Genomic DNA, 72089 nt, shown 5'->3' with positions numbered 1-72089 from the left:
TTAGTAATGATTCCACTATCTTGGAAGAGGTTTCAATCGATTATGATGAGAACAAAGTTGCTACTTATGATGATTATTGTGATGAAACTTATGCTATAAAAAGTAGTGATGACTATATTTATAAAACTTGTCATGATTATGATTACCCTTTTTCTGAACATTACTCATTTAATGTGGAAACAATTTATAGTATTCGAGTCTCTTATGATACTCTCACTATTCCGAATGAGAAGAATTTTGCTTATGTGGAGAGTAGTAAATTTTCTATGCAAGTAGATCATGAAAAGTATGCTTTAGGTGCTGGTTATATTGTTGAATTCATTCATGATGCTACTGAAAATTATTATGAGGGAGGAACATATGCTTGTAGGAGTTGCAATAATATCAAGTTTCCTCTCTATGTGCTTAAAATCTTGAAGTTATGCTTGTTTTACCTTCCTATGCAAGTTGATTCTTGTTCCCATAAGTTGTTTGCTCACAAAATCCCTATGCATAGGAAGTGGGTTAGACTTAAATGTGCTAGTCATATTCTTCATGATGCTCTCTTTATGTTTCAATTCTTATCTTTTTGTGAGCATCATTGAAATCATCATGCCTAGCTAGGGGCGTTAAGCGATAGCGCTTGTTGGGAGGCAACCCAATTTTATTTTAGTTTCTTGCTTTTTGGTTCTGTTTAGGAATAAATAATCCATCTAGCTTCTGTTTAGATGTGGTTTTGTGTTTTAATTAGTGTTTGTGCCAAGTAAGACCTATAGGATCTTCTTGGATGATAGTTATTTGATCTTGCTGAAAATTCCAGAAACTTTCTGTTCACGAAAACAATTGTTTAAAATCACCAGAACGTGATAAGATACTGATTCCAATTGAAGCAGATCAATAAACAAATTATCTAGGTCGTCCTATTTTGGTAGATTCCAGAAGTTTGTGTTAGTTACAGATTACTACAGACTGTTCTGTTTTTGATAGATTCTGTTTTCTATGTGTTGTTTGCTTATTTTGATGAATCTATGGCTAGTAAAATAGTTTATAAATCATAGAGAAGTTGGAATACAGTAGGTTTAACACCAATATAAATAAATAATAAGTTCATTATAGTACCTTGAAGTGGTGTTTTGTTTTCTTTCGCTAACGGAGCTTACGAGTTTTCTGTTGAGTTTTGTGTTGTGAAGTTTTCATGTTTTGGGTAAGGATTCAATGGACTATGGAATAAGGAGTGGCAAGAGCCTAAGCTTGGGGATGCCCAAGGCACCCCAAGGCAATATTCAAGGACAACCAAGAACCTAAGCTTGGGGATGCCCCGGAAGGCATCCCCTCTTTCGTCTTCGTTCATCGGTAACTTTACTTGGAGCTATATTTTTATTCACCACATGATATGTGTTTTTCTTGGAGCGTCATTTTATTTTATTTTGCTTGCTGCTTGAATAAAATACCAAGATATGAAATTCTTAAATGTTAGAGAGTCTTCACATGGTTACATAATTATTCGACTACTCATTGATCTTCACTTATATCTTTTGGAGTAGTTTGTCATTTGCTCTAGTGCTTCACTTATATCTTTTAGAGCACGACGGTAGTTTTATTTTGAAGAAATAGATGAACTCTTATGCTTCACTTATATTATTTTGAGAGTCTTTAGAACAACATGGTAATTTGCTTTGGTTATGAATTTAGTCCTAATATGATGGGCATCCAAGATGGGTATAATAAAAACTTTCATATAAAGTGCATTGAATACTATGAGAAGTTTGATTCTTTATGATTGTTTTGAGATATGAAGATGGTGATATTAGAGTCATGCTAGTTGAGTAGTTGTGAATTTGAGAAATACTTGTTCTAAAGTTTGTGATTCCCGTAGCATGCACGTATGGTGAACCGTTATGTGATGAAGTCAGAGCATGATTTATTTATTGATTGTCTTCCTTATGAGTGGCGGTCGGGGATGAGCGATGGTCTTTTCCTACCAATCTATCCCCCCTAGGAGCATGCGCTTACTACTTTGCTTTGATAACTTGTAGATTTTTGCAATAAGTATATGAGTTCTTTATGACTAATGTTGAGTCCATGGATTATACGCACTCTCTTCCTTCCACCATTGCTAGCCTCTCTAATACCGCGCACTTTTCGCCAGTATCATACACCCACCATATACCTTCCTCAAAACAGCCACCATACCTACCTATTATGGCATTTCCATAGCCATTCCGAGATATATTGCCGTGCAACTTACCACTGTTCCGTTTACTATGACACGCTTCATCGTTGTCATATTGCTTCGCATGATCATGTAGTTGACATTGTATTTGTGGCAAAGCCACCGTTCATAATTCTTTCATGCATGTCACTCATGAGTCATTGCACATCCCAGTACACCGCCGGAGGCATTCATATAGAGTCATATTTTGTTCTAAGTATCGAGTTATAATTCTTGAGTTGTAAGTAAATAAAAGTGTGATGATCATCATTATTAGAGCATTGTCCCACTGAGGAAAGGATGATGGAGACTATGATTCCCCCACAAGTCGGGATGAGACTCCGAACGAAAAATAAAAAAAAAAGAGAAAAAAGAGGCCAAAAAAGGGGGGGAAAGAGAAAGGCCCAAATAAAAAATAAAATAAAAAATAAAAAATGAGAGAAAAAGAGAGAAGGGACAATGCTACTATCCTTTTACCACACTTTTGCTTCAAAGTAGCACTATGATCTTCATGATAGAGAGTCTCCTATGTTGTCACTTTCATATACTAGTGGGAATTTTACATTATAGAACTTGGCTTGTATATTCCAATGATGGGCTTCCTCAAAATGCCCTAGGTCTTCGTGAGCAAGCGAGTTGGATGCACACCCACTTAGTTTCTTTTGTTGAGCTTTCATACACTTATAGCTCTAGTGCATCCATTGCATGGCAATCCCTACTCACTCACATTGATATCTATTGATGGGCATCTCCATAGCTCGTTGATACGCCTAGTTGATGTGAGACTATCTTCTCCTTTTTTGTCTTCTCCACAACCACCATTCTATTCCACCTATAGTGCTATGTCCATGGCACACGCTCATGTATTGCGTGAAGATTGAAAAAGTTTGAGAACATCAAAAGTATGAAACAATTGCTTGGCTTGTCATCGGGGTTGTGCATGATTTAAATACTTTGTGTGGTGAAGATAGAGCATAGCCAGACTATATGATTTTGTAGGGATAACTTTCTTTAGCCATGTTATTTTGAGAAGACATGATTGGTTTGTTAGTATGCTTGAAGTATTATTGTTTTCATGTCAATATTAAAATTTTGTCTTGAATCTTATGGATCTGAATATTCTTGCCACAATAAAGAGAATTACATGGATAAATATGTTAGGTAGCATTCCACATCAAAAAATCTGTTTTTATCATTTACCTACTCGAGGACGAGCAGGAATTTTTTATTGTTCCATGCTATTATATTATCTGTTTTGGATGTTTATGGGCTTTATTATACACTTTTATATTATTTTTGGGACTAACCTATTGACCCAGAGCCCAGTGCCAGGTCCTGTTTTTTCCCTTGTTTCAGTGTTTCGAAGAAAAGGAATATCAAACGGAGTCGAAACGGAATGAAACCTTCTGGAGAAGTTATTTTTGGAAAGAAAGCAACCCGGGAGACTTGGAGTCCACGTCAAGAAAGCAACGAGGAAGGCACGAGGCAGGGGGCGCGCCCACCCCCCTGGGTGCGCCCTCCACCCTCGTGGGCCCCTCGTGGCTCCCCTGACGTATTTCTTCCGCCTATATATATATATATATCCATATACTCTAAAACGATCGGGCGACATAATAGATCGGGAGTTCCGCCGCCGCAAGCCTCTATAGCCACCAAAAACCAATCGGGACCCTGTTCCAGCACCCTGCCGGAGGGGGGAACCCTCACCGGTGGCCATCTTCATCATCCCGGCGCTCTCCATGACGAGGAGGGAGTAGTTCACCCTCAGGGCTGAGGGTATGTACCAGTAGCTATGTGTTTGATCTCTCTCTCTCTCTCTCGTGTTCTTGATTTGGCACGATCTTGATGTATCGCGAGCTTTGCTATTATAGTTGGATCTTATGTTTCTTCTCCCCCTCTACTCTCTTGTAATGAATTGAGTTTCCCCTTTGAAGTTATCTTATCGGATTGAGTCTTTTAATGATTTGAGAACACTTGATGTATGTCTTGCGTGGGATAACCGTGGCGACAATGGGTTATTCTATTGATTCACTTGATGTATGTTTTGGTGATCAACTTGCGGGTTCCGCCCATGAACCTATGCATAGGGGTTGGCACACGTTTTTGTCTTGACTCTCCGGTAGAAACTTTGGGGCACTCTTTGAGGTTCTATGTGTTGGTTGAATAGATGAATCTGAGATTGTGTGATGCATATCGTATAATCATACCCATGGATACTTGAGGTGACATTGGAGTATCTAGGTGACATTAGGGTTTTGGTTGATGTGTGTCTTAAGGTGTTATTTTACTACGAACTCTAGGGCTGTTTGTGACACTTATAGGAATAGCCCAAAGGATTGATCGGAAAGAATAACTTTGAGGTGGTTTCGTACCCTACCATAATCTCTTCGTTTGTTCTCCGCTATTAGGGACTTTGGAGTTACTCTTTGTTTCATTTTGAGGGATAGTTATGTGATCCAATTATGTTATTATTGTTGAGAGAACTTGCACTAGTGAAAGTATGAACCCTAGGCCTTGTTTCCTAGCATTGCAATACCATTTGTGCTCACTTTTACCACTTGTTACCTTGCTGTTTTTATATTTTCAGATTACAAAAACCTATATCTACCATCCATATTGCACTTGTATCACCATCTCTTCGCCGAACTAGTGCACCTATACAATTTACCATTGTATTGGGTGTGTTGGGGACACAAGAGACTCTTTGTTATTTGGTTGCAGGGTTGCTTGAGAGAGACCATCTTCATCCTACGCCTCCCACGGATTGATAAACCTTAGGTCATCCACTTGAGGGAAATTTGCTATTGTCCTACAAACCTCTGCACTTGGAGGCCCAACAACGTCTACAAGAAGAAGGTTGCGTAGTAGACATCAAGCAGTTTCTGGCGCCGTTGCCGGGGAGGTGAGTGCTTGAAGGTATATCTTTAGATCTTGCAATCGAATCCTTTTGTTTCTTGTTTTAGCACTAGTTTAGTTTATAAAAGAAAACTATAAAACAATGGAATTGAGTTTGCCTCATACGCTTCATCTTTTTAATATCTTTCGTGAGTATGATGGAAAAGAAAATTGTGCCAAAGTGTTAGAAGAAGAATGCATTAAAATGTTTGGCACTAAATCTTCGATTTATGAGCATGATTGCAATGTTGTTAGTATGAACTCCTTGAATATCCATAGTACTAATGATGATTGCACTAGTTATGATGAAAATGTTTCCTATAAACATGTCAATTTTTGTGGAGTGCATTGGGTTTGCATGTACACACCAAATAGGGAAGATAGATATTGCAAGAGGCATAAGCATTTAGAAACTAAATTGTTGCAAGAAAGGCTAGATGTTTGTGCTGAAAATTTAAATTTTCTTGGCCATACTTGTGAACTTCGCAATGAACGTGGTCATTTAACTATCCGATGCAAATTGTTTCATGATCTAATCGTTTCCAAAAATTGTGATGACTTGATTTCCCTTGCACATTATAATGAACTTAGTTTGCTTATGGGTTATGAATAAATGAGACGTATAACTAACTATCTTCCAGTATTTGCCCGTGGCAAACTTCTTGGTTTTGATCTAGAGGAAATTTATATGTATTGTGCGGTGAATTGCTTTAAAAATCCTTATATTGCCAATTACATAAAGAAAAGAAAACAAATAGAAGATGAAGAGAATACTAACGAAAGGGAAGATACTTCCCAATATTCTCCTATTATTTCTTATGATGAATCAGGTAACGAGGAGGAGCCTTCTATTCAACCAATCTCATTAATAAGGAGCTCCAAAAAGAGGATTGAACCAACACATGATGTGGTGAAGAAGAAGAAAAGAAAAAGGAAGAGAGGTAAAAAAATATCTCTCCCAAATAATGTTGCTCCTATTATTGTTGTGCCTCATGAAAATGAATCAAAAATAATTGTGGAAGATGATGCACTTGATGATGATCTCGTTATGCCTATTACTTGTTGTGATGATTATGATTGGGAAGATAATGATACTTCTTATGATCTTGAAAATCTTTTTGGCACTTGCTTGGAAGAATATGATAATAATGTTTGCTATACTATTGGTGCTATCCATACTATTAATGATGAGAGTGATTATGCTTATGATATGAAAAGGCCCAAGCTTGGGGATGCTATGTTTGATGAAGATGATGTTTTTGAGAATATATTTGCTGCAATTAAGGTTTGTCCCAAGCTTGGGGATGCTATGTTTAATGAAGATGATATTTTTAGTCTCCCAAGTTTTGATATGCAAATTTGTTATGATGATAGCATGCCTCCTACTTATGATGATTATATTTATGAAAGTGGGTTTGGAAGAGTGTCAACTTTAGGAAGTAATGATCCCACTATTTTGGAGTATGTTGAATCTTATAATATTTATGAAAGTGGATTTGGACAGGTCATGACTTTATTTAGTAATGATTCCACTATCTTGGAAGAGGTTTCAATCGATTATGATGAGAACAAAGTTGCTACTTATGATGATTATTGTGATGAAACTTATGCTATAAAAAGTAGTGATGACTATATTTATAAAACTTGTCATGATTATGATTACCCTTTTTCTGAACATTACTCATTTAATGTGGAAACAATTTATAGTATTCGAGTCTCTTATGATACTCTCACTATTCCGAATGAGAAGAATTTTGCTTATGTGGAGAGTAGTAAATTTTCTATGCAAGTAGATCATGAAAAGTATGCTTTAGGTGCTGGTTATATTGTTGAATTCATTCATGATGCTACTGAAAATTATTATGAGGGAGGAACATATGCTTGTAGGAGTTGCAATAATATCAAGTTTCCTCTCTATGTGCTTAAAATCTTGAAGTTATGCTTGTTTTACCTTCCTATGCAAGTTGATTCTTGTTCCCATAAGTTGTTTGCTCACAAAATCCCTATGCATAGGAAGTGGGTTAGACTTAAATGTGCTAGTCATATTCTTCATGATGCTCTCTTTATGTTTCAATTCTTATCTTTTTGTGAGCATCATTGAAATCATCATGCCTAGCTAGGGGCGTTAAGCGATAGCGCTTGTTGGGAGGCAACCCAATTTTATTTTAGTTTCTTGCTTTTTGGTTCTGTTTAGGAATAAATAATCCATCTAGCTTCTGTTTAGATGTGGTTTTGTGTTTTAATTAGTGTTTGTGCCAAGTAAGACCTATAGGATCTTCTTGGATGATAGTTATTTGATCTTGCTGAAAATTCCAGAAACTTTCTGTTCACGAAAACAATTGTTTAAAATCACCAGAACGTGATAAGATACTGATTCCAATTGAAGCAGATCAATAAACAAATTATCTAGGTCGTCCTATTTTGGTAGATTCCAGAAGTTTGTGTTAGTTACAGATTACTACAGACTGTTCTGTTTTTGATAGATTCTGTTTTCTATGTGTTGTTTGCTTATTTTGATGAATCTATGGCTAGTAAAATAGTTTATAAATCATAGAGAAGTTGGAATACAGTAGGTTTAACACCAATATAAATAAATAATAAGTTCATTATAGTACCTTGAAGTGGTGTTTTGTTTTCTTTCGCTAACGGAGCTTACGAGTTTTCTGTTGAGTTTTGTGTTGTGAAGTTTTCATGTTTTGGGTAAGGATTCAATGGACTATGGAATAAGGAGTGGCAAGAGCCTAAGCTTGGGGATGCCCAAGGCACCCCAAGGCAATATTCAAGGACAACCAAGAACCTAAGCTTGGGGATGCCCCGGAAGGCATCCCCTCTTTCGTCTTCGTTCATCGGTAACTTTACTTGGAGCTATATTTTTATTCACCACATGATATGTGTTTTTCTTGGAGCGTCATTTTATTTTATTTTGCTTGCTGCTTGAATAAAATACCAAGATATGAAATTCTTAAATGTTAGAGAGTCTTCACATGGTTACATAATTATTCGACTACTCATTGATCTTCACTTATATCTTTTGGAGTAGTTTGTCATTTGCTCTAGTGCTTCACTTATATCTTTTAGAGCACGACGGTAGTTTTATTTTGAAGAAATAGATGAACTCTTATGCTTCACTTATATTATTTTGAGAGTCTTTAGAACAACATGGTAATTTGCTTTGGTTATGAATTTAGTCCTAATATGATGGGCATCCAAGATGGGTATAATAAAAACTTTCATATAAAGTGCATTGAATACTATGAGAAGTTTGATTCTTTATGATTGTTTTGAGATATGAAGATGGTGATATTAGAGTCATGCTAGTTGAGTAGTTGTGAATTTGAGAAATACTTGTTCTAAAGTTTGTGATTCCCGTAGCATGCACGTATGGTGAACCGTTATGTGATGAAGTCAGAGCATGATTTATTTATTGATTGTCTTCCTTATGAGTGGCGGTCGGGGATGAGCGATGGTCTTTTCCTACCAATCTATCCCCCCTAGGAGCATGCGCTTACTACTTTGCTTTGATAACTTGTAGATTTTTGCAATAAGTATATGAGTTCTTTATGACTAATGTTGAGTCCATGGATTATACGCACTCTCTTCCTTCCACCATTGCTAGCCTCTCTAATACCGCGCACTTTTCGCCAGTATCATACACCCACCATATACCTTCCTCAAAACAGCCACCATACCTACCTATTATGGCATTTCCATAGCCATTCCGAGATATATTGCCGTGCAACTTACCACTGTTCCGTTTACTATGACACGCTTCATCGTTGTCATATTGCTTCGCATGATCATGTAGTTGACATTGTATTTGTGGCAAAGCCACCGTTCATAATTCTTTCATGCATGTCACTCATGAGTCATTGCACATCCCAGTACACCGCCGGAGGCATTCATATAGAGTCATATTTTGTTCTAAGTATCGAGTTATAATTCTTGAGTTGTAAGTAAATAAAAGTGTGATGATCATCATTATTAGAGCATTGTCCCACTGAGGAAAGGATGATGGAGACTATGATTCCCCCACAAGTCGGGATGAGACTCCGAACGAAAAATAAAAAAAAAAGAGAAAAAAGAGGCCAAAAAAGGGGGGAAAAGAGAAAGGCCCAAATAAAAAATAAAATAAAAAATAAAAAATGAGAGAAAAAGAGAGAAGGGACAATGCTACTATCCTTTTACCACACTTTTGCTTCAAAGTAGCACTATGATCTTCATGATAGAGAGTCTCCTATGTTGTCACTTTCATATACTAGTGGGAATTTTACATTATAGAACTTGGCTTGTATATTCCAATGATGGGCTTCCTCAAAATGCCCTAGGTCTTCGTGAGCAAGCGAGTTGGATGCACACCCACTTAGTTTCTTTTGTTGAGCTTTCATACACTTATAGCTCTAGTGCATCCATTGCATGGCAATCCCTACTCACTCACATTGATATCTATTGATGGGCATCTCCATAGCTCGTTGATACGCCTAGTTGATGTGAGACTATCTTCTCCTTTTTTGTCTTCTCCACAACCACCATTCTATTCCACCTATAGTGCTATGTCCATGGCACACGCTCATGTATTGCGTGAAGATTGAAAAAGTTTGAGAACATCAAAAGTATGAAACAATTGCTTGGCTTGTCATCGGGGTTGTGCATGATTTAAATACTTTGTGTGGTGAAGATAGAGCATAGCCAGACTATATGATTTTGTAGGGATAACTTTCTTTAGCCATGTTATTTTGAGAAGACATGATTGGTTTGTTAGTATGCTTGAAGTATTATTGTTTTCATGTCAATATTAAAATTTTGTCTTGAATCTTATGGATCTGAATATTCTTGCCACAATAAAAAGAATTACATGGATAAATATGTTAGGTAGCATTCCACATCAAAAAATCTGTTTTTATCATTTACCTACTCGAGGACGAGCAGGAATTTTTTATTGTTCCATGCTATTATATTATCTGTTTTGGATGTTTATGGGCTTTATTATACACTTTTATATTATTTTTGGGACTAACCTATTGACCCAGAGCCCAGTGCCAGGTCCTGTTTTTTCCCTTGTTTCAGTGTTTCGAAGAAAAGGAATATCAAACGGAGTCGAAACGGAATGAAACCTTCTGGAGAAGTTATTTTTGGAAAGAAAGCAACCCGGGAGACTTGGAGTCCACGTCAAGAAAGCAACGAGGAAGGCACGAGGCAGGGGGCGCGCCCACCCCCCTGGGTGCGCCCTCCACCCTCGTGGGCCCCTCGTGGCTCCCCTGACGTATTTCTTCCGCCTATATATATATATATATCCATATACTCTAAAACGATCGGGCGACATAATAGATCGGGAGTTCCGCCGCCGCAAGCCTCTATAGCCACCAAAAACCAATCGGGACCCTGTTCCAGCACCCTGCCGGAGGGGGGAACCCTCACCGGTGGCCATCTTCATCATCCCGGCGCTCTCCATGACGAGGAGGGAGTAGTTCACCCTCAGGGCTGAGGGTATGTACCAGTAGCTATGTGTTTGATCTCTCTCTCTCTCTCTCGTGTTCTTGATTTGGCACGATCTTGATGTATCGCGAGCTTTGCTATTATAGTTGGATCTTATGTTTCTTCTCCCCCTCTACTCTCTTGTAATGAATTGAGTTTCCCCTTTGAAGTTATCTTATCGGATTGAGTCTTTTAATGATTTGAGAACACTTGATGTATGTCTTGCGTGGGATAACCGTGGCGACAATGGGTTATTCTATTGATTCACTTGATGTATGTTTTGGTGATCAACTTGCGGGTTCCGCCCATGAACCTATGCATAGGGGTTGGCACACGTTTTTGTCTTGACTCTCCGGTAGAAACTTTGGGGCACTCTTTGAGGTTCTATGTGTTGGTTGAATAGATGAATCTGAGATTGTGTGATGCATATCGTATAATCATACCCATGGATACTTGAGGTGACATTGGAGTATCTAGGTGACATTAGGGTTTTGGTTGATGTGTGTCTTAAGGTGTTATTTTACTACGAACTCTAGGGCTGTTTGTGACACTTATAGGAATAGCCCAAAGGATTGATCGGAAAGAATAACTTTGAGGTGGTTTCGTACCCTACCATAATCTCTTCGTTTGTTCTCCGCTATTAGGGACTTTGGAGTTACTCTTTGTTTCATTTTGAGGGATAGTTATGTGATCCAATTATGTTATTATTGTTGAGAGAACTTGCACTAGTGAAAGTATGAACCCTAGGCCTTGTTTCCTAGCATTGCAATACCATTTGTGCTCACTTTTACCACTTGTTACCTTGCTGTTTTTATATTTTCAGATTACAAAAACCTATATCTACCATCCATATTGCACTTGTATCACCATCTCTTCGCCGAACTAGTGCACCTATACAATTTACCATTGTATTGGGTGTGTTGGGGACACAAGAGACTCTTTGTTATTTGGTTGCAGGGTTGCTTGAGAGAGACCATCTTCATCCTACGCCTCCCACGGATTGATAAACCTTAGGTCATCCACTTGAGGGAAATTTGCTATTGTCCTACAAACCTCTGCACTTGGAGGCCCAACAACGTCTACAAGAAGAAGGTTGCGTAGTAGACATCAAGCAGTTTCTGGCGCCGTTGCCGGGGAGGTGAGTGCTTGAAGGTATATCTTTAGATCTTGCAATCGAATCCTTTTGTTTCTTGTTTTAGCACTAGTTTAGTTTATAAAAGAAAACTATAAAACAATGGAATTGAGTTTGCCTCATACGCTTCATCTTTTTAATATCTTTCGTGAGTATGATGGAAAAGAAAATTGTGCCAAAGTGTTAGAAGAAGAATGCATTAAAATGTTTGGCACTAAATCTTCGATTTATGAGCATGATTGCAATGTTGTTAGTATGAACTCCTTGAATATCCATAGTACTAATGATGATTGCACTAGTTATGATGAAAATGTTTCCTATAAACATGTCAATTTTTGTGGAGTGCATTGGGTTTGCATGTACACACCAAATAGGGAAGATAGATATTGCAAGAGGCATAAGCATTTAGAAACTAAATTGTTGCAAGAAAGGCTAGATGTTTGTGCTGAAAATTTAAATTTTCTTGGCCATACTTGTGAACTTCGCAATGAACGTGGTCATTTAACTATCCGATGCAAATTGTTTCATGATCTAATCGTTTCCAAAAATTGTGATGACTTGATTTCCCTTGCACATTATAATGAACTTAGTTTGCTTATGGGTTATGAATAAATGAGACGTATAACTAACTATCTTCCAGTATTTGCCCGTGGCAAACTTCTTGGTTTTGATCTAGAGGAAATTTATATGTATTGTGCGGTGAATTGCTTTAAAAATCCTTATATTGCCAATTACATAAAGAAAAGAAAACAAATAGAAGATGAAGAGAATACTAACGAAAGGGAAGATACTTCCCAATATTCTCCTATTATTTCTTATGATGAATCAGGTAACGAGGAGGAGCCTTCTATTCAACCAATCTCATTAATAAGGAGCTCCAAAAAGAGGATTGAACCAACACATGATGTGGTGAAGAAGAAGAAAAGAAAAAGGAAGAGAGGTAAAAAAATATCTCTCCCAAATAATGTTGCTCCTATTATTGTTGTGCCTCATGAAAATGAATCAAAAATAATTGTGGAAGATGATGCACTTGATGATGATCTCGTTATGCCTATTGCTTGTTGTGATGATTATGATTGGGAAGATAATGATACTTCTTATGATCTTGAAAATCTTTTTGGCACTTGCTTGGAAGAATATGATAATAATGTTTGCTATACTATTGGTGCTATCCATACTATTAATGATGAGAGTGATTATGCTTATGATATGAAAAGGCCCAAGCTTGGGGATGCTATGTTTGATGAAGATGATGTTTTTGAGAATATATTTGCTGCAATTAAGGTTTGTCCCAAGCTTGGGGATGCTATGTTTAATGAAGATGATATTTTTAGTCTCCCAAGTTTTGATATGCAAATTTGTTATGATGATAGCATGCCTCCTACTTATGATGATTATATTTATGAAAGTGGGTTTGGAAGAGTGTCAACTTTAGGAAGTAATGATCCCACTATTTTGGAGTATGTTGAATCTTATAATATTTATGAAAGTGGATTTGGACAGGTCATGACTTTATTTAGTAATGATTCCACTATCTTGGAAGAGGTTTCAATCGATTATGATGAGAACAAAGTTGCTACTTATGATGATTATTGTGATGAAACTTATGCTATAAAAAGTAGTGATGACTATATTTATAAAACTTGTCATGATTATGATTACCCTTTTTCTGAACATTACTCATTTAATGTGGAAACAATTTATAGTATTCGAGTCTCTTATGATACTCTCACTATTCCGAATGAGAAGAATTTTGCTTATGTGGAGAGTAGTAAATTTTCTATGCAAGTAGATCATGAAAAGTATGCTTTAGGTGCTGGTTATATTGTTGAATTCATTCATGATGCTACTGAAAATTATTATGAGGGAGGAACATATGCTTGTAGGAGTTGCAATAATATCAAGTTTCCTCTCTATGTGCTTAAAATCTTGAAGTTATGCTTGTTTTACCTTCCTATGCAAGTTGATTCTTGTTCCCATAAGTTGTTTGCTCACAAAATCCCTATGCATAGGAAGTGGGTTAGACTTAAATGTGCTAGTCATATTCTTCATGATGCTCTCTTTATGTTTCAATTCTTATCTTTTTGTGAGCATCATTGAAATCATCATGCCTAGCTAGGGGCGTTAAGCGATAGCGCTTGTTGGGAGGCAACCCAATTTTATTTTAGTTTCTTGCTTTTTGGTTCTGTTTAGGAATAAATAATCCATCTAGCTTCTGTTTAGATGTGGTTTTGTGTTTTAATTAGTGTTTGTGCCAAGTAAGACCTATAGGATCTTCTTGGATGATAGTTATTTGATCTTGCTGAAAATTCCAGAAACTTTCTGTTCACGAAAACAATTGTTTAAAATCACCAGAACGTGATAAGATACTGATTCCAATTGAAGCAGATCAATAAACAAATTATCTAGGTCGTCCTATTTTGGTAGATTCCAGAAGTTTGTGTTAGTTACAGATTACTACAGACTGTTCTGTTTTTGATAGATTCTGTTTTCTATGTGTTGTTTGCTTATTTTGATGAATCTATGGCTAGTAAAATAGTTTATAAATCATAGAGAAGTTGGAATACAGTAGGTTTAACACCAATATAAATAAATAATAAGTTCATTATAGTACCTTGAAGTGGTGTTTTGTTTTCTTTCGCTAACGGAGCTTACGAGTTTTCTGTTGAGTTTTGTGTTGTGAAGTTTTCATGTTTTGGGTAAGGATTCAATGGACTATGGAATAAGGAGTGGCAAGAGCCTAAGCTTGGGGATGCCCAAGGCACCCCAAGGCAATATTCAAGGACAACCAAGAACCTAAGCTTGGGGATGCCCCGGAAGGCATCCCCTCTTTCGTCTTCGTTCATCGGTAACTTTACTTGGAGCTATATTTTTATTCACCACATGATATGTGTTTTTCTTGGAGCGTCATTTTATTTTATTTTGCTTGCTGCTTGAATAAAATACCAAGATATGAAATTCTTAAATGTTAGAGAGTCTTCACATGGTTACATAATTATTCGACTACTCATTGATCTTCACTTATATCTTTTGGAGTAGTTTGTCATTTGCTCTAGTGCTTCACTTATATCTTTTAGAGCACGACGGTAGTTTTATTTTGAAGAAATAGATGAACTCTTATGCTTCACTTATATTATTTTGAGAGTCTTTAGAACAACATGGTAATTTGCTTTGGTTATGAATTTAGTCCTAATATGATGGGCATCCAAGATGGGTATAATAAAAACTTTCATATAAAGTGCATTGAATACTATGAGAAGTTTGATTCTTTATGATTGTTTTGAGATATGAAGATGGTGATATTAGAGTCATGCTAGTTGAGTAGTTGTGAATTTGAGAAATACTTGTTCTAAAGTTTGTGATTCCCGTAGCATGCACGTATGGTGAACCGTTATGTGATGAAGTCAGAGCATGATTTATTTATTGATTGTCTTCCTTATGAGTGGCGGTCGGGGATGAGCGATGGTCTTTTCCTACCAATCTATCCCCCCTAGGAGCATGCGCTTACTACTTTGCTTTGATAACTTGTAGATTTTTGCAATAAGTATATGAGTTCTTTATGACTAATGTTGAGTCCATGGATTATACGCACTCTCTTCCTTCCACCATTGCTAGCCTCTCTAATACCGCGCACTTTTCGCCAGTATCATACACCCACCATATACCTTCCTCAAAACAGCCACCATACCTACCTATTATGGCATTTCCATAGCCATTCCGAGATATATTGCCGTGCAACTTACCACTGTTCCGTTTACTATGACACGCTTCATCGTTGTCATATTGCTTCGCATGATCATGTAGTTGACATTGTATTTGTGGCAAAGCCACCGTTCATAATTCTTTCATGCATGTCACTCATGAGTCATTGCACATCCCAGTACACCGCCGGAGGCATTCATATAGAGTCATATTTTGTTCTAAGTATCGAGTTATAATTCTTGAGTTGTAAGTAAATAAAAGTGTGATGATCATCATTATTAGAGCATTGTCCCACTGAGGAAAGGATGATGGAGACTATGATTCCCCCACAAGTCGGGATGAGACTCCGAACGAAAAATAAAAAAAAAAGAGAAAAAAGAGGCCAAAAAAGGGGGGGAAAGAGAAAGGCCCAAATAAAAAATAAAATAAAAAATAAAAAATGAGAGAAAAAGAGAGAAGGGACAATGCTACTATCCTTTTACCACACTTTTGCTTCAAAGTAGCACTATGATCTTCATGATAGAGAGTCTCCTATGTTGTCACTTTCATATACTAGTGGGAATTTTACATTATAGAACTTGGCTTGTATATTCCAATGATGGGCTTCCTCAAAATGCCCTAGGTCTTCGTGAGCAAGCGAGTTGGATGCACACCCACTTAGTTTCTTTTGTTGAGCTTTCATACACTTATAGCTCTAGTGCATCCATTGCATGGCAATCCCTACTCACTCACATTGATATCTATTGATGGGCATCTCCATAGCTCGTTGATACGCCTAGTTGATGTGAGACTATCTTCTCCTTTTTTGTCTTCTCCACAACCACCATTCTATTCCACCTATAGTGCTATGTCCATGGCACACGCTCATGTATTGCGTGAAGATTGAAAAAGTTTGAGAACATCAAAAGTATGAAACAATTGCTTGGCTTGTCATCGGGGTTGTGCATGATTTAAATACTTTGTGTGGTGAAGATAGAGCATAGCCAGACTATATGATTTTGTAGGGATAACTTTCTTTAGCCATGTTATTTTGAGAAGACATGATTGGTTTGTTAGTATGCTTGAAGTATTATTGTTTTCATGTCAATATTAAAATTTTGTCTTGAATCTTATGGATCTGAATATTCTTGCCACAATAAAGAGAATTACATGGATAAATATGTTAGGTAGCATTCCACATCAAAAAATCTGTTTTTATCATTTACCTACTCGAGGACGAGCAGGAATTTTTTATTGTTCCATGCTATTATATTATCTGTTTTGGATGTTTATGGGCTTTATTATACACTTTTATATTATTTTTGGGACTAACCTATTGACCCAGAGCCCAGTGCCAGGTCCTGTTTTTTCCCTTGTTTCAGTGTTTCGAAGAAAAGGAATATCAAACGGAGTCGAAACGGAATGAAACCTTCTGGAGAAGTTATTTTTGGAAAGAAAGCAACCCGGGAGACTTGGAGTCCACGTCAAGAAAGCAACGAGGAAGGCACGAGGCAGGGGGCGCGCCCACCCCCCTGGGCGCGCCCTCCACCCTCGTGGGCCCCTCGTGGCTCCCCTGACGTATTTCTTCCGCCTATATATATATATCCATATACTCTAAAACGATCGGGCGACATAATAGATCGGGAGTTCCGCCGCCGCAAGCCTCTATAGCCACCAAAAACCAATCGGGACCCTGTTCCGGCACCCTGCCGGAGGGGGGAACCCTCACCGGTGGCCATCTTCATCATCCCGGCGCTCTCCATGACGAGGAGGGAGTAGTTCACCCTCAGGGCTGAGGGTATGTACCAGTAGCTATGTGTTTGATCTCTCTCTCTCTCTCTCTCGTGTTCTTGATTTGGCACGATCTTGATGTATCGCGAGCTTTGCTATTATAGTTGGATCTTATGTTTCTTCTCCCCCTCTACTCTCTTGTAATGAATTGAGTTTCCCCTTTGAAGTTATCTTATCGGATTGAGTCTTTTAATGATTTGAGAACACTTGATGTATGTCTTGCGTGGGATAACCGTGGCGACAATGGGTTATTCTATTGATTCACTTGATGTATGTTTTGGTGATCAACTTGCGGGTTCCGCCCATGAACCTATGCATAGGGGTTGGCACACGTTTTTGTCTTGACTCTCCGGTAGAAACTTTGGGGCACTCTTTGAGGTTCTATGTGTTGGTTGAATACATGAATCTGAGATTGTGTGATGCATATCATATAATCATACCCACGGATACTTGAGGTGACATTGGAGTATCTAGGTGACATTAGGGTTTTGGTTGATGTGTGTCTTAAGGTGTTATTTTACTATGAACTCTAGGGCTGTTTGTGACATTTATAGGAATAGCCCAATGGATTGATCGGAAAGAATAACTTTGAGGTGGTTTCGTACCCTACCATAATCTCTTCGTTTGTTCTCCGCGATTAGTGACTTTGGAGTGACTCTTTGTTGCATTTTGAGGGATAGTTATGTGATCCAATTATGTTATTATTGTTGGGAGAACTTGCACTAGTGAAAGTATGAACCCTAGGCCTTGTTTCCTAGCATTGCAATACCATTTGTGCTCACTTTTACCACTTATTACCTTGCTATTTTTATATTTTCAGATTACAAAAACCTATATCTACCATCCATATTGCATTTGTATCACCATCTCTTCGCCGAACTAGTGCACCTATACAATTTACCATTGTATTGGGTGTGTTGGGGACACAAGAGACTCTTTGTTATTTGGTTGCAGGGTTGCTTGAGAGAGACCATCTTCATCCTACGCCTCCCACGGATTGATAAACCTTAGGTCATCCACTTGAGGGAAATTTGCTACTGTCCTACAAACCTCTGCACTTGGAGGCCCAACAACGTCTACAAGAAGAAGGTTGCGTAGTAGACATCACGGGCCTGCATCCTGGCCCAACTACAGGTTGGGTTTCTAGTCGTATGCAGGCCGCTCTGGCCCAGTAGGTGGTTTTTTATTTTTTATTTTTTTTGCTTTATTTATTTTTGGTTTATTTATTTTTGAGTTGTTTTTTTTTGCTTTATTTAGAGTTTCTTTGGGAATATTTTTGCTTTAGGTACAAAAAATTACAAACTTTCTATTAGTGCCGGTAGTTTATAAATTTGAATAGTTTACATTTTGAATTATTTGAAATTTGTGTGGATCACTAGTTTGTGAATAACTTAACTTTGAAAATAGATTTTCCAGTGATTCTTTTTTCTTATGTTTAATATTAGTGTGTTTTATCATTATATTCAATTTGGTAATGCTTAGGTTATTTAAAAAATGAAATGTCTTTGTAACGGATGAGTTCTCGTCCGAAACCCTGATACTTCGAAAGAGATTGTTCTTTTTGTACACGAAGTGCATCAAGTTTTTGCGGTAACCCTCTCTACTTTTTTGCACATGTTATATGGGTGAAATTATGATACCATGCCAACTTTCAACCTTTTCTGAGTTCATTTGAAATGCTTTTCAATTTCAGGGTCATTTAGCTGAAAAATCAGTAAATGCATGAAAGAATTTGTTTGCACAGCGTTTCAAATGCCAAAACACATAATTAACTACCCTAACTATTACAAAGATTCCCTCCTGGGTGTGAAACACAGAAGAAAGTGATGATAGTGAAGCCGATCACATCCCAGATCTTTGGGTGTGAAACTTTTTCTTTGCGTGTGTCCCTTTGCGCCGTAGCCATGGAAAATCTTCATCATTTAACTGGATGCTCGGGTCAATATTCACTGTGAATGGAGCAATTTCATCAACTTTTCATAATCTTCTGACATGTCTGTCTTGTCATCCACTCCCACGGTGTTTCTCTTCCCAGAAAGAACTATGTGGCGCTTTGGCTCATCGTATGATGCATTCGCTTCCTTATCTTTTCTTTTTCTCGGCTTGGTAGAATATCCTTCACATAGAAAACCTGTGCCACATCATTAGCTAGGACGAATGGTTCGTCTGCATACGCAAGATTGTTGAGATCCACTGTTGTCATTCCATACTGCGGGTCTTCCGTTACCCCGCCTCGTGTCATATTCACCCATTTGCACCGAAACAAAGGGACCTTCAAACCACGTCCATAGTCAAGTTCCCATATCTCCTCTATGTAACCATAATATGTTTCCTTTCCCGTCTTGGTTGTTGCATCAAAGCGGACACCACTGTTTTGGTTGGTGCTCTTCTTATCTTGGGCGATCGTGTAAAATGTATTACCATTTATCTCGTACCCTTTGAAAGTCATTATATTCGAAGATGGTTACTGGGACAGCGAGTACAGGTCATGTTCAATAGAGGCGTCATGCATGGTACGTGTCTGCAACCAGCCGGCGAAACTCCTGGTTTGTTCACGTGTAATCCAGTCATCAGACCGCTCTGGGTGTTTGGAGCGTAGAAAATTCTTGTGTTTGTCCATATACGAAGCCACCAAGGCGGAATTCTGTAGAACTGTGTAGTGTGCTTCAGTGAGAGAATGTCCGTCCATACATATTTTTTGATTCCCTCCTAGCATGCCTTTTCCATCCAGTCTGCCCTTATGCCGCGATTCAGGAACACCAATCGGCTTAAGGTCAGGAATAAAGTCAATACAAAACTCAATGACCTCCTCATTTTCATGGCCCTTGGAGATGCTTCCTTCTGGCCTAGCACGGTTATGAACATATTTCTTTAAGACTCCCATGAACCTCTCAAAGGGGAACATATTGTGTAGAAATACAGGACCCAAAACGTTAATCTCTTCGCATAGGTGAACTAGGACGTGCGTCATGATGTTGAAGAAGGATGGTGGGAACACCAACTCGAAACTGACAAGACATTGCACCAAATCATTCTCTAACCTTGGTATGATTTCTGGATCGATTACCTTCTGAGAGATTGCATTGAGGAATGCACATAGCTTCACAATGGCTAATCGAACGTTATCCAGTAGAAGCCCCCTCAATGCAACTGAAAGCAGTTGCGTCATAATCACGTGGCAGTCATGAGACTTTAGGTTCTGGAACTTTTTCTCTACCATGTTTATTATTCCCTTTATATTCGACGAGAAGCCAGACGGTACCTTAATACTGAGCAGGCATTCAAAGAAGATTTCCTTCTCTTCTTTGGTAAGAGCATAGATGGCATGACCCTGATGTATGCCGTCTTTTCCATGCATACGTTGCTGGTCCTCCCATGCCTCAGGTGTATCTTTTGTCTTCCCATACATGCCCAAGAAGCCAAGCAGGGTCACACAAAGATTCTTCGTCACGTGCATCATGTCGATTGCAGAGCGGACCTCTAGGTCTTTCCAATAGGGCAGGTCCCAAAATATAGATTTCTTCTTCCACATGGGTGCGCGTCCATCAGCGTCATTCGGAACAGGTTGTCCGCCAGGACCCTTTCCAAAGACTACCTTCAAATCCTTGACCATATCATGTACATCAGCACCAGTACGGTGGCGAGGCTTCGTCCGGTGATCCGCCTCACCTTTGAAATGCTTGCCTTTCTTTCTTACGGGATGCCTTCTCGGAAGAAATCGACGATGTCCCAGGTACACATTCTTCCTACAATTGTCCAAATATATACTGTCGGTATCATTCAAACAGTGCGTGCATGCGCGGTATCCCTTGTTTGTCTGTCCTGAAAGGTTACTGAGAGCAGGCCAATCATTGATGGTCACGAATAGCAAGGCCTTTAGGTCAAATTCTTCCCCCATGTGCTCATCCCACACACGTACACCTGTTCCATTCCACAACTGTAAGAGTTTTTCAACTAATGGCCTTAGGTACACATCAATGTTGTTGCCGGGTTGCTTAGGGCCTTGGATGAGCACTGGCATCATAATGAACTTCCGCTTCATGCACAACCAAGGAGGAAGGTTATACAAACATAGAGTCACAGGCCAGGTGCTATGGTTGCTGCTCTGCTCCCCAAAAGGATTAATGCCATCTGCGCTTAGACCAAACCATACGTTCCTTGCGTCATCTGCAAACTCCTTCCCGTACTTTCTCTCGATTTTTCTCCACTGCGACCCGTCAGCGGGTACTCTCAACTTTCCGTCTTTCTACGATCTTCTCTGTGCCATCGCATCGCCTTGGCATGCTCTTTGTTTTGGAACAAACGTTTCAACCGTGGTATATAGGAGCATACCACATCACCTTGGCAGGAATCTTCTTCCTGGGGCGCTCGCCCTCGACATCACCAGGTTCATCGCGCCTGATCTTATAGCGCAATGCACCGCATACCGGGCAAGCGTTCAAATCCTCGTACTCACCGCGGTAGAGGATGCAATCATTAGGGCATGCATGTATCTTCTGCACCTCTAACCCTAGAGGGCAGGCAACCTTCTTTGCTTCGTACGTACTCTCGGGCAATTCGTTGTCCTTTGGAAGCATATTCTTTATCATTACCAGCAACTTTCCAAATCCCTTGTCAGATACACCATTCTTTGCCTTCCATTGCAGCAATTCCAGTGTGGTGCCCAACTTTTTCTTGTCAGCTTCGCAATTCGGGTACAACAATTTCTTGTGATCCTCTAACATGCGCTGCAACTTGTTCTTCTTCAAATCACTTGTGCAGTTTCTCTTTGCATCGGCAATGGCCCAACCTAGATCATCAGCGGGCTCATCTGATGCCTCTTCTTCAGCTTCTTCCTGCATTGCCGGCTCAACTTCTTCCCCTATTGTTGTATCATCGTATTCACGGAACCCATGGCCAGGATAGCTGTAGTCTTCCTCTTCTTCTTCATTGTTTTCCATCATAACCCCTCTTTCTCCGTGCTTGGTCCAAACATTATAGTGGGGCATGAAACCGGACTTAAACAGGTGGACGTGAATGGTTCTTGACGTAGAGTAATTGTGATCATTCTTACAGACTAAACATGGACAAGGCATAAAACCATCCGCCCACTTGTTTGCCTCTGCCGCAAGCAGAAAAGTTTGCACGCCATTAATGAACTCGGGAGAGCATCGGTCATCGTACATCCATTGTCGGCTCATCTTCATTACACAACACCGAAAAGACCAAATTAATACAAGTTCATACATAAAGTTCATACAAGACTTAAATGCAACAAACAAATAACTCTCTAACTAAAGCATTTAAATGCAACAACAAATGCGATCAAGATCGCAACTAAGGTAACAATTGATCCAACAGCATAATGATACCAAGCCTCACTATCAAAGGCATATTTTCTAATCTTTCTAATCTTCAAGCGCATTTTCTCCATCTTGATCTTGTGATCATCGACGACATCGGCAACATGCAACTCCAATTCCATCTTATCCCCCTCAATTCTTTTCAATTTTTCTTTCAAATACTCGTTTTCTCTTTCAACTAATTTTAACCTCTCGACAATAGGGTCGGTTGGAATTTCCGGTTCACAAACCTCCTAGACAAAAATATCTATGTCAACTTGATGGGCATAATTTGTCATAAACATGAAATGCAACTAGTTTTAAAAGAGAATATACCACATCCGAATCATAACAAGGACGAGGGCCGACGGGGACGGATATCAAAACCATGGCACTATGTTAAACAAACAACGTACGGGTAAGATAATTATACGAGTAACTATATATCTAAATCACACAAATATCAATTTGGTAATGTAAAACATTCATGAACAAGAGGTTCACCACAAGGTGGTGCAGGCGACGCAACGGTGCGGGCAATCGACTGTGGTTATGACGGAGATTTAGAAGGCACTAAGTAAACCACACCTACATATGCAAACTAAGTGTTATTTTTGACCTCAAATTGCATATAAATCAAATACTAGCACATATATTTCCTCCCAAATTACTAAACTCATAAATTAATCACTATACAAAGCATTGCAAGAGCTAATCTAGCAATGAGAGATGATAGGACAAAGTTGCTAACCTTTGTGATCATTTGAATGGATGGGGATCTTCAAATCTTGACAAATTTTGGGCAAAATGTGTGATGAGCTCGAGAGGAAGAGAGGAAGAACAAAGAGGAGAGGGGAAAGGGGAAGAACAGAGCGAGCTCGGGTGGACGAAGGGTTTATGAAGGACAACCTTTAGCACCGGTTCATGCCACGAACAGGTACTAAAGGTGCTGGAGGGGCCCCGGACTGACAACATCCTGCCACCACTCACTTTAGTACCGGTCCGTGGCACGAGCCGATGCTAAAGGTCGGCCACGAACCGGTGCTAATGAAAGCGGCCGGCTAGCCGTTGGAACCGACACTAATGCACACATTAGTGCCGGCTCAAAAGCAAACCGGCACTAATGTGCTTGACATTTGATCATTTTTCTACTAGTGCTAATAGGAAAACTCAACATCTCGCTCCACAACTATGGCGGTCTTGCCCGACTAATGGTTCTTGATCCTGTTGATTATAGTCCTCTTTGCTCTACTTCAACGATGACAATGATGGATGTGGTTTCGAGTTGGTTTTGACCAATCTCTTTGTTGTTTTCCCCGCTTTTCTCTACTTCAGAGGTGGTGGCAGTGATGGTGGTTTCGAGTTGTTTTTAACCAATGCCTTTCGTGTTTTATCCTTTAGTGCTCTTGCCTCTTCTTCGACGCAATCCTTCGACAAAGCAATGATTCAAAATTATGCCTTTGCAATGGATGTGTCCTTTGCCATGATGACTGCGGTTCCTATTTAACACTTTGGAAATAATCAGACCTTCATATAAAATGCAGTGGTTTCAGCAGAAACAACATCTGCCACATGCTCCAGACGCGTTATAGAAGCTCTAATAAAACCTCCTGCCGGACACCTCGCTAAACAGGAGGCTCCGGCCGAGCCTGCGTGGGGGCACGTAGACGAAGTCGAGAGACCGACCAGACACCGGATCTGGGCCGTCCAGACCTCACGTCGCCATCCAAGACGCCCGGCCCGAGCCCGAGCCCGACCCGGCTCAGCACCACCACTATACTCCTCTCCCCTCGCTCCATCCCCACCCAGCGAGACCTCTCCCCCAAGCAAACCCAAATCGGCCGCCGTCCCCTCTCCTCCTCCGCCCACCCCCGCCGCCGGTGCCGCCTCCTCGCGAGATCTCGACCATGGTGAGCTCCCCCTCTTCCTCCCGCCCGCCTTCGCCCTCCCCCACCCCAACCCGGCCGCCGAGCTTCCCGGGGTTCCATCCCCATCGGCCTAGGGTTTCCGATCTGATCTGCTTGTTGCTGCCCTTGTGACGACGGTGATTTGTGGTGCTGCAGGAGGGCAGCAGCGGCCTCGACGCGGCGATCGAGTCGCTCCTGAACACGGAGAAGCAGTGCCGCCTCGCCGGAGATGTGGCCGGCACCCGGAAGGCCGCCGTCGACATCGTCGAGCTCTGCTTCAAGGACGCCGCCTGGAAGACGCTCAATGACCAGATCGTCGTCCTCTCCAAGCGGAGGGGCCAGCTCAAGCAGGTACGGCTCGCTCGCCACGCCTCCTCCCTTCTATGCTTCGTGTTCGATTGTGGCGAACTTGAGCCCGCGGCTTCGATTTTTTTAGATACTTAACTCTAGATTTATGTGGTGGAAACATCTTCAGAGAAGCTGCTCAGAGAGTTGGCTAGATTAACTTGTTAGATTTATTCTCATGTCATAAGAATTGGCTGTTCAGGCTAGATTGTCTTTGTAGGGAGAAGCTGGAATTTGTGTAGTGGAAATATGTTATTGGCTATGTCTGAAGAAAGTAGGTCTCAAATATGTTCTGTTTAGTTTGATGCCTTCATGTAATTGGATGTTTTTTTGCCGCATCTGAGGAAGACATGCCATATTGCCTAGTAACATCACTCCCTTGCAGTGTTCACTACTGTTGTAAAACTTAATGTCTTAATGGGACTCAAGAGTTACTAACTGATTTCTTTTGTTTCTAGTGGGCTGTTTCAGTGCCAACTATTCTATTTTCTTTGTTTATTTATAGCACATGTATGAAATAGATCAACAGTCAAGGGAGCAAGATTAGTCATGCTGCCTAATTATTATTTTTCTTCTACTCCGTGTTTATAGTTACTATATTTATACTGTATGTGCAGACATTGTTGAACAACATTGATGTTAGTGTTTACTTGGAGGATCTGTTTGTCCTTATAGCTGTTTTTATGCCCATGTGTGCAATTTTTTTTTTGTTTGAAGTCACTTGCATACACTCTAACCACGACAGCGGGTTCAGTAATTATATCATTTCACTGCCTTGTTCTGGTACTTGCACAAAATTACTTCTTACCAATACTTTATCACAAAGCACTAAATCAGAATGGTGAAGTGATTGCATGGTCTGATTCACTAAATAACTGTTTTACTACAGCTCTCTCTCTCTCTCTCTCCAAAACAGTAGGACCTTCTTTTGTTAGACCATGTATGTATCTTCTGCTTAATGTTCAGCTTTCATCTTATTTATTGACGGATTGGACAATATGCCATTAGCAGTTAAGCACTCTTGGCTATGTCTGCAATTGGTGTTGCCATTTGCTTTTGGTTTTGAGTTATGCACATATCTCACCTTCTTGTTCTTTATTATATGCAGGCTATTACTGCTGTGGTTCAGAAAGCGATGGAGTACATTGACGTGACACCAGACGTGGAGACACGTATTGAGCTTATCAAAACATTGAGCAGCGTCGCTGCTGGAAAAGTGAGAAGAATCGCTACTTTTTATTGTTTACGTCTGTAATACTTCTTGGCTCTCAGAAACTCATCCTTGAGCATGCATTGTAGATATATGTGGAGATAGAGAGAGCTAGATTGATCAAAAGACTTGCAAAAATCAAAGAGGAGCAGGGAAAGATTGATGAAGCTGCTGAAATCATGCAGGAAGTTGCTGTAAGTTTGCAAGCGCATTAGAATTCTTGATAAACTGTTCATCCACTATAATTATGATGTGCTTATTTTGCTGGTGCTTTTTTCCGGCAACCTTTAACTTTTTTTCTTAACTAACAACTAAGAATTTGGCCCTCAGGTTGAAACATTTGGCTCGATGGCGAAGACAGAGAAACTTGCATTCATTCTGGAGCAGGTATGTTGGCAATTGGCAATAATAGAACTTTGAAGGGTCACAGAGAAGATTGCATTCATGAGAAACCTTTCTATATCGTGGCTGCAGGTTCGGCTGTGCCTGGATCGTCAAGATTATGTGCGCGCACAAATTTTATCCAGGAAGATTAGCCCTAGGGTCTTTGATGCTGATACATCAAAGGACAAAAGGAAACCAAAGGAAGGTGATAATATGGTTCAGGAAGCCCCTGCAGATGTACCTTCACTCTTAGAACTGAAGCGCATCTACTATGAACTGATGATTCGGTATGCAGTTCTTAGTGTTACTAAACCATGATAAGTTCAAATATCTTTTCTTGTAATATGTATCAAGTTATTGCAACTTTTTTATTAGACAAAGTAAATATCATAATGTTTAGTTTACTTGACAGATAATAACAGTAATTACGGAACATAATGTTAATGTTATTGTCAACTGACACTTGTTTGTCATTACTGCAACCTGTGATCTGTTTATCATTAGAAAGCTTGTTCAAAATTCTGCCTTTTCCTGTTAGGTATCCTACATGTATATGTTCTATTTGCATGGTCATGTCATGGATACTGCTTGAATGCCTACCTGTAGATTGCAACAATATCTGATTTAGGGGCTAAAGTTGTGAAGTCAAGCTATTATTGTGCTTTAGTTCCCTATTTGAACTGCTTGATAGGTGAAAATAGGTTCCCAGTTTGAACTGCTTGATTGATAGTTGAATTTCTCAATCTGTTGAGTATTTTACATATTTGGTTGTCAATCGTGATTTCTCATTGTCTCTTTTCAGCTATTACTCACATAACAATGATTACCTGGAAATCTGCCGTTGCTACAAGTCGATCTATGAAATTCCATCAATAAAAGAGGATCCAGCAAAGTGGACACCGGTAATCTCTCACTCACCTCTCTGTGATTGCATGTGTGCCTTGTGCATACCTAACTCTATCTGACTGCCTGATTCTATAGATTCTTAGGAAGATCTGTTGGTTCTTGGTGCTGGCACCTCATGATCCAATGCAGTCAAGCCTTCTCAATGCTACACTAGAGGATAAAAACCTTTCTGAGATCCCAAATTTCAGGTACCATTGCATGCCTTTGAAGTTTAGAATTTCTGATTGACACCTGACAGGCCTCACCTAATGCTCACTTATGTTTGTGTGGAAACAGATTACTACTGAAGCAAGTTGTTACCATGGAGGTGATCCAGTGGACAAAGTTGTGGGAATTCTTCAAGGATGAATACGAGAACGAGAAGAATCTCCTTGGAGGAGCTTTAGGCACAAAAGCTGCGGAGGATTTGAAGCTGAGGATCATTGAACATGTATTGCTTTTCTTGGCTTTCACTATATGTTTATTTTCTGTTCTACCTTTGTGCTTGTCAATTGATCTTTGGTTCATGGTCTGTCCAGAATATCTTGGTTGTTTCAAAGTACTATTCGAGGATTACCCTGAAGAGGCTGGCGGATCTTCTTTGCTTGAGCTTGCAGGTCTGTATTTCCTACTTTCAGCTAGCAGCACTGCAGTACCTTGGTTTCATTAATCCCTCTGTTGATATAGGTATATATGGTGTATGCAGTATCTAATAACTTTTGTTCCAAATTGTCCTTGTACAGGAGGCAGAGAAGCATATCTCGGACATGGTGAACTCAAAGGCCCTGATTGCGAAGATCGACAGACCGATGGGGATCGTGTCCTTCCGGACAGCCCAGGACAGCAACGGGGTGCTTAACTCGTGGGCGTCGAACCTGGAGAAGCTGCTGGACCTGGTGGAGAAGAGCTGCCACCAAATACACAAGGAGACGATGATCCACAAGGCGGTGCTGAAAGCCTGAAGTGAACCATTTTGAATTGAATGTGGCCTTGTTTAGGTTGTGTGCGTAGTAGACTTTCTCTATGGATCTGAATTCACTTTCACTGTATGGGTAAAACTATTCTCTCTGCTCAGGTGGGCATCGCCTGTTTGCTTTGGGAACTCGTGTGCGAACCGGTCTCGAAATACTGTAACCACAGGGAATGACGAATGCTATTTGCTGTATTTTTCTGAACATTATTTGTATTCTTTGGCATCAACTCTTGCTGAACCTGGATGTATCTGCTCATCAGAGCGTAGACCCAGTTTCTGAATGATTTGCTGGGAGACGCGCTTGTTCTGTTTTGATTGGTATCAGTTTGTACCGAGCCCTTGCAAATTTTTACTTGCTCTGTTCATGTGAAGTTTACACGGCTGGGAGCTGTAAGCCTGTAACCATTTGGCCTTTTGCTTGCATCGTCATTGCATTGCAGGAGGAAAGAGCGGGCTAAGAGATGATGCAAAATGAGTCCAATCGTTTCCTGTTTTGTTCGTGTCGTTGTTGTTGGCGGTAGAGATGCTTCCGTTTTGCAACCGTGAAGGTGTTGCCTGTGGCTGCTCTCTTGCGTGTAAATACAGCACTGAGCTAAATAGAGTGGACCTTGGTTAGGGCCTGGCAGGTTTGCAGACGTAGCTGGTGTGCCTGAGGCCACAAATTAAATGGGCGACGACGACGAGACAGAGGAGTAATCGATGTTTGCAGATGCATGTTCGGAGTCTTTAATGTCACCGAACATTTTTTTTGTTTGAACCGAAGACCGTAGAACAACCCTTCTATTTACCGAACATCCTCCTCTTCATGCCCAACTAACTGCATCTCCCTTGCTTGCATCCACATCTTGTTCCGCCAACTGCAGCTTTCAGCGTCTGGGAGAAGAAAGAAAATGGATCCATCAGCACCACCGCCACATGCCTCCAGCTCTCTAGGTAATTAACGCCTTCTTATTTCTTTCTTCTCCATCTTCCTGGTCTGCTTTAAGATCACAGTAGGTAGCTGTGCTTCAGTATGCACCCCCTAAAAGGGGTTACTATTTTTTTGATGCAAATCAATGGTGGAGATTACACAAACCACCTCTCTAATTGGAAGGACAATTTAGTCTATCTCACATATCAAGAGAATCCCCCATCGAAATAAAAATGATTGCAGTTCACATGCAAGTAGTCAAATGAATCGTGCTACATCTTGTTGTATCTGGTTGGTAAGATGTGCCACCATAAAAGAAAATCAAACAAGACTGAATTCAGATAAATGGTACTCCCTCCGATCCATATTACTCGTCGCTCGAACGGTTGTATGTAGACGTATTTTAGCGCTAGATGCATCCGTTTGAGCGACAAGTAATAAAGACCAGAGGGAGTACTAATGATGTCATTTATCTCTTATCTGGTTGGTAAGATGTTTGTTACATCTTGTTCTTCAGATTCAGATTTTGATATACAAAATCTGCAACATGGAGTGAAGACAGTGTGGTTCAAACCTAGGGAGGTTCTCGAGATATTGCAGAACTATGAGCGGTTCCCAATCCAATACAAGACCCAGAAGCCACCAAGTAATAAAATCAGCCCTTTTTTTGCTTGCGAGATATCCTATTCAAGCTACCACGTACCTTCTCTAGCCCTGTTGGGTGTGATTAATTCACCTAGCTAATTGGTTCTGAAATTACAGGTGGTTCTTGGTTTCTTTTCGACCGTAAGGTACATCGCTTCTACCGGAGTGACGGGTATCAGTGGCAGAAAAGGATGGATGGGAAGAGCGATTATGAAGCCCATGAGTACCTTGAGGTTCTGTTCAATGTTTATCTTGTCTATTAATAAGAGTCGAAGTGTTAATCATATATGTTTGGCCGCGAACATCTGGGAAAGCCAATAAACAGTTGGGATCATTGTTGTTATGGCTGAATCAGGTGAGCTGGATAGTTAATATGCTTTCCTCTTTTGACACTGGAAATTTCAGGTTGATAATGTACGTGCACTGAATTGCTACTCTGGTCACGTAGAAAAAAAACCTACATTCCAGAGGCGGATATATTGGACGCTTGAACCGTAAGAAATCTGTTTAATTGTAGGAAGAATATGTTATGTGCTGTACTCTATGCTTTCAATTCTTAAAGGCTTCGCATAAGCTTTTGTTGTGCTCGGGTGTTTTAAAATTATGAGTGCTTCTTCTTAGAACATAACCGCATGCATAGCAACTTTGTCCGCATGCTCCGCATGGGGGATCTTTTAATGGGAACCCGGAGGGGAACTTATAAACATTCCATCGCCACATGGAGTTATCTTCTCTTGCGCTAGGGTAAAGCCTGTTGCATTTGTTCCTATTCACAAGTTATTTTGTCTATGGTTATTGCTTTGAAGTTTCAGCATACATCTGAGATGTTCCCAACAACTAGAAACCACCATTCACCAATGCCTTGTAGGCATGTTAAAATTTGTAGTATTCGTCCACTTTTTCTGATGATGCAAAATGGTGTAAGAGAATTTATTCCTGAAGGCAATCCTATAATATTATTAGGAGTCACCAAAATAGGCATACTGTGGGAATGTTGGTTAACATTTGCTGATCCCCCCCCCCCCCCCCCCCCCCCCCCCACCCCCCCGGCGGGTAAATAAGAATCGTTAATCAACATGTAAAATTCAATTCGCATATAATGACAGCAATTCATATTTGCAGGGCTTACCAGCACATTGTCCTTGTCCACTATAGAGACGTCCTAAAGGTTTGTCTCTTGTTTTATCTTCCTTTTGTCACAACAGACCTGCAATTCTGATACTTAACACTAGGATGAGTGAAACAATAACATTGGTCTACTATCCGCAGTTCCGTATTCACTCTCAACTGTTGGAAATATTTTAAGATATCAGATTAATCACTGGGGCAAAGAACCAGTGAAATTGAACTTGAGATTGTGTAAACTTGTATTGGTTAACACACCTATTAAGCTAGTACATATGACTGGCAACATATATCACGTGCTCACTCACACTCCGCTTCCTACGAATCTGGAATCAGATTCCTTAAAATTCAAGTGCAGATGGTGAGATGTCCAAATAATCGTCTCGATAATTTTACAGTGTCTAAAGAGAACCGGAGTAACTTTTTTTTATTAGAAAACACTCAAATTTTGTACCGTCTGATCTAATGAACTCAAGTAATCCCATCCGACCCCGTGCACCCTCCACACCGTGTGTTCCAAACCCAACTCTATTCCCAGGACACAAATTTCAGTTTTCAAATCTGGATATGGACATTTCACCTCTCTATTTTGAACATGTGAGAATCAACATTCCCCCATCACCATCACAGTGGGACACAAAAAATATACTCCCTCTGATCCATATTAATTGATGCACACTTAGTACAACTTTGTACTAAAGTTGTACTAAGTATGCGTCAATTAATTTGGATCGGAGGGTGTCGTGGTTTTGTCACGGTAGATGTCCTAGTGAAAGGACTTAGTCGTAGAGCCATCGCGACAGGTTAGCTTAAAGGGGTTAAAGCGGACAAAGGACGCAGAGAGTTTATATTGGTTCGGCCCCTTGCGGTGAAGGTAAAGGCCTAATCCAGTTGTTGTGGAATTGCTAGGGTTTCGATGACCAGGGAGTGAATTCGCTATGCCTGGCTCTCGAGTTGTTGTTTGTTGTCCCTAAACCGCCGCCGGGTCGTCCCCTTATATACATGGGTTGACGCCCGTCGGTTTACAGAATCCCGAGGCCGGCTCATAAACGTGTCCGGCCCGGTCTCTACTCTTCCTATCTTACAACACAAGTTTACATATCAATGTCGGTTTATGTCTACAGGCCTTAATCCGCCTTTGGGCCCTGGGCCTTCGTAAAGCGCCACAATCCTTGTCTTCATGGGCTTCAAATATAATAACTCATTATGGGGATAACGCGACCTCTCCTGGCCGGTTTATACCCATCAGTAATATCCCCAACATTAGGCCCCAGATTGATTTGAACTGGTTCATGTCAATCTTCAACACTTAGGAAAATTCCTCCTTCAGCACCTTCACGTAAATCTTGTAAACCGCCATGACGTCATCTTTATTTAAAGATGGTATATATCTGACCTTCATTAATGAGCCTCCGACAATCGAGGCGACCGCTCTGTCACATATCCAATCTTTGGGATCCTCGATTCTCGCGCCTGTCACTCATCCATTCACCTTATAAATAAGGCCAAGGGTCATTTTCACTTTTCCCCTTCGTGCCCCTTCACATCGTCCTCTTCCTCGCGCCGACCGAACGTTCCAGCTCTGCCGCCGCCGTCGACCTTCGCTTCTGCCCCAACAACGGCCGCTGCATCACCCTGATCGAACCAGAAAGCCGCGGCGCCTCTCCGCTGTTCCTGTGATACTGGTAAGTCTTCTCTCCTTTCACCCTAGATCTTGTCATTAGGGTTTGTGTTCATCGGAGTTCACCGAAGTTCTAGAGCTGTTCTTCCCTGTTCTTCTCAGTAGCATAAATGGCAAGTTAGATATGATATTTTCCTATGTCGTCATAGTTATAGCTCCTTTTTTCCTCATTAGAGCATCCCCTTCATATAGACAAACTCATCTAAACTTGATGAACTGTTTAAGCACCTGAAATTTAGGTCTGAATATATTCTAATTTTCTGTCGCACCGCAGATCTGAAATTATCATATCAATCTGTGAAACCTGTTTTTCATCACTTAGTCATCTCAGATTTGTACCTTCCGCATCGATATGGGCGGTTTAACTTTTTAGAAAATGATAATCCGGTAGGTACCATTAGTCCCCTCTTAAACCGCCAATTCGTTATCTTTGTAACTCCTCCAATGCCAGACTCCGGTTTAATATGTCAGACTCCGATTTAACAAAGTGTACATGCCTCTGATCTTGCGTCGCTTTATGCCTGTCCGTCATAAATCTTAAACCGGCATTGATCTTTTTCCAGCTTTTCATTGAAATGGCCAAACAATTTTATGCTTGTAACTGGGTCCCTTCCCGGGTTATGGAAGCGCAACTAGAGGGATGTGCCGCAACTGGCGCTTTAGCAAAGAAAGAAGTCATCCACTGGAGGGTCCCCGGTCCAGAAAATCCTCCTGAGCCAAAAGATGGAGAAGTAGTCGTATTTGTTGATCACCTGGGTCGAGGGTTTAGCCCTCCCGGATCAAAATTTTTCTGAGATGTACTTGCTAGTTTTCAACTCCATCCTCAGGACATTGGCCCAAACTCCGTGTCCAATGTTTGCAATTTCCAAGTATTTTGTGAGGCTTATCTTCAAGAGGAGCCCACAGTTTAACTGTTTAGAGATTTCTTCTATTTAAACCGTTGTACCGAGTTTACAGACGGTCCCAACACTGAACTTGGTGGAATGGCTATTCAAAAGAGGAAATATGTCAGCTTCCCTCACGCCAAGTTTTATAGTCACCCCAAGGACTGGAATCAGACTTGGTTTTATTGCAAAGATACGTCTCCAACTGATGAAAATCCTCTGCCGGGTTACCGTCCTCACCGGCTTAGCAACACACATCCCTTTCCTCAGAGACTGACTGCAAAGGAAAGGTCCAACTATGCACCGCAACTGTCAAAGCTCAGAGCCTTTATGGCGAACGGTTTAATAGGTGTTGACTTTGTTCGCTGCTGGATATCCTGGAGCATTCTGCCCTTAAGCCGGCACCCCAGTTTAATGTGTGAATACACAGGGAGTTTAAAGGATCCCCAACGACATATTGATATTGAGCTGACAAAGGCTGAAGTCACTGAGTCTGTTAAGAAAATACTAAATGAACCGGAGGCTGTCTGTAGCAAGACTAGGTTAAGTCCTTTCTGCACTTCCAATAAACCGCCAGCTGTAAGAATCATATAACTTTTTGTTTTAACTTGACCCTTTTAAATACTCTCTCAAAATTTTATCCATCTTTGACAGGGTGATGATCCGTTCTTGAAAAAGAAACCACAGGATAAACCGGCCAAGACACCTCGCCCCAAGACCAAGGTTATTAAAAAACCTGCTAAGAAGAGGACCACTGAGTCTTATGAACCAAATGCTGACGCTGATCTGGATAATCCGGACTCAGAGGTAGAACTTGACTCCCTGGTTCTTTTTTCATACACCTCATTGACAATGACTATTATCAAGATGACGCTGAAGGCAGCCAAGCTGATGATGTAGAGGTAATTATTCTTTCCTCCGGTTCAGATCCTCTGCCAACATAGAAAATCCGTCGAGCAAACCGGAAAGTAAAATTTTCTCACCCCCTTGCTCACTTGGACCCAAACTTTCTTTTGAAGACGCAGCAACACGAAGCTCGCCGCACAACCCGGCACAGCGGCCTGGTAGTTACCTCCGCCGGCTTACCGAACACTCCAGTCCGGAAACGCCGATCAAAGGTCTCTTATATTCCTGATACTTCTTGCCCCAAGGCGGGTTGTTTCCGACAGCCTCTTAATCCGTCTGATTCAAATTATCAGGGCACACCTCACTCATCCTCTGGCGAGTCAACGGCCACACAACTTCCACCCCTCAAGACAGTTCCTGGGTGAGTTATGTTTTGATTTATCCTTACTATATTATATCTGTCCGATTTATTGATCTTCATGTTTGTTTGCAGCGCCAAGCCTAGACCCAGCAAGAAGGCCCGGTTAAATAAACCGTCTGATGACAATGTCACTATTGAACCGGAAAAGACTCCAGATCAGGTAGAGACAAATGCTGACGCTATGCTTGATGATCCGCCACCTCAAGACCATGACTTTTTAGCTGAACAAGTAGAAGTTGACGCCACAGGCCATGCTGATACTCCAACAAGCCCGACCCGAACTGATGATAAACCGACAAGTCCAGCTAAGGCTGTTGACAAACCGTCAACTCCAGTGAAGGCTGCTGATGACAAAGAAGATGACATTATGATTACTGGCTTCGGCCACACCGCTCCTGGCAATCCTGTTGCTTTATTGAAGCATAGTGCCAAGGACGAGCTTTCTGCTATGGGCAAAGGCAAATGGAACACAGATTTATCAAGCTATGCCCACCTCAACGCCCAAGACATCCATTCTGGTTTTTTAAATCGTCTGTACACAAGCCGCAACTTCGAAGCCGGTTTAGTGAATCTGATGAAGGAGCGATATGAGGTAACTGCATAACCACTTCTCTCTTATGTCCAATTCCAAATATCAACTCCGGTAGCCCCCAAGTGCCAGTTTATGATAACCATCTAAACCGGGACTTTCTAACATCTCAACTTGCATGCTTAGCCTCCAAGGGCCGGGTTATCTTTTTTAAGATGAACCGGTACTTTGGAATTGTAATATTGTAACTTTTGCCGGTGTACCCCCAAGGGCCGGTTTATCTTTTCAAGGTAAACCGGGACTTTAGAAGAATACCCATAATGTAACCTTGAACAAACATACATTAGCCCCCAAGTGCCAAGAGTAATACTTGTATTGCGCTTGGGACTTGTAGAAATTTTTGATAACAAGCAAATAGGCATTAGCCCCCAAGTATCAGGTGCATAACTTGTTATGTGCTTGGTACTTCAAATATGTACAGGAGACTCATGATATGTCTGTCTCTTATAGGCTGAGCTGAGCAAAAGGAAGCTCAAACCGCTGATCTGCAAGAAAACATCAAGTCCCAGCAAGAAGAAACCTCCAAAGCCAAAGATGAGCTGACCAGTGCCTTAGCCGCCATGGAAAAGCTGAAGTAGGGTTTCAACAAGGAGCGGGCGGATTGGGACACAGAAAAATCCGCATTGCAAAAAAGAGCCGAGGATGCAGAAGCAGCTCTTAAACCGGTGGTAGACGAGCTGACTGGCGTGAAGCGGCAAATACATGCCATGACTGTTGCTGTGTTTGGTAAATATCCTTGCTTTAAATTTTTCAACATATCATCCCATATAGTGCCGGTTTACTTATGTTCACAATGATGCAGGAACTCGCATTAGTCATCTGGGCTCTGACATATAGAAGAAGCTGAAGGCTGCCTATACCCTTATAGAGCAGTTATATACCGGCGCGCAACGGGTCATATGCACTGCTTCTCATAACAAGCCGCCCCCAACCTTGATCAAAGAAACTTTAGAAAGGTTGTCAATGCTGCCTGCCCGGGTTGAAGAATTGAAAAGATCGGCTGCAAGGGCAGGTGCTCTGACTGCGGTAACCCGGGCTAAAGCATGGGTGCCTGATCTTGATCCGGTGGATGTGGGTAAGGGCTTTCCGAGCTTAAGGGAGGACGGATCAGAGTTTGACAATGATGCTCTCCGAGTCATAACCAGGGAGATGCGTCCACTGGCCTGCCAATTGGCTGAAGAAGCTGACCTTTCATACTATCAGGCGAGTTATGACATCAACAACAAACGGGTTGCTGCACCAACTCCTGAAGCTCAAAATCTCATCCCGCCAATCCGTAAGCACACCTATGCCCCTGACATTGAACCGTCCACCCTTATAAGCGACGAAACTGTATTCCAAGCCCTAAATGGGATCGATTGGGCAACCATTGATTTCCAGCCACTGGGTAGAGATGAGGAGGATGAACCGGCGCAAGATGAGCCGCAGCCGTGAGGTCAGCCTGGTGACGAGTCATGATTCGGAGGCCGGTTTAGCCTTCTGCGTACCGCAACACTTGCCGAAAAACAATTATCCTTTTGGGCATGAAAGCGCCTTGTAATAGGCTAGTTCAAACACTTGGTCTGCTATGCCATCACGCATATTTATTTTGCTTGACATCGTTAATTCGCCATGCTTAAGATATATGATGTTCATAATCCGTAGCTACTCCTGCATATAAGAAGTTGAAAGTGTCCTGGCGGTTTACCATCGGACGGGTCATGATGCCCAAATACCTAGCCAGGGTTTATAACCAAGGCTGTAAAAAGATAATCAAATATGAAAATAAATGATACCTGTGACATGGAATCACATTGTTGGTTGACCAACTTTTGTAGTAAGGGCGATAACCCTAATCATGAGTACTGATAACTCCTTCCATATTGTGCCGGTTTATGATAAAACCGTACCGGGTTGTGATAAACACCGGATTATCCATATATAACACTGGCGACTTATAGTCGAAACCAGACCAGGTTAATAAGCGCCGGATTATAACTGATCCTGTACTGACAACTTGTAGTTGAAAGCCAAGCCGGGTCAACAAACACCGGTTTATCAGAAAATATTATAAATCTCATCCAAGGAAAAAGAACTTGGCAAATAAAAGCATAAAAGGAACATGCGAGGCTTTTCACGGGCTGCCAGGCCCCAAATCGAGGCTTTTCATGGGCTGCCAGGCCACTGAGTTAAACCATTTTACAAAGCCTTTTAAGATGGACCTCAATCTTTAACCAATTGTCGTTTTAACTTTGACAAGTTCAGGGTCTATGAGATTGACTTGTCAAAAGTTCGGCGGGTCATACCAGGTTTACCTGGACTGAGTGGCTTACTTAAAAAGGCAGGATAACCCGGGGTTTTAGGTGAATACACCTGGCTTCCAAGCCATGGCTTGATAGCCTATTACAAGTGTAGATTCTTTGTTCATTGCGAAGCAAAGAATCCCCAAGCAATATTTTGAGCTGTGCTTAGTGGGTGCCTATGTTTGAGTTGTGCTTTTGCAACACTCTCTTTGGCCCCTAAGTAATTTTCTTTTGGCCTTGAGCCGATCAAGAGGTGTAGCTATGGTTCGAATACGACCAAGCCCCCAAGTGATTTTCCTTGTGGCCTTGCGCCGATCAAGAGGCGTAGCTATGGTTCGAATACAACCAAGCCCCCAAGTGATTTTTATATATGGCTTTATAAGCTGAATCAAGGGGTAAACCGGACGCCGCTTTATAAACAGAAGCCCCCATGTAACCATACATGATGTAAGAAAAGCAATAGATACCCCGCTTTAGCTGAGGCTCCGGTTTATTATATTGATCATAATATATACATTGTCATAACTATGTACATAAGCAGAGCCTGTGGCTCAAGTATAGTAAGGCCGAACATGAGAGATATTCCATGGCCGGTGGGTCTCCTCCTCCGATTTACGTGAGTCTTTGTGCTCTCGAACATCTATAAGGTAGTATGACCCGTTATGCAAATTCTTGCTGACCACAAAGGGCCCTTCTCAAGGCGGGGATAACTTGTGCATATCAGTCTGATCCTGGATGAGTCGGAGCACCAGATCGCCTTCTTGAAAAGTTCTGGTTCTAACCCGGCGGCTGTGATAGCGACGCAGATCTTGCTGGTAAATCGCCGAATGAGCTGCTGCAATGTCACGCTCCTCATCTAACAGGTCAAGTGCTTCCTGTCGTGCCTTCTCATTGTCAGCTTCGACATAAGCCGCTACACGAGGCGAATCATCACGGATGTCACTAGGGAGGACCGCCTCTGCTCCGTAAACCATGAAAAAAGGCGTGTAACCGGTAGATCTGTTGGGCGTGGTATTGATGCTCCATAACACAGAAGGTAACTCCTCCACCCAACAACCCTGCGTCTTTTGCAAAGGAACCATGAGCCGGGGTTTGATGCCTCTCAAAATCTCTTGATTGGCTCTCTCCGCTTGACCATTAGATTGGGGGTGAGCCACTGATGATACGTCAAGCCGGATGTGCTCACGTTGGCAAAATTCTTTCATAGCACCCTTAGACAGATTAGTGCTATTATCAGTTATGATGCTGTGTGGAAAACCAAACCGGAAAATCACCTTCTTGATGAATTGAACCGCCGTGGCTCATCACACTTACTGACTGGCTCTGCTTCCACCCACTTAGTGAACTTGTCAACTGCCACCAACAGGTGGGTCTTCTTATCCTTGGATCTCTTAAAGGGTCCAACCATATCCAGCCCCCAAGTCGCAAACGGCCAAGTGATTGGAATCATCCTTAGTTCTTGAGCCGGAACATGAGCTCGGCGTGAAAATTTTTGACAGCCATCACACCTTTTGACCAAGTCCTTAGCATCGGCATGAGCCGTCAGCCAATAAAACCGTGACGAAAAGCCTTGGCTACCATAGACTTTGAACCGGCGTGGTGGCCACAATCTCCTTCGTGGATCTCACACAAAATCTCACGGCCTTCTTCAGGAGACACGAAACGCTGAAATGCCCCTGTCACACTGCAATGATGTAACTCTCCATTGACAATAGTCATGGACTTGGACCGCCGGATTATCTGCCTGGCCAAGGTTTCATCCTCCGGTAACTCACCCCGGTTCATATACGCCAAATATGGGACCGTCCAATCTGGGATGACATGAAGAGCCGCCACCAACGGAGCCTCCGGATCAGGAACAGCCAAATCCTCCTCTGTAGGGAGCTTGACCGACGGATTATGTAGTACTTCCAGAAAGACGTTGGGTGGAACCGGTTTACGTTGGGAACCCAAATGACTTAAAGCATCCGCCGCTTCGTTCTTCCGCCGGTCCACATGATCGACCTGATAACCTTTGAAGTGACCTGCAACAATGTCCACCTCTCGACGATATCCTGCCATGAGTGGGTCCTTGGAATCCCAAGTACCAGACACTTGTTGAGCCACCAGGTCCGAGTCACCGAAGCACTTAACTTGGCTTAAATTCATCTCCTTAGCCATCCGAAGACCATGGAGTAAAGCCTCATATTCAGCTGCATTGTTAGTGCAAGGGAACATTAAACGAAGAACATAACAAAACTTATCACCTCGTGGGGAAGTTAATACGACTCCAACCCCCGAGCCCTCCAATTGCCTGGACCCATCGAAATGAATAGTCCAATAAGTATGATCCGGCTTCTCTTCTGGCGCCTGTAACTCTGTCCAGTCATTGATGAAGTCCATAAGTGCCTGAGATTTGATCGCCGTCCGGGGCATATATTTTAACCCGTGAGGCCCAAGCTCAATAGCCCACTTGGCAACCCGGCTAGTTGCTTCCCTGTTCTGGATTATATCCCCCAAAGGAGTAGAACTGACCACAGTGATAGGATGGCCCTGGAAATATTGCTTAAGTTTCTGGCTCGCCATAAAAACTCCGTACACCAGCTTATGCCAATGTGGGTACCTCTGCTTGGACTCAATAAGTACCTCACTGATATAATAAACTGGCCGTTGAACCGGATACTCCTTTTCGGCCTCCTTACGCTCCACCACAATAGCCACGCTAATAGCCCAGGCATTAGCAGCCACATATAACAACAAGGGCTCTTTATCAACAGGAGCAGCAAGGATAGGTGGCTCGGCTAGCTGCCGCTTTAAGTCCTCAAATGCTTCATTGGCGGCGTCACTCCAGACGAAGTCATCTGTCTTCTTCAGCATCTGATATAAAGGGATGGCCTTCTTTCCAAGGCGACTGATAAACCGGCTTAAGGCTGCAATCTGGCCAGCCAGGCGTTGAACATCATTGATACACTTTGGTTTAGCCAAGGAAGTAATAGCCTTGATTTTCTCCGGATTAGCTTCAATGCCCCTGTTAGAAACCAGAAAGCCCAAGAGTTTGCCTGCCGGTACACCAAAGACACACTTGGCCGGATTAAGCATCATCTTATAAACCCGGAGGTTATCAAAAGTCTCCTTCAAGTCATCTATCAATGTCTCCTCCTTTCTGGATTTCACCACAATATCATCCACATAAGCATGAACATTCCGGCTGATCTGATTATGAAGGAAATTGTGCACACAACGCTGATAAGTCGCCTGGGCACTCTTGAGCCCAAAAGGCATAGACACATAGCAGAAGGCTCCAAAGGGAGTTATAAAAGCTATCTTCTCCTGGTCCTTAACTGCCATTTTGATCTGATGGTAACTAGATTATGCATCCAGAAAGCTCAAACGCTCACAACCCACCGTAGCATCAATGATCTGATCAATACGAGGGAGAGCAAAAGGATCTGCTGGACAAGCCTTGTTCAAATCTGTGTAATCCACACACATACGCCAAGTGCCGTTCTTCTGAAGTACCAGCACCGGATTAGCCAACCACTCAGGATGAAATACTTCGAGGATAAACCCAGCCGCTAAGAGCCTGGCTACCTCCTCACCATATAGCCTTGCGCCTTTCTTCATTGAAGCGGTGGAGAAACTGCTTGACCGGTTTAAACTTGGGATCAACATTAAGACTGTGCTCAGCGAGTTCCCTCGGTACACCTGGCATGTCGGAGGGTTTCCATGCAAAGATGTACCGGTTCTCACGGATGAACTCGATGAGCGCGCTTTCCTATTTTGGATCCAAGTTAGCGCTGATGCTAAACTGCTGGGATGAATCGCCAGGAACAAAATCAACTAGCTTAGTCTCATCAGCCGATTTAAACTTCAAGGCCGGATCATGCTCTGTAGTTGGTTTCTTCAAAGAGGTCATATCCGCCGGATCAACATTGTCTTTGTAGAACTTCAACTCCTCTGTTGCACAAACCGACTCAGCATATGCCGCATCACCTTCTTCACATTCTAAAGCGATCTTGCAGCTCCCTTGCACTGTGATGGCCCCCTTATGGCCCGGCATCTTGAGCTGCAGATAAACATAATAGGGCCTTGCCATGAACTTGGCATAAGCCGGCCGTCCAAACAGGGCATGATATGGGCTCTTGATCTTCACCACTTCGAAAGTCAGCGTTTCCGATCTCGAGTCATGCTCATCTCCAAAAGCAACCTCCAGAGCTATCTTACCAACCGGATACGCCGATTTACCAGGCACCACACCATGAAAAACGGTGTTTGACGGTTTAAGATTTTTATCTGTTAACCCCATGCGACGGAAGGTTTCATAATAAAGGATATTGATACTACTCCCTCCATCCATGAGTACGTTGGTGAACTTATATCCTCCAACCTGAGGTGCCACCACCAATTCTAGATGACCTGGATTATCAACCCGAGGTGGATGATCCTCTCGACTCCACACAATGGGCTGTTCAGACCAGCGCAAGTAACGGGGCACCGCCGGTTCAAAGGAGTTCACTGCCCTTTTATGAAGCTTCTGATCGCGCTTGCACAGGCTTGTGGTGAAGACATGGTACTGCCCACTATTCAACTGCTTCGGGTTGCTCTGGTAACCCGACTGCCGCTGTTGTTGCTGACTCCCCTCATGATTATAACCACCTTGGTTGCCCTGATTGCCTTGATTGCCATGTCCGCTCTGATTACCGTGAAATCTTGAACCGGAACTGCCTCCGCCGTAACCCGGCCCATGAGATCCGGGGCTTGAACCGCTGCCTGGTCCATGATCATACCGAAAAAATCTGAATTTTTGAACTCCCGCATAATATAACAATCCTTCCAGAGGTGCGTGGCCGGCTTATCCCGCGACCTGTGCTTCGGGCAAGGCTGGTTTAACAGGTGAGACAGGCGCTCAGGATTGGGACCTTATCCTCCACCACGCGGGGGCGGCTTACCCTTACGACACTGGCCATTATTCTGCGTGTTGGTATTAGCCACAAAATCTAGACTGTTATCCGCTTTACGCTTAATGCTGTCCCGTCGGGTTATGCTGCTGCCCTTTGGTGCTACCGCTCTTCTTTCCCTTCCCTGTCTTATCATCGTCAGACTCGGGGTCCTTGGTACTATCAGAGTCGGCATACTTCACCAGAGCTGCCATAAGTGTCCCCATGTCATTGCAGCGACGTTTGAGCCGTCCCAACTTCAACTTCAGGGGTGCAAACCGGCAGTTGCCTTCCAACATTAAAACTGTTGTATCAGCGTTGATGCGGTCAGATGAATGCAATATTTTTGAAACCCGGCGCACCCAATGGGTTGTTGACTCTCCTTCCTCCTGGACACAGGCAGCTAAGTCCACAATTGACATGGGCTGCTTGCATGTATCCTTGAAATTCTGGATAAACCGGGCCCTTAACTCGGCCCATGACCCAATGGAGTTAGCTGGCAGGTTTTTCAACCATGTGCGAGCTGTTCCCTCCAACATCATGGTGAAGTATTTAGCACATGCCGCATCGTCCACATCCAGCATCTCCATTGCCATCTCATAGCTTTCAACCCATGACTCGGGGGATAAATCGGCAGTGTAATTCGGCACCTTACGTGGGCCCTTGAAATCCTTGGGCAGCCGTACATTGCACAGCGCTGGGACGAGACATGGCACCCCCAAAGAACTGGAGGTAACGCCTGGTTCCACCGAAGTTGTTGGACGAACCGGAGTAAGTTGGCGGGCTTCATGCTGCGCTGCTAACTCGGCCTCTCGACGTGCCCTAGCACGATCCACGACATCCTAAGCATCACCACCGCCACCCGCCAGGTTATGCCCATGAGGCGGATTACGATTTCGCGCACTGCTCGACACGGCCGGTTCATCCATCTGCCTGCTGTAACTCCGGCTTGGGCGGGGAGTGGAATGAATCCTCTCGCGGCTGTAGGAATAAGCCTGTTGTTGAGTCAAGGCTGTCTGAAGGAGCTCTCTAGCCCGTCGTGTCTCGACCGCTACTGGGGACTCGCCTTCGATCGGGAGAGCTGCCAATCGCGAAGCGGCGGCAACAATGTTATCCAACGGGTTAGAGTAATGACCCGGTGGTGTTGGGACGTGCTGTGGCAGGACATTGTTCTGACGAGGCGGATCCGTCGGGCGCGGCTGAACCGGCGTCCCCGTTCCAGGTGCCTCCGCCCGGTTTACCACTGGCTGATTACTGGTTCCTGCTCCTGGTGTGTTAAAGAGATTTCTTGCCTCATAAACCGGAGGTAGGTGAGATCGGTACCTTCTCCTCATGACATCATTTGACGCGCTCTGATCTAACATAAGCCGGTAAGCCTGTGCATCCAACTCAGCTCGTTCTGCAGCCATCACTACTGGAATTTGCTTATTTGCCGTCTGCCTATTCTTTGCCGTCCGCTGGCGGACGGCAAAGAAGGTCTTTGTCGTCAGCTTGAAAAAAACGGACGACAAAGAACTGGCTGATGGCAAAGAATGTCTTTGCCATCAGCCAATTCTTTGCCGTCTGCTGGCGGATGGCAAAGAATCTTTGCCGTCAGCTGGCGGACGGCAAAGAGAGAGGTGGGCCCCACTAACGAGCTGTTTAGAAAAAAACCTAACGGCCCCCCTCTTTGCCGTCTGCTAGCAAACGACAAAGAGCAAAAAAGCGGACGACAAAGGGGGGGCGGACGGCAAAGAGATAACCTAACTAACGGCCGTCCCCCACCCCGCTCCCTCCCCCCCCCCTCTCTCTCTCTCTCTCTCTCTCTCTCTCTCTCTCTCTCTCTGTCCTCCCCACCCCAACGACCACCGCCACCCGCCGCCGCCCCCGCCACCAGCCACCCGCCGCCACCCCCACCACTCGCCGCCGCCGCCCGCCCACCCACCGCCTCTAGCCCCGTCGCCCCGACCACCCGCCGCCCCCTTGCCCCGTCGCCCCACCGCCCGCCGCCGCCCCCTCGCCCCGTCGCCCCTCACCCCTCTCCTGCGGCGCCCCTTCCATGCCGGCCAGCCGCCCCCTCCCCTTCCCTGCGTGGCCGTCCCCGCCCCGTCCCGCCGCGGCCTCCCCTCCACCGGGCCACCGCCGCCCCACCCGCTGCGGCCTCCCCCTCCACCAGGCCGCCGCTGCCCCCACCCGCCACGGACTCCCCTCCACCAGGCCGCCGCCGCCCCACCCGCCGCGGCCTCCCCCTCCACCGGGCCGCCGCCTCCCCCTCCACCGGCGATCCCCTGCGTAGGTGAGTGATCTCCCCCCTTTTTTTAGTTTAGTTTCTTTTAGTTACTTTTAGTTAATTTAGTTTCTGTTTTAGTTATAGTTTTAGTTTAGTTTTAGTTTTATTTTTAGTTTAGTTTATTTTAGATTAGTTTTAGTTTAGAAGAATAAGAAGAGTAGAAGGAGGAGGAGGAGGGAGGAAGAGGTGGAGGGAGAAGAAGAAAGAAAAGAAGAAGAAGAAAGAAGAAAGAAGAAGAAGATGAAGAAGAAGAAGAGGAAGAAAGAAGAGGAAGAGGAGGAGGGAGGAAGAGGAGGAGAAGAAGAAGAAGAAGAAAAGAAGAAGAAGAAGAAGAGGAAAAAGGAGAAGAGGAAGAAGAAGAAGAAGAAGAAGAAGAAAAGAAGAAGAAGAAGAGAAGAAGAAGAAAAGGAAAAAACAGGAAAAAAGAAGAAGAAGAAAATAAAGATACCCTGACACCCCGACCCCGACACCCCGACACCCTGACACCCCGACCCCGACATCCTGACAGCCTGACACCACACCCCGACCCCGACCCCGACACCCTGACACCCTGACCCCGACACGCCACCCCGACACCCCGGCACGACACCCCGACCCCCGACACCCTGACACCACACCCCGACCTCGACCCCGACCCCGAAACAGCACCCCGACCCCGACACGGCACCCCGACCCCGACACGACACCCACGACACCAGAGGCCGACGAGGTCATATATTTGTGAATTATGAGTTAGGTCATATATTTGATGCCACTGAACCCTATGAGCCCGTCATTGATTATAGTGATGATGATGATTATGCATTTATTGATGATAGTGATCGAGATTATTAGTAGTGTCAGGTATTCAATTTTTTTATGTTGTACTTGATGATGATACACAAGTGATATACATATTATTATTCATGTTGGTATTTTTTTATGTTGTACTAATTTCGTTTACTCTTTGTCATGGCAGGTGTTGAAAGATGGTGGGCGCTGGTCGGGAGCGCTCCGAGGCCCCTTCTTCGTCGGCGCGTGGTGGGAGGTCTTCCATTCCACACGCACCTCTCCGCCGAGCGTTGCTGGACAGTATGGCGACACCGCCGGGCCCTTCTTCGTCGACAGCGGTGCCCAGCAGGGGACGAGGTAAGGGAGGGAAGAAGAGAGGAGTTGGAGCACGTGGTCGCGGGAGAGGAGGTAGGGTGACTGCTAGGGCGCCTTCCTCGCCATCACCCCCAGTTGTTTCACCCGAGCACGTGACTGCTAGGGTGGACTCGTCCGAGGAGGAGGCTACACGGACTCCGGTCCACGAGCCTTCGGCCCACGAGCCTCGGGTCGACGGGCCTTCGGCCCACGAGCCTTCGGCCCACGAGCCTTGGGTCGACGCGCCTTCGGCCCACGAGACCCCGGAGGAGCACACGTCTGGATGGGGTACCTGGCCGGATGAGCCTGAGGGGCCGAGTGGCCATGCTGATGATGGCGGGGAGCCGACTGATATTGAGGAGGAGGGGGGCACCGTCTACCAGCGTGGTTGTACACGGCTCCCGTCCGTGCCGGCGACCCGCGAGCAGAGGTGGTTGATTTTCCCTGATGGGGAGAGGTAAGTGCATTTAATCCTTTTGTACCTTCTGCATTCACGTTTCTTCAAATATCTAATGCGTTGGCCTTGTCATGCTGTAGGGGTTGGGACCACCATCATAGTGTCTGCCGGCCCAACTCCGTCCTTGGAGTGCTTTGCTGGCAAAACTTCCCGGGGTTTGTCACGTTGCCTGGTGAGGGTCGGCTTCCAGAGCTTGGATTGAGCTAGGAGCACTACTTGGCTGCCCCGGCCCCGCCGGGTGAGATTATCGACGGTGTCTTGTGCGACACGAGGGCAGATGTGGTGATCAGAAAGTTCTGGGTAATTTCTCCTTTACACATTTAAAAATCTTCAACTAGCTAGTTATTAATTGTACTAATCAATATTGTCTCATTTGATTGCAGACATTCTACAGGTGTGAGGAGGGATACGAGGAGGAGGTGGCAAATGTTATCAAGAACATCTGCAAGCGCCTACTACAGAACTTACGGCACGAGGCTCGGGTGCAGGCTGTTCGAGACTACTACGCCTTGCGTGGTATCAAGAAGCCCAAGCCGGCGTGCTGCGATAAGTTCCTGAGTAAGGAGCAGTACATGAAGGTAATTCTTAAGGCCTTGTACTTACTTCCTTCATTTAGTAATTCATAGCCGTAGCGCTCAAGTTTCTATTTGCTAACTTAGGCGCCTCCAAGATGGTGTGCGGATCGGGTGGATTGTTGGGAGGTGTTGGTCAATGAGTGGTGCTCAAAAGAATGGCTAGCCGTCCACAGCGCGGCCAAGGACAAACGTGCCCAAATGGAAGGTGTGCCACACCATCAAGGCCGCTCCAACTTATATCAGTTCGGCCGGAACTAGGTATGTGGTTTGCTTCATGATTCATGCAATTCATTCATCATGCTAGCTTGAGCCCTTTAATTACTAATTTACTTTGTTTCTCTCTTTCAGGCACGCTACAATAAGGCGGATAAGGTGCCAGAGGTGTACGACCTGTATGCCATGGCCCACAGTGCCTCTTTCGAGAAAGTCAAGGCATTCTCTCCGTCTAACCTTGATGATGCAAACAACTTCACCAACATCTCCTCCCACGACAAGCTCGTGAAATATAGAGATGAGGGGAAGGCGAGGAAAGGGGAGGAGTTTAACCCGAGCTAGGGTCCCATTGATCCAGAGCTGGTGATGATATCTGGTGGCGGGAGGTCCCATGGCTCCATAGCCATTGGAGATGGACTTATCCGTTGTCCTAGCACTCTTCCGGAGATCAAGGCGCGCCAATCGAGCTCCGCTCCTGAGGTAAGGCCTCGTGAACGGCCAGTCCAACTCGCCATCAAGGTTAGATATACGTACTCAGTTATCTTTCTCCATTACATTGTCTGTGCTTCCATCAATGATTACAAATGGTAACGAGGAGTGGTGTTGCAGGCTGCTATACAGAGTGAGAGAGATAGAACGGAGAAACTTCTAGCGGAGGCGGCGGAGAGGCAGCGGGAGTTGGAGGAGAGGACGACAACGATGTTGGAGGAGGAGAAGGCACGGAATGACATGCAGGCAAGGGCCATGTACGAGCTCCTTGTGGTAAGTTTCTTCTGCAAATTAGCCAAAACATTCATGTAGTGTTTGTCTCATTACTAACTAGTATGACTGAGTCGTCAAAACCAAATGTGCAGCCTGTGTGCGAGAAGACCGGTCAGACCGCTCCGCCGATGCCAGTGATTGCTCCTGGGACCACGGTGAGTTTAATTTGAATGGACATTACTTGCTAGTATTAACATTTGAGTGTCATCATGCTAACAAGACATTGGAAACGATCTTTGGTGCAGTGTAACTCCAGACAAGCATCGCACGATCCTTCTCCAGCTACCAGCACGAGCCTGCCCGCTCCTACACCTCCACGATCATGGTAAGTTTCTCTAGTGTTTTTCTTAACAAATGCATAAAGACCTAGATAGCCTTATTTCCTCCAAAATGCTTACCACAATGACCTAGACTTAGCTTTATTTCCTCCAAAATGACTTAATAAGCTTACTGACCTCCAAAACCATCCATTTTACCTAAGTTAGCTCTAAAACGATCTATACTTAGCTTTGTTTCCTCCAAAATGACCAAAGTTAGCTCTAATATGCTTAGTTAACTAGGTTTGCGCAATAATGATATGTACTTAGCTTACTTATGTCAAAAATGGCATAATTAGCTTAGTTAGCTCATAAACGATCCATTTTACCTAAGTTAGTTCTAAAATGATCCATTTTACCTTAGTTAGCTCATAAACGATCCATTTTACCCAAGTTAGCTCTAAAATGACCCATTTTACCTTACTTAGCTCATAAATGATCCATTTTACCCAAGTTAGCTCTAAAATGACCCATTTTACCTTACTTAGCTCATAAATGATCCATCTTACCTAGGTTAGCTCTAAAATGATGCATTTTACCTAAGTTAGCTCATAAGCGATCCATTTCACCTAGGTTAGCTCATAAACGATCCATTTCACCTAAGTTAGCTCACAAACGATCAATTTCACCTAAATTAGCTCATAAATGTCATATATTCTTCTTCTTCTTCTTCATTTTCTTCTTCTTCTTCTTCTTCTAATCTTCTTCTAACTTTCTTATTTCCCATTTTGCAGAATTCATTCGCTTCATGGAAGCTAGCATAGATGGAGTGCTTGTTTGGATGAACTATGTTTCTTTTGTATCGATGAACTATGCATGTATGGTAGGATGACACTATTGTAATATGTATGGTTGTATGCATGTATGTGGAACTTGCTATGTATGGTTGATGGAACTATGCATGTATGATGAAATTATATGTGTTGGATATCTCATATGTTTGCTGTGAACTTGCCATGTGAAAAATATATATGTATCATCTATTTACTATGAAAATGGTTGGGTATAAAAAAACAGAAAAAGAGGCAATGCAGGCTCTTTGCCGTCTGCCACCGACGGCAACGGGCACTTTGCCGTCTGCGGTGGACGGCAAAGAAGCCACATGGCAACCACCAGTGCTTCCTGGCAGCTGACCCATTTGGTCAGTTTGCCTACAGTGGCAGACGGCAAAGGCTTGATGCTCTTTGCCGTCAGCCACGGACGGCAAAGACTGCCGTTAGCCACCTAACGGACTAACAGCAAATTTATTGCCGTCGGCTTTCTTTGCCGTTCGCCGCTGATGGCAACGACCCCTTTGCCATCCGCTTCGAAAAGCAGACGGCAAAGAAGCTCTTTACCGATGCCTACTTTGCCGGAGCCTTTTGCCGTCTGCGGCAGACGCAAAGTAGCTGATTCCTGTAGTGCATCCTGGTATCCTCAGCCGCCAGGTCTGCCTTGGCTTGAGTTATCTGATCTTTCAGCTTCGCAATTTCCGCATTATGCTCCTCTTGATTCGCCGGGTTAACTTCCGCCATCAGCGTTGCCAAAGCGTCAAATAAGTCAGATAAAACCTGAGCCGGCGGTCGCACAGGGCCTCCTGCCCCGGCTGCTGTCGCCGCTACTGATCTGGAAACCATCACCGCTGCGGTCGAAGAGTAGTGCGCTGGCTGTGTACCAGCCATGAAGATCGCAACCCGGCTTGGCAGATCGGAGGGGTCCGGAATACTGTCGCCATCGGAACAGCCCCCAACCCGGCCATCTTGCAACTGGTACAATGACTCGGTCTCTCCGGTCAATGACTCGTCATCAGAGTACACAGCGGTCTCACCACCAAATGCCGATCTAACCTCAGATTCCGCTCCGTGGATGACTCCCACGAAGGCACGCTTCATGGCAGGCTGAACCAGGGCGGGTCTCGCACGCTGAGCTGTTTTGACGATGTCGGTGCAGCTGTCCGGCTTAGGGCCTGGTTCGCCGATCTTGCCAATGAAAACATGAATGACGCCGAAGGGGACCCGGTACCCGTACTCAATTGAGCCGGCCTCGGGGCCCCAGCCTGCGTCGTCGATGTAAAGCTTGCCGCGACGACTCTTAGTCATCCGGCCCACAGCGTATCCCTTGAGCCCTTCGAAGCTGCCCTCTAAGAACTCGAAACCATCGTGCGATAGCCCCACGGTGGGCGCAACTAATGAGAGTGGTTCCTATAAATCAAGTAATCAACAAAGAACACACTGATTCAGTTTTTTCATCCTCTTTTTTCTTTTTTTCTTTTGTAGGAACAACCTTGTTATAATATCTGATGGGCCTACTTGCCTAGAGTTAATACGTATGGATGATTTGCAATAGGTTTCAAAGTAGAGTATAAATTATACTTTGGGATCATGTCTTATCCCAACAAATTTGGGATCTTTGCACTACAATGATGAAATTAATATGGTGGTACTCTAATATAATTACATTGTAGCACAACATTGAAAAGGAAGGAAATTCACTGCAATCTGCCTTTGTTTCTATTTTCCAAAAGTCTACATATTAATTCATAGTTTCGTCTAATAGTTCCAGAATAAATTTGATTTATTTGTCTTATAAAAATCTCAAAATTAATCCAAAAGTGCTATTGAAATTGTATACGCGCAATCCCTTGTTAACCCAAGAACTTCTTTATGCAGACAACACCCACACTCAACCATATGCCATTACAACATTTGAAAGACATTACTAACAACTTCTTCAATGAGAGAATACTTGGTAGAGGTGGTTATGGTGTGGTATATAAGGTAATGTTAAGGCATATATGTTTTTTTATGTTTAAACCATATAATTGACCGAAAAATACATATAGCATTAATAAGAGTCTTTAAGCAGGGGGTGCTAGGAAACGGGAAAATGGTCACAGTGAAGAAGATTGTGCAGTCAGTGTCAAGCTCACATTGAGCAATTTGAGAATGAGGTTAATCTTCTTATGAAACTAAAGCACCCAAATATAGTGCGACTACTAGGCTACTGCTATGAAACACAACATTTACGTAAACTTGATGAAGGAAAGTTCATTTTGTTTGGTACACTGAATGTTTGCTTTGCTTGGAGTATTTGCCTAAGGGAAGTCTTGATAAGTACATTTCAGGTATGGCATTTAATAGTTCTTCTTTCCTTACTTTTCATCTCTCTTTGAGCTTGCAATTTTTGTGGTTTAATCATAGTTCCTGAAAACTGCGTTCATATGAACAAAAGGAAAGAGAGTATATAATGTAAATTTTGATTTCTTTCTATATATAGAGCACAGAAATAATAACCGATTTTATATTTTAAGACATCATCTATGAAATTCACATGTTTTACGTACAAATGCAGATGCATCTTCTGGACTTGATTGGCCCACACGCCTCAAAATAATCGAGGGGATTTCCTATGGGCTACAGTACCTCCACGAGCAATCCGATGGTCCCATTATTCACTTGGATCTAAAACCTGCGAATGTATTGCTTGATGAAGATATGATACCCAAAATTACAGACTTTGGTCTGTCAAGACTGTTTGATCAAAAACAAACTATTCACACCGCAATTACTATTGGAACAATGTAAGTGAACCACCTCTTCATAATCCATTGCTTTTAGTAATCAATGCAATATGTTTTCTCATTCCCCTAATGCTTTACATTCACCCATTCATGTTAATGCAGAGGTTATATGCCGCCGGAATACCTACGAGGTATAATCACACCTATGTCAGACATATTTGGTTTGGGTGTAATTATCATGGAGGTAATAATGGGTCACAGGGACTATCCATATGATATTAGAAAATCTTCCACGGAATTCATCGAGTGTGTAAGGCACATCTGTATAAACTTTTGACGCCCCCTTTCCTTAAGACCATGTCACGTGTTACCACTGTATAGTAAATTCCATATTTGTGTTCTGATTTCACAGGAACTTAAAAAAATGGACAAATGCACTGCAAAAAGAACCAGGGTATACATCACTTGAAATGGATTGCCAACAAATAACAAGATTTTTTTCGAAAAGGGGGGACTCCTCGGCCTCTGCATCAGAACGATGCATACGGCCATCTTATTAAACAAATAAATAGGTTCCAACAAGGTCTTAAAGTCTCAAAACTAAAAAAGAAGAGCTCACACAGAGCCAAAAGGGCTAGAAGACAAACTATCCAAATAAAGGACGCCACAACCGGCTGGCAAAAGAGAGGTAGGTAAACTAATTGCCTATCCTATTACATGACCGCCATCCAAACCGATTGAAGATATCCCGAGCTACCATCTCCCAGCGGATAGATCTAGTAACCAAACGCTCCCTGGCCTCCGTCGGGGTGAGTAGAGACCACAAACGGATCAACGCCGTGGCTCGGAAAATAAACTGCAAAAAATGAATGTTTGTTGTCCTGTTAAAAACCAAATCATTTCTGCAGTTCCAGACTGCCCACAATAAAGCACAGACTCCTACGCGAATATGTCTCGCTGTTTCGGGCTCTATCCCGTTAAGCCACGTTCCAAATAACGTGTTGACAGAACTCGGTGGAGTAATATTAAAATCAATATGGATGGTCCGCCATAAAACTTTGGCTAGCGGGCAATCAAGAAAAAGGTGTTGATCGTTTCATCCCGATCACAGAAACTACACCTAGTAGGTCCTGTCCAATTATGCTTTGTCAAATTGTCCTTGGTTAAAATAACTTGTTTATGGACAAACCACATAAACACTTTGATTTTCAAAGGGACTTTGACAGCCCAAACATGTTTGGAACTAGGAATCGACCTTGAATTGATAACATCAACATACAGTGATTTAACTGTAAATACTCCAGACCTAGTAAGCTTCCAGCGTAATTTATCGGGTTGTTGCGAAAGCTGAACCTCCATCAGTCTACTTACTAGATGGAGCCATTCTTCCCAACGATTGCCCACTAGCGTCCTTCTGAACTGAATATTAAGGGGGATAGATTGAAGTACCGTTGCAACGAACACCTCACGTCGTTGAACAATACGATACAGAGAAGGGTATTGAATGGCCAGGGGTGTCTTCCGAGCCAAGTATCCTCCCAGAATCGCGTACTAGCATCGTTACCAATGATAAACTTTGTCCTAGTAAACAAGGTTCGTTTGACTTTCATAAGCCCTTTCCAAAAAGGTGAGTCAGTCGGCCTTACTGTCACCCGAGACAAAGTTTTGGTGTGGAGATACTTGCTACGGAGGATTTGCGCCCAAGTGGCATCAGTCTCACTCGAGAACTTCCACAACCACTTGCTGAGAAGACATCTGTTCATGACCTCAAGATTCTCAATACCAAGACCCCCTTGGTCTTTCGGTCTACAGATGATATCCCATTTGGCGAGACGATATTTTCTTTTTAGTTCATCACCCTGCCAGAAGAAACGTGATCGATAGAAGTCCAGTCTTTTCCTAACTCCAACTGGGACTTCGAAGAACGACAAAAGAAACATAGGCATACTCGTGAGAACCGAGTTTATCAGAATTAATCGGCCTCCGTATGACATGAGCTTGCCCTTCCAGCAACTCAGTTTCTTTTCAAATCGGTCCTCGATGCACTTCCATTCTCTGTTTGTCAGCTTACGATGGTGGATTGGTATTCCTAAGTATGTGAAAGGTAAAGCCCCCAAATCACACCCAAACAATTGCCTATATGCCTCTTGTTCGTCATTGGCTCTACCAAAGCAGAACAACTCACTTTTGTGAAAGTTAATCTTTAACCCGGTCAATTGTTCAAAAAGGCATAACACCAGCTTCATATTTCTCGCTTTGGCCAAGTCATGCTCCATAAAGATGATTGTATCATCGGCGTACTGAAGGATGGATACACCTCCGTCAATGAGATGAGGTACCAGGCCACCCACTTGACCAGCCTCTTTAGCCCTTCCTATCATAATTACCAACATATCAACTACAATGTTGAACAGGATAGGGGACATCGGATCTCCCTGCCTCAGGCCCTTATGTGTCTGGAAATAATGACCTATTTCGTCATTCACTTTAATTCCAACACTCCCTTTTTGCGTATACGATTCAACCTGGCGGCGCCAGGCTTCATCAAATCCTTTCATATGCAATGCCTGTTGAAGGAATGGCCATTTGACTTTATCGTACGCTTTCTCGAAATCCACCTTAAAAACAACACCATCTAATTTTTTCGAGTGAATTTCATGGAGCGTTTCATGAAGGACCACCACCCCTTCTAGGATGTTTCTGTCCGGCATGAAAGCTGTTTGGGAATGCTGTACCACAGAATGCGCAATCTGTGTGAGCCGATTAGTCCCAACCTTGGTGAAAATTTTGAAACTAACATTGAGAAGGCAGATCGGCCTGAACTGCTCGATTCTCACAACATCCATTTTCTTAGGAAGCAGTGTTATTGTTCCAAAATTTAAGTGAAATAACTGAAGTTGTCCAGAGAATAGATCATGGAACATTGGTAACAAATCCCCCTTAATAATATGCCAACACTTCTTATAGAACTCCGCCGGGAAGCCATCCGGCCCGGGAGCCTTATTGTTCTTCATCTGTGTTATAGCATCAAACACCTCCTTCTCCGAGAACGGGCAACCAAAATTTCATTATAATTAGCAGTTAGTTGAGGCACATCCTCAATCCTGGACTCATCGAGGGACACACAACTATCCTCCGAAGGCCCAAATAACTGCTTACAATACTCGGCTATGTAAAGTTTTAGGTTGTCCTGTCCTAAAATAGTTCCTTCATCTTGTTCAAGCTGAAAGATTCTCTTCTTTCTGTGCTTGCCATTAGCAATCAAGTGAAAGAATTGAGTGTTCGCGTCCCCCTGGACAACTTTGCGGACCTTAGTCCGCAACGCCCACTTCAATTCCTCTTCACGGAGAAGTTCTTTCAACCTCATCTCTGCATCTAGTTTATCCTGAAGCTCTGTGGCTTGCAAAATCGTGGATTCGGCTTTTAAATCTAGGGACTGAATAAGTGAAAGGAGCCTTTCCTTTTCAACCTTATAAATCCCACTAAGGTGCTTAGCCCACCCCCGTAGGAAACTTCTCAAATGCCTAACCTTATTCTGCCAACGCTCAACAGAAGTCCTACCTCCTGCATCCTTAACCCATTCCCTGACAATCAGATCCAAGAATCCTTCACGTTCAAACCATGCCAGCTCAAAAGAAAAGGGGTTCTTGTTTCCCACGTGGTTTGGCTCACCAGAGTCCACGAATAAAGGTGTGTGATCCGAGATTCCGCGCGAGAGAGCCTGAACCGTTACCAAAGGGAACTTCTGTTCCCACTCGACACTCGCGAGGACTCGATCAAGCTTCTCAAACGTCGGGTTTGGCAAAGCATTAGCCCAAGTAAATTTTCTACCGGAAAGCTCTATCTCTCTCAGATCCAAGCTTTCAATAATGGTATTAAACATGAACGACCATCTGCCGTCAAAATTATCATTATTCTTTTCCTCTCTCCTCCTAATGATGTTGAAGTCACCCCCAACTAAAATTGGGAGCTGCTCAGATCCGCAGATTCGAACAAGGTCCGCCAAAAACTCCGGTTTAAGCTCGGGCTGCGCGGCACCATAAACCGCCACCAGAGCCCAGTTAAACCCATCAGCTTTGGACCTGACCCGAAACTTAACTGCGAAGTCACCCATCACTACACTTCGGACTTCCAGCGAATCGCATCTCACTCCAAGCAAGATCCCACCCGATCTTCCTCGCGGAGGAAGGCAATGCCAATCGAAATCAACACCGCCCGATAAAGTGTTGAGAAACTGGGGCGCAAAATAATCTCTACCAGTTTCCGAGAGAGCAATAAAATCTAATCCATGCTCGAGAGACGCCTCTGCAAGAAACCTTCTTTTAGCCAAGTCTTTCAGACCTCTGCTATTCCAAAAGATTCCTTTCATATTTCATCATGAAATTTTTTGGTAGTCCGAATCCTAGCACTCCTACGAACCACTGAAACGGGATAAATCTTCCGCTTCCACTTTCGTTTGGGTTTACTTTGGTCCTACATCCGGTCCTCATAACCAGGCTCAGTGGGTCTAGCTACTACCTCCTCTAGAGTTGCATCCTCTTCTCAGACTCAGGAGTGGATGGTGCAAGATCCGCACAAAAATTATCGAGCACTCTGACCCCCAACGCATCAATCTCCGCATCGTTCATGGGTCTTACCGCTGCTAGGTTTCGAATTGTTTCTAAAGCGCGTTCCGCTTCCAAATCTAGGAGATCATTAACCGAATTGGATATTTCACTATCATTACTCCCTAGCGAAACTCCTAATTGGTTTGCATTATGAATAATCTCCTCATTAGAAAAATGCAAGATTGAATTAGAAACGTTGACAGACATACCCGTAGTGACCTCAATGTCACGAAGCTTGGCTACCCTCATAGCGCACCTCTGCTGCATGTCATGAACCTCCGGGTGCTCCTGGATACGACAGCTCATCCGTCGCCCCGCAGAGACCGGGTCTGGGATCCCACCAAAGGCAATGACCTCCTCCCGAGTAACACCTATCGCTGAATTCCACGAAGGGTCAGCCAGAGTTACCGAAGGAAGCGGCGGTGGGATCCCGGGCCCCATAGACGCGTGCCTCAAACCGAGGTCCTGAGCCGCCGGTATGCCAGGAGAGGGGAGCGCGGGGGCCGCCTACCCAAGCACTCCTCCCGCCCCAACCCTCTGGCCAAAGGGTGACACCGGTGCCGCAGGAGACACGGCCTTCCTGATTTCCAAAGGGGAGGGGGGGTCGAGGCCACCTGCCCCAGACCACCACCCTGCGCTACTGGAGAAGTGGCCACTCTAGCCGCCGCCGGAGATGAGGGGAACGAGGCCATCTGCCCCGGACCGCCTCCCCCACACTCGGCCGTCGTCGGCATAGCCGGCGCCAGGATAGAGGGAGAGGAAGTCGAGGCCACCTGCCCCGGACTCCCTCCCCTAGAAGCATCCTCCATAGTAGACGTCATCTCCCGGAACGAGACCGCAGGGAGAGTGGGAGAAAGAGAAGCCACCTCAGACTCCACCTCCCCTCCCCCAACCAAGGTCGTCGCCGAGCCTCCGATCATGGGACTAGCAGCAGCATCAAACTCCAACACAGGAAGCGTGCGCTCAAACACATCATCAGCATCCACCCGGTCGCTCCAGAGTCTGGGAGGGGCAGAAGCTGGCTCAAACGACCCAAACCGCGGAGAGCTCGTAGGCACTGAGGATGATGGTGCCGTCCCGACCCCGGACCCGTCCCCGGGCAGCTGAGCAACAGGGCCCGATCCATTGGACACCTCTCGTTCAGCCTCATCAGTCGGTGCCCCCTCTGCACCCGCGCTGTCATCACCCTCGTGCATATCCACATCAGTCCCATTGATTGCCTCAGCAAACAGATCTGCATCCTCAAACTCGATCTCGAGAGGAAAAACCTCTCCCCTATAAGTCTAGTTGACCACATCAGGGACAAACTCAATGTCCAGAACGCTCACTAGAAGTCGGGCCACCCCATGAGCGCGGGTAAAGGCCATATCCACTTTCTCAGGTTTTCCAACCATAATACCCATACTAGCCACAACTCGAGCATCCTGCAATGGCTCAGAGGGAGCCCCAGAAAACCACAACCAAACCTGAGTAAGGGGCCTACCCTGTGGCTCCACCTTCTTCTACTCATGAAATTCCATAATGCATTTAGTGCCAGGAACTTTGCACAACCCAAAGCTCAGCATTCTCTGCAAATCATCCACAGTTGGGAAGTTAACCTTGAACACATTGGCCTCAATACTGACAAGCTCCCACTGGAAGTCACCTGGAACCAGTTCCTGAAGCCTCTGCACAACTGAGCCTCAGAAACCTCTCCCTGGGTAACTTTCACAATCCCAATGGCCAAACTCCGCGTCGCCACCGGAATCTCTCTCGCAGCCGGGGACTCAAAGAACATCAACTCAGCAAATATACTCCATACCTTGTAAGAGCCGGAATGTGATCACGCAAAAATGGGCAATCCCCTGTGGCATGTGCTGGCTTACCACACGTATCGCAAAGCTCCGCCACGCACTCAGCAATGAAGTGACCCTTCTCACCACATCGATACAATAACATCTTCTCCTTCTTACGCGCCCACTTGGACGCCCTCTCAGAATCAGTCCTGTCGCCTGTCTCAGCTGTAGCCTCAGTCTCAGGTACCTCCACGTTGGCCAGCGCCATCACGACATCCATCGCCTGGCTAGGCAGGTCAGTCGTCTGAACGGGATCGGCTGCCACGACAGAGGCTGTATGGTCAACAACAGCCAGTGGAGGAAGCTGTCTGTTACGGTACCTGTTGGGGATATTACTACTGGGCGTAAACCGGCGAGGAGAGGCCGGGTTAACCCCATAATGGTTCATTGTATCTAAAGCCCATGAAGACAAAGACGATGATGATTTATGAAGGCCCAGGGCCCAAAGCCGGTTTGAGTCCTGTAGACATAAACCGACATTGATATGTAAACTTGTGTTGTAAGATAGAAAGAGCAGAGACCGAGCCGGACACGTTTATGAGCCGGCCTCGGGATTCTGTAAACTAACGGGCGTCAACCCATGTATATAAGGGGACGACCCGGCGGCGGTTTAGGACAACAGACAACAACTCGAGACTCAGGGAAAGCGTATTCGCTCCCTGGTCATCGAAACCCTAGCAATTCCACAACAACTGGATTAGGCTTTTACCTTCAACGCAACGGGCCGAACCTGTTGGAAATATGCCCTAGAGGCAATAATAAAATGGTTATTATTATATTTCCTTGTTCATGATAATTGTCTATTGTTCATGCTATAATTGTGTTATCCGGAAATCGTAATACATGTGTGAATACATAGACCACAATGTGTCCCTAGTAAGCCTCTAGTTGACTAGCTCGTTGATCAACAGATAGTCATGGTTTCCTGACTATGGACATTGGATGTCATTGATAACGGGATCACATCATTAGGAGAATGATGTGATGGACAAGACCCAATCCTAAGCATAGCACAAAGATCGTGTAGTTCGTTTGCTAGAGCTTTTCCAATGTCAAGTATCATTTCCTTAGACCATGAGATCGTGTAACTCCCGGATGCCGTAGGAGTGCTTTGGGTGTACCAAACGTCACAACGTAACTGGGTGACTATAAAGGTACACTACAAGTATCTCTGAAAGTGTCTATTGGGTTGACACGGATCGAGACTGGGATTTGTCACTCCGTATGACGGAGAGGTATCTCTGGGCCCACTCGGTAATGCATCATCATAATGAGCTCAATGTGACCAAGTGTTTGGTCACGGGATCATGCATTATGGTACGAGTAAAGTGACTTGCCGGTAACGAGATTGAACGAGGTATTGGGATACCGACAATCGAATCTCGGGCAAGTTACATACCGATTGACAAAGGGAATTGTATACGGGATTGATTGAATCCTCGACATCGTGGTTCATCCGATGAGATCATCGTGGAACATGTGGGAGCCAACATGGGTATCCAGATCCCGCTGTTGGTTATTGACCGGAGAGTCGTCTCGGTCATGTCTGCGTGTCTCCCGAACCCGTAGGGTCTACACACTTAAGGTTCGGTGACGCTAGGGTTGTAGAGATATTAGTATGCGGTAACCCGAAAGTTGTTCGGAGTCCTGGATGAGATCCCGGACGTCACGAGGAGTTCCGGAATGGTCCGGAGGTGAAGAATTATATATAGGAAGTCCAGTTTCGGCCACCGGGAAAGTTTTGGGGGTTATCGGTATTGTACCGGGACCACCGGAAGGGTCCCGGGGGTCCACCGGGTGGGGCCACCTATCCCGGAGGGCCCCATGGGCTGAAGTGGGAGGGGAACCAGCCCCTGGTGGGCTGGTGCTCCCCCCTTGGGCCTCCCCCTGCGCCTAGGGTTGGAAACCCTAGGGGTGGGGGCGCCCCCCACTTGGCTTGGGGGGGAAGCCACCCCTTGGCCGCCGCCCCCCTTGGAGATCAGATCTCCCATGGCCGGCGCCCCCCAGGAGGCCTATATATAGGAAGGGGGAGGGAGGGCAGCCGTAACACAGCCCCTGGCGCCTCCCTCTCCCTCCCGTGACACATCTCCCTCCTCCCGCAGCGCTCGGCGAAGCCCTGTCGGAATCCCGCTACTTCCACCACCACGCCGTCGTGCTGCTGGATCTCCATCAACCTCACCTTCCCCTTGCTGGATCAAGAAGGAGGAGACGTCGCTGCTCCGTACGTGTGTTGAACGCGGAGGTGCCGTCCGTTCGACGCTCGGTCATCGGTGATTTGGATCACGACGAGTACGACTCCATCAACCCCGTTCACTTGAACGCTTCCGCTCGCGATCTACAAGGGTATGTGGATGCACTCCTCTCTCTCGTTGCTAGATGACTCCATAGATTGATCTTGGTGATGCGTAGAAAATTTTAAATTTCTGCTACGATCCCCAACAGTGGCATCATGAGCCAGGCCTATGCATAGTTTCTATGCACGAGTAGAACACAAACTTGTTGTGGGCGTAGATGTTGTCAATTTTCTTGCCACTACTAGTCTTATCTTGTTTCGGCGGCATTGTGGGATGAAGCGGCCCGGACCGACCTTACACGTACGCTTACGTGTGGTAGGTTCCACCGACTGACATGCACTAGTTGCATAAGGTGGCTAGCGGGTGTCTCTCTCTCCCACTTTAGTCGGAACGGATTCGATGAAAAGGGTCCTTATGAAGGGTAAATAGAAATTGGCATATCACATTGTGGTATTACGTAGGTAAGAAACGTTCTTGCTAGAAACCTATAGAAGCCACGTAAAAACATGCAACAACAATTAGAGGATCTCTAACTTGTTTTTGCAGCATGTGCCTTGTGATGTGATATGGCCAAAAGGATGTGATGAATGAGATATATGTGATGTATGAGATTGATCATGTTCTTGTAATAGGAATCACGACTTGCATGTCGATGAGTATGACAACCGGCAAAAGCCATAGGAGTTGTCTTTATTTTTTGTATGACCTGCGTGTCATTTAATAACGCCATGTAAATTACTTTACTTTATTGCTAAACACGTTGGCCATAGAAGTAGAAGTAATCGTTAGCGTGACAAGTTCATGAAGACACGATGATGGAGATCATGGTGTCATGCCGGTGACGAAGATGATCATGGCGCCCCGAAGATGGAGATCAAAGGAGCAAAATGATATTGGCCATATCATGTCACTATTTGATTTTATGTGATGTTTATCATGTTTTACATCTTATTTGCTTAGAACGACGGTAGCTTAAATAAGATGATCCCTCGCAATAATTTCAAGAAAGTGTCCCCCCTAACTGTGCACCGTTGCGAATGTTCGTTGTTTCGAAGCACCACATGATGATCGGGTGTGATAGATTCTAACGTTCGAATACAACGGGTGTAAGCCAGATTTACACACGCAATACACTTAGGTTGACTTGACGAGCCTAGCATGTACAGACATGGCCTCGGAACACGGAAGACCGAAAGGTCGAGCATGAGTCGTATAGAAGATACGATCAACATGAAGATGTTCACCGATGTTGACTAGTCCGTCTCACGTGATGATCGGACACGACCTAGTTGACTCGGATCATGTTTCACTTAGATGACTAGAGGGATGTCTATCTGAGTGGGAGTTCATTGAATAGTTTGATTAGATGAACTTAATTATCATGAACTTAGTCTAAGATCTTTACAATATGTCTTGTAGATCAAATGGCCCACGTTGCCCTCAACTTCAACGCGTTCCTAGAGAAAACCAAGCTGAAAGATGATGGCAGCAACTATACGGACTGGGTCCGGAACCTGAGGATCATCCTCATAGCTGCCAAGAAAGATTATGTCCTAGAAGCACCGCTAGGTGAAGCACCCATCCCAGAGAACCAAGACGTTATGAACGCTTGGCAGTCACGTGCTGATGATTACTCCCTCGTTCAGTGCGGCATGCTTTACAGCTTAGAACCGGGGCTCCAAAAGCGTTTTGAGCAACACGGAGCATATGAGATGTTCGAAGAGCTGAAAATGGTTTTCCAAGCTCATTCCCGGGTCGAGAGATATGAAGTCTCCGACAAGTTCTTCAGTTGTAAGATGGAGGAAAACAGTTCTGTCAGTGAGCACATACTCAAAATGTCTGGGTTGCACAACTGCTTGACTCAGCTGGGAGTTAATCTCCCGGATGACGCGGTCATTGACAGAATCCTTCAATCGCTTCCACCAAGCTACAAGAGCTTTGTGATGAACTTGAATATGCAGGGGATGGAAAAGACCATTCTTGAGGTATATTCAATGCTGAAATCAGCGGAGGTGGAGATCTGAAAGGAACATCAAGTGTTGATGGTGAATAAAACCACTAAGTTCAAGAAAGGCAAGGGTAAGAAGAACTTCAAGAAGGATGGCAAGGGAGTTGCCGCGCCCGGTAAGCCAGTTGCCAGGAAGAAGCCAAAGAATGGACCCAAGCCTGAGACTGAGTTCTTTTATTGCAAGGGAAGTGGTCACTGGAAGCGGAACTGCCCCAAATACTTAGCGGACAAGAAGGCCGGCAACACCAAAGGTATATGTGATATACATGTAATTGATGTGTACCTTACCAGTACTCGTAGTAGCTCCTGGGTATTTGATACCGGTGCGGTTGCTCATATTTGTAACTCAAAACAGGAGCTGCGCAATAAGCGGAGACTGGCGAAGGACGAGGTGACGATGCGCGTCGGGAATGGTTCCAAGGTCGATGTGATCGCCGTCGGCACGCTACCTCTACATTTACCTACGGGATTAGTTTTAAACCTCAATAATTGTTATTATGTGCCAGCTTTGAGCATGAACATTGTATCAGGATCTCGTTTAATTCGAGATGCCTACTTATTTAAATCCGAGAATAATGGTTGTTCTATTTATATGAGAGATATGTTTTATGGTCATGCCCCGCTGGTTAATGGTTTATTCTTAATGAATCTCGAACGTAATGTTACACATATTCATAGTGTGAATACCAAAAGATGTAAGGTTGATAATGATAGTCCCACATACTTGTGGCACTGCCGTCTTGGTCACATTGGTGTCAAACGCATGAAGAAGCTCCATGCAGATGGACTTTTGGAGTCTCTTGATTACGAATCATTTGACACGTGCGAACCATGCCTCATGGGTAAGATGACCAAGACTCCGTTCTCCGGAACAATGGAGCGAGCAACCAACTTATTGGAAATCATACATACTGATGTGTGCGGTCCAATGAGTGTTGAGGCTCGCGGTGGCTATCGTTATGTTCTCACTCTCACTGATGACTTGAGTAGATATGGGTATGTCTACCTAATGAAACACAAGTCTGAAACCTTTGAAAAGTTCAAGGAATTTTAGAGTGAGGTTGAGAATCAACGTGACAGGAAAATAAAGTTCTTACGATCAGATCGTGGAGGAGAATATTTGAGTCACGAATTTGGTACGCACTTAAGGAAATGTGGAATCGTTTCACAACTCACGCCGCCTGGAACACCTCAGAGAAACGGTGTGTCCGAACGTCGTAATCGCACTCTATTGGATATGGTGCGATCTATGATGTCTCTTACCGATCTACCGCTCTCATTTTGGGGCTATGCTTTAGAGACTGCCGCATTCACTTTAAATAGGGCTCCGTCGAAATCCGTTGAGACGACACCGTATGAATTATGGTTTGGGAAGAAACCTAAGCTATCGTTTCTAAAAGTTTGGGGATGCGATGCTTATGTCAAGAAACTTCAACCTGAAAAGCTCGCACCCAAGTCGGAAAAATGCGTGTTCATAGGATACCCTAAGGAAACCATTGGGTATACCTTCTACCTCAGATCCGAAGGCAAAATCTTTGTTGCCAAGAACGGGTCCTTTCTGGAGAAAGAGTTTCTCTCGAAAGAAGTGAGTGGGAGGAAAGTCGAACTTGATGAGGTGATAGTCACCCCTTCCGAACCGGAAAGTAGCGCAGCGCGGGAAGATGTTCCTGTGGTGCCTGCACCGACTGGGGAGGAAGTTAATGATGATGATCATGAAGCTTCAGATCAAGTTACTGCTGAACTTCGTAGGTCCACAAGGACACGTTCTGCACTAGAGTGGTACGGCAACCCTGTCATGGAAATCATGTTGTTAGACAACGGTGAACCTTCGAACTATGAAGAAGCAATGGCAGGCCCGGATTCCAACAAATGGCTTGAAGCCATGCAATCCGAGATAGGATCCATGTATGAAAACAAAGTATGGACTTTGACTGACTTGCCCGATGATCGGCGAGCCATAGAAAATAAATGGATCTTTAAGAAGAAGACAAACGCGGATGGTAACGTGACCATCTATAAGGCTCGACTTGTCACTAAGGGTTATCGACAAGTTCAAGGGGTTGACTACGATGAGACTTTCTCACCCGTAGCGAAGCTGAAGTCTGTCCAAATCATGTTAGCAATTGCCGCATTCTATGATTATGAGATATGGCAAATGGACGTCAAAACGACATTCCTTAACGGCTTTCTTAAGGACATCTGCCGTAGCGATGGCTCCACGACTAAGTCCTTTCCGTAGGACATCTGCCGTGACAAAACCACGACAGTTGGCGCCCACCGTGGGGCTATCGCATGATGGTTTCGAGTTCTTAGAGGGCAGCTTCGAAGGACTCAAGGGCTACGCTGTGGGCCGGATGACCTAGAGTCATCGTGGCAAGCTCTACATCGACGATGCAGGCTGGGGCCCCAAGGCCGGCACAATCGAGTACGGGTACCGGGTCCCCTTCGGCGGCATACACGTTTTCATTGGCAAGATCGGCGAACCGGGCCCTGAGCCGGACATCTGCACCGACCTCGTCGAAACGGCTCAGCGTGTGTGATCTGCCCGGGTTAAGCCTGTCATGAAGCGTGCCTTCGTGGGAGTCATCCACGGAGTGGAATCTGAGGATAGATCGGAATCTGGTGGTGAAACCGTCGTTTATTCCGGCGATGAGTCATCGACCGGGGAGACCGAGTCATTGTACCAGTTGCAAGATGGTCGGATTGGGGGCTGTTCCGATGGTGACAGTATTTCGGACCCCTTTGATCCGCCGAATCGGGTTGAGATTTTCATGGCCGGTACACAGCCAGCGCTCCACTCTTCGACCACAGCGGCGGTGATTTCCGGATTTGTAGGAGCGACAGCGGCCGGGGCAGGAGGCCCTGTGCGACCGCCGGCTCAGGTTTTATCTGATTTGTTCGACGCTTTGGCAACACTGATGGTGGAGGTTAATCCGGCAAATCCAGATGAGCATACTGCAGAGATTGCAAAAGTGAAGGATCAGATAACACAGGCCAAGGCCGATTTGGCAGCGGAGGATGCCAGAATGACTGCAGAACGGGCCACATTAGATGCACAGGCCTATCGGCTTATGTTGGATCAGAGTGCGTCAAACGACGTTATGAGAAGAAGGTACCGATCTCACCTACTGCCGGTTTATGAGGCCAGGAACCTCTTTAATACCCCAGGAGCAGGGATCAGTAATCCGCCGGCGGCAAACCAGGCAGAGGCACCTGAAACGGGAGCGCTGGTTCAACCGCGACCAACAGATAACCGTGATCCGCCCCGTCAGAACAACGTTCTGTCGCAGCATGTCCCAACACCGCCGGGTCACTATTCTAACCCGATGGATAACATTGTCGCTGCCGCTTCATGACTGGCGGCCCTCCCGATCGAAGGTGAGTCCCTAGTAGCGGTCGAGACACGACGGGCTAGGGAGCTCCTTCAGACAGCTTTAACTCAGCAACAGGCTTATTCATATAGTCGCGAAAGGATCCACTCTACTCCCCGCCCAAGCCGGAGCTACAACAGGCGTATTGATGAGCCGGCCGTGTCAAGCAGTGCGCGAAACCGTGATCCGCCTCGTGGCCATAACCCGACGGGTGGTGGCGGTGATGCTCAGGATGTGGTGGATCGCGCTAGAGCTCGTCGAGAGGCTGAGTTAGCAGCACAGCATTAGGCCCGCCAACTTACTCCGGTTCGTCCAACCACGTCGGTGGAACCAGGGGTTACTTCCAACTCTTTGGGAGTGCCGTGTCTCGTCCCAGCGCTGCACAATGTGCGCTTGCCCAAGGATTTCAAAGGCCCACGTAAAGTGCCGAATTACACCGCCGATTTATCCCCCGAGTCATGGGTTGAAAGCTATGAGATGGCAATGGAGATGCTGGATGTGGACGATGCGGCGTGCGCTAAATACTTTACCATGATGTTGGAAGGAACGGCTCACACTTGGTTGAAAAACTTGCCAGCTAACTCCATTGGGTCATGGGCCGAGTTGAGGGCCTGGTTCATCCAGAATTTCAAGGATACATGCAAGCAACCCATGTCAATTGTGGACTTAGCTGCCAGTGTCCAGGAGGAAGGAGAATCGACAACCCATTGGGTGCACCGGGTTTCGGAGATTTTGCATTCATCAGACCGCATCAACGCTGATACAGCAGTTTTGACATTGGAAGGCAATTGCCGGTTTGCACCTCTGAAGTTGAAGTTGGGACGGCTCAAACGTCACTGCAATGACATGGGGACTCTCATGGCCGCTCTGGTAAAGTATGCCGACTCTGATAGTACCAAGGATCTCGAGTCTGACGATGATAAGACAGGGAAGGGAAAGAAGAGCAGCAACACCAAGGGGCAGCAGCATAACCCGGCGGGTCATGGAAACAGCGGTAAGCGTAAAGCAGATAACAGTTTAGACTTTGTGGCTAATACAAACGCGCAGGACAGGGGCCAGCGGCGTAAAGGTAAACCGCCCCGGCGTAGTGGAGGACCAAGCCCTAATCCGGAGCGCCTGTCTTATCTGTTAAACCAGCCTTGCCCAAAGCACGGGTCGCAGGAGAAACCAGCCACGCACCTCTGGAAGGATTGTTATATCATGCAGGAGTTCAAAAAGTCCAATTTTTTTTGGTATGATCATGGACCGGGTGGCGGTTCAGGCCCCGGATCTCATGGCTCGGGTTACGGTGGAGGCAATTCCGGTTCAGGTTTTCACGGTAATCAGAGTGGGTCAAGGCAATCATGGCAACCAAGGTGGTTATAATCATCAGGGAAATCAGCAGCAGCAGCAGCAGTCGGGTTACCAGAGCAACCCGAAGTAGTTGAATAGCGGGCAGTATCATGTCTTCACCACTAGCCTGGACAAGCGCGATCAGAAGCTTCATAAAAGGGCAGTGAATTCCGTTGAACCGGCGGTGCCCCATTATCTACGCTGGTCTGAATAGCCTATTGTGTGGAGTCGAGAGGATCATCCACCCCGGGTTGATAATCCGGGTCATCTGGCGTTGGTGGTGGCACCTCAGGTGTGAGGTTATAAGTTCACCAAAGTACTCATGGATGGGGGGAGTAGTATCAACATCCTCTATTATGAAACTTTCCGTCGCATGGGGTTAACAGATAAAAATCTTAAACCGTCCAACACAATCTTCCATGGAGTGGTGCCTGGTAAATCGGCATATCCAGTTGGTAAGATAGCTCTGGAGGTTGCTTTTGGTGATGAACATGATTCAAGATCAGAGACGTTGACCTTCGAGGTGGTGAAAATCCAGAGCCCATATCATGTCCTGTTTTGACGGCTGGCTTATGCTACGTTTATGGCAAGACCCTGTTATGTCTATCTGCAGCTCAAGATGCCGGGTCATAAGGGGACTATCACAGTGCACGGGAGCCGCAAGATCGCTTTGGATTGTGAAGAAGGTGATGCGGCATATGCTGAGGTAGTTTGTGCAACAGAAGAGTTGAAGTTCTACAAGGACAATGTTGATCTGGCGGATATGACTTCTTTGAAAAAGCCAACTACAGAGCATGAACCGGCCTTGAAGTTTAAATCGACTGATGAGACTAAGCTTGTTTATTTCGTTCCTGGCGATTCATCCAAGCAGTTTAGCATCAGCGCTAACTTGGATCTAAAATAGGAAAGCGCGCTCATCGAGTTCATCCGTGAGAACCGGGACATCTTTGCGTGGAAGCCTTCTGACATGCCAGGTGTATCGAGGGAACTCGCTGAGCACACACTTAATGTTGATCCCTAGTTTAAACCGGTCAAGCAATTTCTTCGCCGGTTCAATGAAGAAAGACACAAAGCTATTGGTGAGGTGGTAGCCAGGCTCTTGGCGGCTAAGTTTATCATCAAAGTATTTCATCCTGAGTGGCTGGCTAATCCGGTGCTAGTACTTAAGAAGAATGGCACTTGGCGTATGTGTGTGGACTATACAGATCTCAACAAGGCTTGCCCAGTAGATCCTTTTGCCCTCCCGAGTATTGATCAAATCATTGATGCTACGGCGGGTTGTGAGCGTTTGAGCTTTCTGGATGCATATTCTGGTTATCATCAGATCAAAATGGCAGTTAAGGACCAGGAGAAGACAACCTTCATAACTCCTTTTGGAGCCTTCTGCTATGTGTCTATGCCCTTTGGGCTCAAGAGTGCCCAGGCGACTTATCAGCGCTGTGTGCAGAATTGTCTTCATGATCAGATCGGCCGCAATGTTCATGCTTATGTGGATGATATTGTGGTAAAATCTAGACAGAAGGATACGTTGATAGATGACTTGAAGGAGACCTTTGATAACCTGCGGGTTTATAAAATGATGCTTAATCCGGCTAAGTGTGTTTTTGGTGTACCGGCAGGCAAGCTCTTGGGTTTTCTGGTATCTAACAGAGGTATCGAAGCTAATCCGGAGAAAATCAAGGCTATAACTTCTTTGGCTAAACCGAAGTGTATTAATGATGTTCAACGCCTGATACGTCTCCAACGTATCTATAATTTTTGATTGCTCCATGCTATATTATCTTCTGTTTTGGACATTATTGGGCTTTATTATTCACTTTTATATTATTTTTGGGACTAACCTATTAACCGGAGGCCCAGCCCAGAATTGCTGTTTTTGCCTATTTCAGAGTTTCGCAGAAAAAGAATATCAAACGGAGTTCAAACGGAATGAAACCTTCGGGAACGTGATTTTCGGAACGAACATGATCCAGGAGACTTGGACCCTACGTCAAGGAAGCTTCCAGGAAGCCACGAGGTAGGGGGGCGCGCCTACCCCCCAGGCGCGCCCTCCACCCTCGTGGGCCCCATGTTGCTCCACCGACGTACTCCTTCCTCCTATATATACCTACGTACACCCAAACGATCAGATATGGAGCTAAAAACCTAATTCCACCACCGCAACCTTCTGTACCCACGAGATCCCATCTTGGGGCCTGTTCCAGAGCTCCTCCGAAGGGGGCATCCATCACGGAGGGCTTCTACATCAACACCATAGCCTCTCCGATGAAGTGTGAGTAGTTTAACTCAGACCTTCGGGTCCATAGTTATTAGCTAGATGGCTTCTTCTCTCTTTTTGGATCTCAATACAATGTTCTCCCCCTCTCTTGTGGAGATCTATTCGATGTAATCTTCTTTTGCGGTGTGTTTGTTGAGACCGATGAATTGTGGGTTTATGATCAAGTTTATCTATGAACAATATTTGAATCTTCTCTGAATTCTTTTATGTATGATTGGTTATCTTTGCAAGTCTCTTCGAATTATCAGTTTGGTTTGGCCTACTAGAGTGATCTTTCTTGCAATGGGAGAAGTGCTTAACTTTGGGTTCAATCTTGCGGTGTCCTTTTCCAGCGACAGTAGGGGCAGCAAGGCACATATTGTATTGTTGCCATCGAGGATAACAAGATGTTTTTTTATCATATTGCATGAATTTATCCCTCTACATCATGTCATCTTGCTTAAGGCGTTACTCTGTTCTTATGAACTTAATACTCTAGATGCATGCTGGATAGCGGTCGATGTGTGGAGTAATATTAGTAGATGCAGGTAGGAGTCGGTCTACTTGTCTCGGACGTGATGCCTATATACATGATCATACCTAGATATTCTCATAACTATGCTCAATTCTGTCAATTGCTCAACAGTAATTTGTTCACCCACCGTAAAATACGTATGCTCTTGAGAGAAGCCACTAGTGAAACCTATGGCCCCCGAGTCTATCTTCATCATATTAATCTTCCAACACTTAGTTATTTCCGTTGCTTTTTTACTTTGCTTTGCATCTTCATCATAAAAATACCAAAAATATTATCTTATCATATCTATCAGATCTCACTCTCGTAAGTGACCGTGTAGGGATTGACAACCCCTTACCGCGTTGGTTGCGAGGATTTATTTGTTTGTGTAAGTGCGAGGGACTCGCGCGTAGCCTCCTACTGGATTGATACTTTGGTTCTCAAAAACTGAGGGAAATACTTACGCTACTTTGCTGCATCACCCTTTCCTCTTCAAGGGAAAACCAACGCAGTGCTCAAGAGGTAGCAAGAAGGATTTCTGACGCTGTTGCCGGGGAGGTCTACGCAAAAGTCAACATACCAAGTACCCATCACAAACCCTTATCTCCCGCATTACATTATTTGCCATTTGCCTCTCGTTTTCCTCTCCCCCACTTCACCCTTGCCGTTTTATTCGCCCTCTGTTTTCCATTTGCCTCTTTTCGCTCGTCTTTCTTTCGCCATGTATGAATCTAGGGAGGTTATCGCTAATGAAGGCAATAATAACAACTTGGGAAATTTTGATGCTTTCGATGATCCTCTTGAGGAACCTACCATTTTGCACACCAAAAAGTTTCGAGTCGGTAGTGGCAATATTATTGGGAAAGGAGTTATTCAAGATTTCTTTACTTGTGCCGGCGCTTTGCCCATTATGGGTGTCTCTATTCTTCATAAAACTAGTAGCCTTGCGGATGCAATATCTTTGCTTGTAGTTGAACTTGAAAGGCAATTTCTTCATATGCGCATCCTTGCATACAAAGAATTTTCCTAGAATTTTCTAATATTGAGCATTCTTTTGTTAAGCGTGATGCCACTATCTTTTTGGCTCATGAGTTTAGATTCATAATGAAAGAGGCTAGAGAAATCTTTGCGCATTATAGGGTAGATGCTAGTCATCCTCCCATAGAAGCTATCCTTTTTAATCAATAAGACATGATGTGTTTACAATCTTTGGATCATGTTGCTTATAATGAAAATCTTAGGAAAAAGGTTCCAGCCGATGTTCTAGTTGATAGAATTTCCGAGCTTAATGATGATTTTGCTATTCAGAATAATGGATTAGGTTTTTCTCTTGAACGAAGGCTTGTGACTTTTTGCCAAAAGAATGCTTGTAATGATGAATTGGTTGTGCAATACAAAGGGCCAAGGGAGGAACCCATACCTCCCGAGATTGATCTTGGGGACTTCTGTCCCATTAAATTTAGCCCTTTTGATTATTTTTGCTTGCCTCAAAGAAAACTTGCTGCTGAACGTAGAGAATATGAGAAAAGTTTTCATGACTTGCCGTACCATTATTATGGCAATACCTAGATCCATCCTTGCCTTTATGCCTAGCTAGGGGCGTTAAATGATAGCGCTTGTTGGGAGGCAACCCAATTTTATTTTTAGCTTTTTTGCTTTTTGCTTCTGTTTAGGAATAAATATTTGATCTAGCCTCTGGTTAGATGTGTTTTTCTGTTTTAATTAGTGTTTGTGCCAAGTTAAACCTATAGGATCTTCTTGGATGATAGTTATTTGATCTTGCTGTAATTTCCAGAAACTTTCTGTTCACGAAAACAATTGTTAAAAATCACCAGAATGTGATAAAATATTGATTCCAATTGCTGCTGATCAATAAACAAATTGTCTAGGTCGTCCTGTTTTGGCTGATTTTTTTGGAGTTCCAGAAGTTTGCGTTAGTTACAGATTACTACAGACTGTTCTGTTTTTGACATATTCTGTTTTTCGTGTGTTGTTTGCTTATTTTGATGAATCTATGGCTAGTAAAAGAGTTTATAAACCATAGAGAAGTTGGAATACAGTAGGTTTAACACCAATATAAATAAAGAATGAGTTCATTACAGTACCTTGAAGTGGTCTTTTGTTTTCTTTCGCTAACGGAGCTCACGAGATTTTCTGCCGAGTTT

General features: G+C 44.2%; 2 protein-coding genes and 3 long non-coding RNA genes across 5 annotated transcripts; all 5 read left to right on the top strand.

Annotated features, from left to right (window-relative positions):
- Positions 1–24119: 24119 nt before the first annotated feature.
- On the top strand, positions 24120–28414 carry LOC109782874 (26S proteasome non-ATPase regulatory subunit 12 homolog A). Its single transcript, XM_020341503.4, has 11 exons — positions 24120–24393; positions 24547–24741; positions 25844–25951; positions 26035–26139; positions 26276–26332; positions 26420–26616; positions 27132–27231; positions 27311–27423; positions 27512–27665; positions 27754–27831; positions 27958–28414. Exons 1-11 carry the CDS (start codon positions 24391–24393, stop codon positions 28174–28176), a joined length of 1329 nt encoding a protein of 442 aa, XP_020197092.1. The 5' UTR covers positions 24120–24390; the 3' UTR covers positions 28177–28414.
- Positions 28415–28635: 221 nt separating this feature from the next.
- LOC109782862 (calmodulin-binding transcription activator 4-like) lies at positions 28636–32538 on the top strand. Its single transcript, XM_045229385.2, has 5 exons — positions 28636–29120; positions 29615–29743; positions 29860–29975; positions 30148–30236; positions 30865–32538. The coding sequence occupies exons 1-5, from the start codon at positions 29078–29080 to the stop codon at positions 30959–30961; spliced, it is 474 nt and encodes a 157-aa protein (XP_045085320.1). The 5' UTR covers positions 28636–29077; the 3' UTR covers positions 30962–32538.
- A 1911-nt stretch (positions 32539–34449) lies between these two features.
- LOC141022755 (uncharacterized) lies at positions 34450–35274 on the top strand. The gene is made up of 3 exons (XR_012183803.1): positions 34450–34550; positions 34632–34699; positions 34772–35274. It is a non-coding gene; the product is annotated as an uncharacterized lncRNA (long non-coding RNA).
- Positions 35275–46743: 11469 nt separating this feature from the next.
- LOC141022754 (uncharacterized) lies at positions 46744–47639 on the top strand. The gene is made up of 3 exons (XR_012183802.1): positions 46744–46915; positions 46997–47170; positions 47261–47639. It is a non-coding gene; the product is annotated as an uncharacterized lncRNA (long non-coding RNA).
- Positions 47640–47735: 96 nt separating this feature from the next.
- Positions 47736–49170, top strand: LOC141022753 (uncharacterized). Its single transcript, XR_012183801.1, has 4 exons — positions 47736–47887; positions 47980–48042; positions 48133–48212; positions 48939–49170. It is a non-coding gene; the product is annotated as an uncharacterized lncRNA (long non-coding RNA).
- Positions 49171–72089: the final 22919 nt, after the last annotated feature.

Source organism: Aegilops tauschii, chromosome 5 (genome assembly GCF_002575655.3).
Source record: "Aegilops tauschii subsp. strangulata cultivar AL8/78 chromosome 5, Aet v6.0, whole genome shotgun sequence".
In the NCBI taxonomy this organism is placed as follows: Eukaryota; Viridiplantae; Streptophyta; class Magnoliopsida; order Poales; family Poaceae; genus Aegilops; species Aegilops tauschii.
Note: the sequence above shows the minus strand (reverse complement) of the source record. Positions and strands in the feature narration are given on the sequence as shown.

Coding starts and splice junctions, on each gene's coding strand:
- LOC109782874 (XM_020341503.4), top strand. Junction 24,742..25,843: donor GGAGGGGCCAGCTCAAGCAG/GTACGGCTCGCT, acceptor TATTATATGCAG/GCTATTACTGCTGTGGTTCA. Junction 26,617..27,131: donor TACTATGAACTGATGATTCG/GTATGCAGTTCT, acceptor GTCTCTTTTCAG/CTATTACTCACATAACAATG.
- LOC109782862 (XM_045229385.2), top strand. CDS start 29,078: ATGGATCCATCAGCACCACCGCCACATGCCTCCAGCTCTCTAG. Junction 29,121..29,614: donor ACATGCCTCCAGCTCTCTAG/GTAATTAACGCC, acceptor CTTGTTCTTCAG/ATTCAGATTTTGATATACAA. Junction 29,744..29,859: donor CAAGACCCAGAAGCCACCAA/GTAATAAAATCA, acceptor CTGAAATTACAG/GTGGTTCTTGGTTTCTTTTC.